Here is a 60,966-nt window from a genome sequence, read left to right as displayed (position 1 = left end):
TTATTGTAAAAGAAAAATGCTAACTTAATCATCCACACATCACACGGAACACATCCACAGCCAAACTCATTCCATAAACCAGTCTAAATAACAGCCTGTGCTGACAAAAAACTAAACATAAGTTAGCGACCTAACAGCTAGACTTGTTTACAAAGTACCACATCTCTGGTGAGCACAAGGGAGAAATGTAATATTGTTTAGAAAATAGATGCGTGTCAGCTAAGCTAACAGCAGCTAAATTCTTTATGATGGCAGCCATGTTTGTTTATGTTTGACAACCGAAAACTCCCTAATCCCAGAATGCCATACACTATAAGACGCAAATAAACAAAGTCAAATTCAAATATGGCTGCGCCCAATTCAGCATATTACAAATCTTCAATGTACTTGTTACAGTGTATACAAGAACCGGAGCACATGTAATACCAACATGTTTCAAGCAGACCACCATAGTCCCTGTGCCCAAGAACACTAAATTAACCTGCCTAAATGACTAGCGACCCGTAGCACTCATGTCTGTAGCCATGAAGTGCTTTGAAAGGCTGGTCATGGCTCACATCAACACCATTATCCCAGAAACCCTAGACCCACTCCAATTTGCATACCGCCCCAACAGATCCACAGATGATGCAATCTCTATTGCACTCCACACTGCCCTTTCCCACCTGGACAAAAGGAACACCTATGTGAGTGCCCTCAAAGCTCATCACTAAGCTAAGGACCCTGGGACTAAACACCTCCCTCTGCAACTGGATCCTGGACTTCCTGACGGGCCACCCCCAGGTAGTAAAGGTAGGTAACAACACATCCGCCACGCTGATCCTCAACACGGGGGCCCCTCTGGGGTGCGTGCTCATTCCCCTCCTGTACTCCCTGTTCACTCATGACTGCATGGCCAGGCACGACTCCAACAGTCATTAAGTTTACTGATGACACAACAGTGGTAGGCCTGATCACCGACAACGACGAGACAGCCTATAGGGAGGAAGTCAGAGACCTGGCCGTGTGGTGCCAGGACAACAACCGCTCCCTCAAAGTGATCAAGACAAAGGAGATGATTGTGGACTACAGGAAAAAGAAGAGAACTGAGAACGCCCCCATTCTCATCGACGGGGCTGTAGTGGAGCAGGTTGGGAGCTCCAAGTTCCTTGGCGTCCACATCACCAACAAACTATCATGGTCCAAGCACACCAAGACCGTTGTGAAGAGGGCACGACAAAACCTATTCCCCCTAAGGAGACTGAAATGATTTGGCATGGGTCCTCAGATCCTCAAAAGGTTCTACAGCTGCACCATCGAGGGCATCCTGACTGGTTGCATCACCACCTGGTATGGCAACTGCTCGGCCTCCGACCGCAAGGCACTACAGAGGGTAGTGCGTACGGCCCAGTACATCACTGGGGCCAAGCTTCCTGCCAACCAGGACCTCTATACCAGGCGGTGTCAGAGGAAGGCCCTAAAAATTGTCAAAGACTCCAGCCACCCTAGTCACAGACTGTACTCTCAGTCTACCACACGGCAAGCGGTACCAGAGCGCCAAGTCTAGGTCCAAGAGGCTTCTAAACAGCTTCTACCCCTAAATGGCTACCCAGACTATTTGCATTGCAACTGCATTGTTGCCAAGAGTGTGCAAAGCTGTCATCAAGGCAAAGGGTGGCTATTTGAAGAATCTCAAATATTACATATATTTTGATTTGTTTAACACTTTTTTGGTTACTACATGATTCAATATGTGTTATTTCATAGTTTCTCTTCACTATTATTCTACAATGTACTTTTTTTTTTAATAAAGAAAAACCCTTGAATGAGTAGTTGTGTCCAAACTTTTGACTGGTAGTGTACGTTAAATAAAAATTAAACCCCTGGAAAGGGTGGACGGAGCTGGCAACCCATAGTTACAATCTGATGCCGTATTCCACTTCAGTACGTTCAAGACAACTGGGAACTCTGAAAAAAATTAACTCAAACTGGTGAAGATCGCTTTAAACGGTCACCCAACTCAGAATTCCAACTCGGGAACTCGGGCCTCTTTCTAGAGCTCCGACCTTCCAACCTGAAGATCACTGATGTCATGATTTGACCTCGTATTTTCCAAGTTGTCTTGAAAGCACCATAAGTCAGTCGAGTGAACTATCCCTTCTTATAACATCTTTGGTCTGACAGACGCTTACGTGACAACCAGAATGCATTGTATGATGTCAACAAATGTGGTGCCACACATAGCTGGAAAATAGCTTAGCATTAGCTCATCATAATCAGAACAACCTTCAAAAAAGTATTTTACACACATCATATGTGTCCATTACAATCTATGCAAGAATTGGAATGCATGATTTGTCACCAGTACTTAAAAACGTGAATAAAGCAGTAAATACATTATGCTCCATACATACGGTATGCTACTGTAGAAACGACAACACGATATACAGAAAATAAGGCACTTACTTTGATAGGAACGCACACATGTCCAAAGTAAGGAAAACAACAATGAAGGCAATGCTAGAGCCAGCCAGAAAATGTGCCAGGGGGAACTAGAGATTAGAGATGTCTTCATACTTGATCTGGGGAAACACTGGGGAAGTGCTTGGGCTCTCGTTGAAGAGAGAAGTTTGTCCGGCTCAGTAAAGCCTCAAACATAAATTGTCCGCAACAGTGAAATTTGCTACTTCTTATGTGAATTAATGAGGAGGCGGAACACACCTCAATTCAAACTGTTGTTAGAAAATAAAACTTGTTAGAAAATAATTTGAAATTGACAAGTTGAAACATAGCCTATAGATAATTAGCAGGCAGCGTGCCTTGGTTTGAGGGCAGCGCAGGTTAACTGTCCTGTTGCGTAACAATCACATTTTGGAACAGTGAGTGCATTCTGACATCACGCGCATAAAAAACGCACACTGAGGCAACTGTTAACAAACTAACTTTTCAGTTAACCACTAGCTTTCAAATGGTATTCACCAGCATAAAAATGTCACCCTGTGCACTCCCATAGTCTAATTCAGACTTCACAGCTCTACTACAGGAGCCAATTCCTTCAAATTAGTACTTGTCTTTGCCAAAGAATGCTAACAGCATGCTAACACACAATTAGCACAAATGTTTATTTAGCAGGCCTTGGAATTGCATCAGAACATTGACATTTCACCCTGTGTGCAGCTAAAGAGCTTGGGTGTGAAACTAACACCATTCTCCAGGAGCAAAATCTTTCATATTAGCACTTTGACTCAGAACGCTAACAGCATGCTAACACTGGACAGATCCAATTAGCGCTAATTAGCCATGTTTCTGAGGTGGTTTCACTCAATTAAGGTCTTGATCCAGAGCGACTCTTCCTGCCAAACCTTTCTTGACTTGCTATTATCGGCAATCCCCTCGCAGCTCAACGGGGATGAAAAACCAAAGTAACAACAGCTGTCAAACGTGCGTTACCCTGGAAACCGAAGAGATGGCAACAACATATGTAGCCTCCCAAGCACAGTGAGGGGTACTGTACTGTAAAAAAGCAACAAACGTGGAAAAGTATAAAAAGAGAGAACTCTGAGAAGAAGTAGTTCAGAGAGAGCTTCCGGCTTCAAACATGAATAGGATATGAAAGTACATTTCCTTTATTCACCACTGTGTGTTTTGCTTTCGAGGAAGCTGTCAAAGGAGGGAGAGTATAACCCAGTGAATCGGAGGCACAGACGACATGCCGAGGATTGTGGGTAGAGTATACAGACGCTTGGCTCAGAGGCTGCTGCTGCAATCATTCAGCTGCTCTTCGTTTCTGGATTACAGAGGATTTAGAGAGTAGACAAAGACAAACATATTGTTTTAACAGCCAAGCTCATTTTGGGGGGTGACAGCAGATGAGTTGAGACACTAAGCAGCGTGTTGGAACACACAGAGAGGCAAGCTTATAGACACACGCACACACAAGCGGGAATGCACACACACATCACACACACACAGGCCTTCTCAAATACATCCCTCTATCCCACTTCCACTGTTGCCACCTAAAGATAATCTGGTGCCTCCTGTCTACATATTAATCAATATCAGAACTTCCATGAGAGCGGGGCTGGCTGTTGACAACATTGTACCTGTACACCAATATGCCAACAATAGACCTGGAATTGGTGTCCCATTTCAGGTTGAATTCAACTGTTATTTTACTGGCCTTACTGAAAGACAACCATTCTCAACCCAGGCCACTGGTTTAACATGAAGCTTTGTGAGGCTGTGTGTGTGTGTGTGTGTGTGTGTGTGTGTGTGTGTGTGTGTGTGTGTGTGTGTGTGTGTGTGTGTGTGTGTGTGTGTGTGTGTGTGTGTACACATAAGCATTTTCAGACTCACAACTGACTACAGCATCATATTAAAAACTCATTTGGGGACTGCAAGAAATACAGAAGCTGTGGCAACCCCAGAAGACTACCCCAAGGAGAATCTGACCTCTCCGACAAGCATCAAATCAGATCCCTCACTTCCCCAGCACCTGAAAAGGATGATGAAATGATGATGATGATGAAATGGCATATTATGATGAATGTTTGGGAAAAGGGGGGAATATGGGAATAGGGGGAAGAGAGCTAAGCAAAATACATATTGTCCTACTGAGCTGTCACTGAGATGACAACCTGCTTCTTCTAGTGATGAAAGACACCTGCTGAGAACTGAGGGAAAGGACTTAGCGTACAGTAAGGGTGTTAACGGTACATGTCTTCTTACCGAACCGTTCGGTATGGGGACCTCAATTTGGTCCGCACTGTGAACCCGAATGAATAAATTACAAATACATGAAATACATGAAAAAACACTAGGCATATAGGCTATGCCTACGCTGCATTGTAGGCCTATGTCTCTTGAATAAAACGGAGCTAATAATATTCAAGCTATTCGGTTAAAACAACTAGAGCCTATGCGCACGTTGTAATCAAAATTAAAATCTTAATTGGCGCATTTCAAACTGTCCTTTTGTGATGCGCAGCCGGGAACTAGCCGGGTACGATGGCGAGTGGTGGGGTCGATAAACCAGAATTGGAGGATCCTCCATCATCGTTTAAATCTCCAGTTTGGGAACATTTTGGCTTCCCAGTAGATTACAACGGCAATGGGCAGAGAGTTGTGTATAAAACGTTAATAATATGTCACCACACTCATCGAGAATAGCCTATGCAGCTGCCAACACCTCAAATATGTCGACACATTTACGCCGAGACCACCCCAGTATACCGGAGCAAGACGGAAACGCAAAGAAACAACAACCCAACATCGTCTCCCCTATGCATTCAAGCAGCGATAGGTAGGTTATGTTTATATTAGATATGCGCCCATTCCCGGTGGTTGAGAATAGGGGGTTTCAGCACCTTGTGAAAGTGCTCGAGCAACATTAGAACTTCCCTCTTGCACCCATTTCAGCAAACAGGTAGTACCAGCTCTATATAAGCAAGTCAAAGCCGAAGTTTTCAATGAATTGGCCAATGCACCCTGCGACGCTCTTGCTTACAGTTACAGCCCATCACATTACCCCAGAGTGGGAGATGTACCGTGCTACAGACACGCCCCCTTTATGAGTCAAGTGTGCATCTGGCACTGAAGGAGGCAGTGTTATGGTGCATTTGTAACCACAATGGAAGTGGGAATTTACCACATACAACTGGGAAAAATTAACTAGAAAGGCCCTCCAACTGGTAATTACTAGTGGGAAACTCGTCTATCATCCTTAGCACCCACTTCTCCCACATGGCGACCTCTGACCTCACCTACTAAGGAAATGGCCTCTATAACAGCATTTTCGGCATTTAAATGCAACAACAAAACATGATTTATGAAAAGCAATCTATTAATTAATGATAGCTGTACTTTTAGTTTATGGTTGACGCAGCTGGTTGGCCATTAGCCAATCAGCGTTTCTCAACTAGTTCAAATCACATGAATGCATCCAACTGGTATTTACGACTGGTATTCGACTGGTATTTACGACTTCACAACTGGTAAATTCCCATGGTTACAAACGCAGCATCAGAGTGGAAACTTGAGAGGCCCAACATGACAATCCTGGCACAACAGACAATGCCAGGAACCTTGTGAATGCTGAACATTGTAAATGGCATTTAATTTTTCCGCTGTACCGAAACCGAACCGTGACTCCAAAACCGCAATATGTATCGAACCGTGGGTTTGGTGAACCGTTACACCCCTAGTGTACAGATACCGTATCTTAATTTGATCATCCTATTGTTGCAGGAAATATAAACGTGTAGTGTGTTCAAGGTTTAAAAGGGCTTCTAAAGTTTGTAATTATCACTTTAAAATGTCAGACTTGATTTGCCCCAACAAAAAATGTATCAACCTATACAATAAATGACGATTAATTATAATCCACAAAACAATTCATATTTCCTGTTGCTGCAGGATTATTTTCCTGCTGTGTGAAACCGGCTCAAATTAACATATGACTGCGACTTCAATTCGTCATTCCTGGTTGCTTCCTCTTTCCTCATTTGTCCTTCTCTTCCCTTTTCTCCTCTCCTAATCCCTCGCTAATGAGCCCCATTCACAGAGAGGTATGGTTAGAAGTGAAAAAGACAGAAAAGAAAGCTTGTTTCAAAACGTTTCTCTCTCTGTCTCTCCCTTCCTCTCTACTTCTCTCTCCCCATCTTCCTCCTCTCTCTCTTTCTCTGTCGCTCTTCTTCTATCTCCTTCCTCCTCTCTCTTTATCTCACTCTTCCCTCTCCTCTCTCGCTCTAAGGTTAGTCATGTATAAATCTGACAGAAATAAGTCCTGATTCAAAGCTACAGTGCAAGCCCCACAGTGTGTGCTGTAAAGTTCAGTGCTGTACACACTCAGGCAATCAGACAGTGATGACACATGTAAGGTCTATGCTAGTGCTTCTCTGCCACTTATGACACATTTTACATAATGGCCCGTATCAGTCTGATTATGATGATGAGATTGATGAATATGGATTACTGCGGTGCTATTTCTGAGCTGCTGGGTGATAGATCTCATTAACATGTAGGGAGAGCAGCCATCTCTCAGATTTCCTACCAAAGATTGTCAAGGAACGAAAGAGAGAGCAAATGGATGGGATAGCAAGAGCTCTTGCTTTGCATGCATTGCTTGAACTAAAGTGTAAATATGATGGATGATAGTCCGACTGTGTTTTGGGGTAATAAACAAACCTTCTGTTGCAATCACTCAGGTGTAGGCCCATATGAAACTCAGACAGGGGAAAGCAAATAAAAAATGATACCGCCATTGATATGACAACAATATTCAGCACAAACCTGTTTTAGCACAAACCTGAATTAGCCTGCATTAGCCAATGTAAGCTACTTCATTAGCCACTCCACTAGCCACCTGGCTAGCCATTAGCAACTTGTCATTCCCAGTGCTGACAGCTCTCACTGGGCCAGCTGCTCTGCTGTCAACCTGATATCACCAGGATATCACCAGAACATCACCAGCTCTGCAGGCTGTTAATCACCTGCCATAACCTCATTACAGCTCTATAGACACATGACACTGCCAAAGCTAAATTACAGAGCCATAGCCAAAACTGACACCAGCCAAATCGCCCAACTACAGCCAAATTACTCTACCACAGGTCCTTGCCAAAGTCAGCCAAGATACCCCCCTTTGTTTTACAGAGCAAATTAACCTCAGTATCATCACTATAAACACCCCACAGTCAAATCATGCAGCTCAAAATGTATACAGAATACCGGTGAAGTCAAAATATTATATTCGCTCACTACAAGCAGATAACACAATCACTACAACTATCATATTCACTCAATGCAAGGTGACCAATTCTTACAATTTCAAACCACTCACCACATCTCTATATCCGTGTCCTGCTCACACTATCCAGCGCCTCGCTGTGCATGTGAAACAGCCTGTACAGTTTGTCCAGTGTAAATGTAATCTCTCTTCAGTGGCTCCTCTACAGGGAAAGACAGGCCCTGTTATGTCTGCTCAGTGCTCCACTCCGGTCTCTCTCTGCACAGTCACACAGTCGTTTTGCTCCGCTCCGTTTCTTTAGTAAGGAGGATTATGATAAGAAGCAGTGTCCTCCCGACAGACACACACACAAACACGTTCATCCAATAATAGAGGGAGAGGGGGGGAGTGTGTGTGTGTTCGTACAGTATGTGCGTGAATGTCTATGTCTGTGTGTCTCACCCACCCATCCAATGCCCTCCCTACTGCTGCCTAAGGCTTGGAAGGGGGCTGGTGGAAATGACAGAGCAGAAGACAGACAAGAGAGGAGATAGCCCCCCTCCCTCTCTCTCCTCCTCTCCTATCCTGCAGGCTGGGCTGTGTGACAGTGACTTGGCATCTCGGGAGGGCACTTGAACAAACATGTTACATAAGACTGAACTAAGGACCTCCAGTCATAGCTCTAGGGAAGGGGAGAGGGAAACACAAGATGTAACACACACACATAAGATTAGGCATACACAGTGCAAATACACACATACATCAACTAAAGGGAGAGGGGGGAGAATGCCGCAGCCCGTCTGGTGTTCAACCTTCCCAAGTTCTCTCACGTCACCCCGCTCCTCCGCACACTCCACTGGCTTCCAGTTGAAGCTCGCATCTGTTACAAGACCATGGTGCTTGCCTATGGAGCTGTGAGGGGAACGGCACCTCTGTACCTTCAGGCTCTGATCAGTCCCTACACCCAAACGAGGGCATTGCGTTCATCCACCTCTGGCCTGCTGGCTCCCCTTCCTCTGCGGAAGCATAGTTCCCGCTCAGCCCAGTCAAAACTGTTCGCTGCTCTGGCACCCCAATGGTGGAACAAGCTCCCTCACGACGCCAGGACAGCGGAGTCACTCACCACCTTCCGGAGACATTTGAAACCCCACCTCTTTAAGGAATACCTGGGATAGGATAAAGTAATCCTTCTACCCCCCCCCCATAAAAATTAAAAAAAAAAAAAAAAAAAAAAAAAACATTTAAAAAAAATTAAACAAAAAAAAATTGTAAAGTGGTTATCCCACTAGTTATAGGGTGAATGACCCAACTTGTAAGTCGCTCTGGATAAGAGCGTCTGCTAAATGACGTAAATGTAAATGTAAATGTAAATGTAAACTAAACAATCAGTGCCCACGTAGTCATAATCATACTGTCAACATGAATGACTTGACATATAAACACACACACACACATAACCCGTGCATACGAACGCACACACACAAACACACGCACACAACCACACACACACCAGCAAATTATAGCACCATTCCTTCCTAACAGAGCCTCCCCTGTAGCCCTGAATCCTGCATGATAGGCATTCATGGGCAAAACTGCAGTAACACACTCAATTACCACTGTCATTACAGACCAAGAGGCCCGGGGTCTTCCAAGGCCCTGCTCCTTTGTGTGCTAATCCAGGGCCTTAATAAGCCAGGTGGCCCAGGATGGGTGCAGGGCGGTGAGGGAGGCCTCTTGGTGAGCCTCTGGTCTCAGTTTCAGGCCCGGGCCAGAGAGGGCAGCTTTACAGCAGTAATCCACTGTTTGTCTGACACTAGCCAAGATCCCTTAATCCACACGGCTGCCTAGCCAACCATCTCCAACCTAGCCAGACAGATACAGTGGGGGAAAAAAGTATTTAGTCAGCCACCAATTGTGCAAGTTCTCCCACTTAAAAAGATGAGAGAGGCCTGTAATTTTCATCATAGGTACACGTCAACTATGACAGACAAAATTAGGAAAAAAAATCCAGAAAATCACATTGTAGGATTTTTAATGAATTTATTTGCATATTATGGTGGAAAATAAGTATTTGGTCACCTACAAACAAGCAAGATTTATGGCCTGTAACTTCTTCTTTAAGAGGCTCCTCTCTCATCAAAATTACAGGCCTCTCTCATCTTTTTAAGTGGGAGAACTTGCACAATTGGTGGCTGACTAAATACTTTTTTCCCCCACTGTATTTCTGTTAAATATTTTTTCTGTAACTGTAGTTGTAAGCAACTCATGTTCATCTCCGGTGAGGTCACATTTCGTCCCTTGACCATTGACAGCGACAGACGTTAAACGTTAGAGAAGCAAGCCTTATTGAGTAACTATTAATAATATATCAGTTAAAAAATATATACACTACCAGTCAAAACTTTTGACACACCTACTCATTCAAGGATTTTCTTTATTTTTACTATTTTTTACATTGTTGAAGAATGTGGTAAACAAAAAAGTGTTAAACAAATCAAAATATATGTTATATTTGAGATTCTTCAAATAGCCACCCTTTGCCCTGATGACAGCTTTGAACACTCTTGTCATTCTCTCAACCAGCTTCATGAGGTAGTCACCTGGAATGCATTTCAATTAACAGGTGTGCCTTCTTAAAAGTTAATTTGTGGAATTTATTTCCTTCTTAATGCGTTTGAGCCAATCAGTTGTGTTGTGGCAAGGTATACAGAAGATAGCCCTATTTGGTAAAAGACCAAGTCCATATTATGGCAAGAACAGCTCAAATAAGCAAAGAGAAACAACAGTCCATCATTACTTTAAGATCAGTCAATACAGCAAATTTCAAGAACTTTGAAAGTTTCTTCAAGTGCAGTCGCAAAAACCATCAAGTGCTATGATGAAACTGGCTCTCATGAGGACCGCCACAGGAATGAGAGACCAAGAGTTACCTTTGCTGCAGAGGATAAGTTCATTAGAGTTACCAGCCTCAGAAATTGCGGCCCAAATAAATGCTTCACAGAGTTCAAGTAACAGACACATCTCAACATCAACTGTTCAGGGGAGACTGTGTGAATCAGGCCTTCATGGTCGAATTGCTGCAAAGAAACCACTACTAAAGGACACCAACAATAAGAAGAGACCTGCTTGGGCCAAGAAACACAAGCAATTTGTCCTTTGGTCTGGAGTCCAAATTTGAGATTTTTGTCTTTATGAGACGCTGTGTGGGTGAACGGATGATCTCCGCATGTGTAAAGCTCGGAGGAGGAGGTGTAATGGTGTGGGGGTGCTTTGCTTTGCTGTCTGTGATTTATTTAGAATTCAAAGGCACACCTAACCAGCATGGCTACTACAGCATTCTGCAGCGATACGCCATCCCATCTGGTTTGGGCTTAGTGAGACTATCATTTGTTTTTCAACAGGACAATGACCCAACACACCTCCAGGCTGTGTAAGGGCTATTTTACCAAGAAGGAGAGTGATTGAGTGCTGCATCAGATGACCTGGCCTCCACAATCCCCCGACCTCAACCCAATTGAGATGGTTTGGGATGAGTCGGACCGCAGAGTGAAGGAAAAGCAGCCAACAAGTGCTCAGCATATGTGGGAACTCCTTCAAGACTGTTGGAAAAGCATTCCATGTGAAGCTGGTTGAGAGAATGCCAAGAGTGTGCAAAGCTGTCATCAAGGCTATTTGAAGAATCTCAAATAAAATTGAAGTCGGAAGTTTACATACACCTTAGCCAAATACATTTAAACTCAGTTTTTCACAATTCCTGACATTTAATCCTAGTAAAAATTCCCTGTCTTAGGTCAGTTAGGATCACCACTTTATTTTAAGAATGTCAGAATAATAGTAGAGAGAATGATTTATTTCAGCTTTTATTTCTTTCATCACATTCCCAATGGGTCAGAAGTTTACATACACTCAATTAGTATTTGGTAGCATTGCCTTTAAATTGTTTAACTTGGGTCAAACGTTTCGGGTAGCCTTCCAAAAGCTTCCCACAATAAGTTGGGTGAATTTTGGCCCATTCCTCCTGACAGAGCTGGTGTAACTGAGTCAGGTTTGTAGGCCTCCTTGCTCGCACACACTTTTTCAGTTCTACCCACACATTTTCTATAGGATTGAGGTCAGGGATTTGTGATGGCCACTCCAATACCTTGACTTTGTTGTCCTTAAGCCATTTTGCCACAACTTTAGAAGTTTGCTTGGGATCATTGTCCATTTGGAAGACCAATTTGCGACCAAGCTTTAACTTCCTGACTGATGTCTTGAGATGTTGCTTCAATATATCCACATAATTTCCCTTCCTCATGATGCCATCTATTTTGTGAAGCGCACCAGTCCCTCCTGCAGCAAAGCACCCCCACAGCATGATGCTGCCACCCCCATGCTTCACGGTTGGGATGGTGTTCTTCGGCTTGCAAGCTTAACCCTTTTACCTCCAAACATAACGATGGTCATTATGGCCATACAGTTATATTTTTGTTTCATCAGACCAGAGGACTTCTCCAAAAAGTACAATCTTTGTCCCCATGTGCAGTTTGCTTTTTATGGCGGTTATGGAGCAGTGGCTTCTTCCTTGCTGAGCGGCCTTTCAGGTTATGTCGATATAGGACTCGTTTTACTGTGGATATAGATACTTTTTTTCCTGTTTCCTAAAGCATCTTCACAAGGTCCTTTGCTGTTGTTCTGGGATTGATTTGCACTTTTCGCACCAAAGTACGTTCATCTCTAGGAGACAGAACGCGTCTCCTTCCTGAGCGGTATGACGGCTGCGTGGTCCCATGGTGTTTATACTTGCATACTATTGTTTGTACAGATGAACGTGGTACCTTCAGGCGTTTGGAAATTGCTCCCAAGGATGAACCAGATTTGCGGAGGTCCAAAAAAAAAATGGAGGTCTTGGCTGATTTATTTTGATTTTCCCATGATGTCAAGCAAAGAGGCACTGAGTTTGAGGGTAGGCCTTGAAAAACATCCACAGGTACACCTTCAATTGACTCAAATGATGTCAATTAGTCTATCAGAAGCTTCTAAAGCCATGACATCATTTTCTGGAATTTTCCAAGCTGTTTAAAGGCACAGTCAACTTCTGACCCACTGGAATTGTGATACAGTGAATTATAAGTGAAATAATCTGTTTGTAAACAATTGTTGGAAAAATTACTTGTGTCATGTACAAAATAGATGTCCTAACCAACTTGCCAAAACTACAGTTTGTTAACAAGAAATGTGTGGAGTGGTTGAAAAACTAGTTTTAATGACTCCAACCTAAGTGTATGTAAACTTCCGACTTCAACTGTGTAAAATATATTTTGATTTGTTTAACACTTTTTTGGTTACTACATGATTCCATATGTGTTATTTCATAGTTTTGATGTCCTCACTATTATTATACAATGTAGAAAATAGTACAAATAAAGAAAAACACTTGAATGAGTAGGTGTGTCCAAACTTTTGACTGGTACTGTAAGTATAAGATTGTTGGACTAATGATGACTGCTACTGATCTTACACTTTCAGAAAAATGTGACTGATGAATTAATGTTGTCCTTTGTGTGCTTTGTTCTTCCAGAACATAGATTAATTGAATCATACTCAGAACCTGGCCCCTTCTCACCTCTCCCTTCCCCGAGCACTCAGAGCACCTCAAGGATGTTGCCTTAATCCCCACTCCTCAGTAGACCATGGCCTACAAACTTCTACTTCATCTTTTGTGACAACTGATGCGTCCTCTCCTCCAGTGTCGAACTAAGCTTGGAACTGTGACAGTCATCGATCTATAAGTAATTTTGCATGCCAAAAAACAAAACAGGCAATATCAGTAGCCTAGTCAAACTGCGCACTGTGCGCAGCTTCACACGCTGACCAACGAGAGGTACAGTGGCTTGCGAAAGTGTTCACCCCCCTTGGCATTTTTCCTATTTTGTTGCCTTACAACCTGGAATTAAAAATGATTTGGGGGGGGTTGTATCATTTGATTTACACAACATGCCTACCACTTTGAAGATGCAAAATATTTTTTTCTTTGTGAAACAAACAAGAAAACTTGAGCGTGCATAACTATTCACCCTCCCAAAGTAAATCCTTTGTAGAGCCACCTTTTGCAGCAATTACAGCTGCAAGTCTCTTGGGGTATGTCTCTATAAGCTTGGCACGTCTAGCCACTGGGATTTTTGCCCATTCTTCAAGGCAAAACTTCTCCAGCTCCTTCAAGTCGGATGGGTTCCGCTGGTGTACGGCAATCTTTAAGTGATACCACAGATTCTCAATTGGATTGAGGTCTGGGCTTTGACTAGGCCATTCCAAGACATTTAAATGTTTCCCATTAAACCACTCAAGTGTTGCTTTAGCAGTATGCTTAGGGTCATTGTCCTGCTGGAAGGTGAACCTGCATCCCAGTCTCAACTCTCTGGAAGACTGAAACAGGTTTCCCTCAAGAGTTTTCCTGTATTTAGCGCCATCCATCATTCCTTCAATTCTGACCAGTTTCTCAGTCCCTGCCAATGAAAAACATTTTACATTTACATTTTAGTCATTTAGCAGACGTTCTTATCCAGAGCAACTTACAGTTAGTGAGTGCGTAGATTTTTCATACTGGCCCCCCGTGGGAATCGAACCCACAACCCTGGCGTTGCAAGCGCCATGCTCCACCAACTGAGCAACAGGAGGCCTGTAGCATGATGCTGCCACCACCATGCTTCACTGTGGGGATAGTGTTCTAGGGGTGAAGAGAGGTGTTGGGTTTGCGCCAGACATAGCATTTTCCTTGATGGCCAAAAAGCTCAATTTTAGTCTCATTTGACCAGAGTACCTTCTTCCATATGTTTGGGGAGTCTCCCACATACCTTTTGGTGAACACCAAACATGTTTGCTTATTTTTTTCTTTAAGCAATGGCTTTTTTCTGGCCACTCTTCCGTAAAGCCCATACTCCAATCTCCGCTGTGGAGCTCTGCAGCTCCTTCAGAGTTATCTTTGGTCTCTTTGTTGCCTCTCTGATTAATGCCCTTCTTGCCTGGTCCGTGAGTTTTGGTGGGCGGCCTCTCTTGGCAGGTTTGTTGTGGCGCCATATTCTTTCAATTTTTTAATAATTGATTTAATGGTGCTCCGTGGGATGTTCAACGTTTTGGATATTTATTTATAACGCAACACTGATCTGTACTTCTCCACAACTTTGTCCCTGACCTGTTTGGAGAGCTCCTTGGTCTTCATGGTGCCGCTTGCTTGGTGGTGCCCCTTGCTTAGTGGTGTTGCAGACTCTGGGGCCTTTCAGAACAGGTGTATATATACTGAGATCATGTGACAGATCATGTCAGTATGAAAAAACAAAATGTATGCACTCACTAACTGTAAATCGCTCTGGATAAGAGCGTCTGCTAAATGACTAAAATGTAAATGTGACACTTGGATTGCACACAGGTGGACTTTATTTAACTAATTATGTCACTTCTGAAGGTAATTGGTTGCATCGGATCTTATTTAGGGGCTTCATAGCAAAGGGGGTGAATACATATGCACGCACCACTTTTCGGTTATTTATTTTTTAGAATAGAGTTCTTTTTTTCATTTCACTTCACCAATTTGGACTATTTTGTGTATGTCAATTACATGAAATCCAAATAAAAATCAATTTAAATTACAGGTTGTAATGAAACAAAATAGGAAAAATGCCATGGGGGATGAATACTTTCGCAAGCCACAGTATAAGAAATCCAGCTATGCCCTCCGACGAACCATCAAACAGGCAAAGAGTCAATACAGGACGAAGATTGAATCATACTACACCGGCTCCGGCGCTCGTCGGATGTGGCAGGGCTTGAAAACTATTACAGACTACAAAGGGAAGCATGCATGAGAGCATCAGCTGTTCCAGATGACTATGTGATCACGCTCTCCATAGCCGATGTAAGACTTTTAAGCAGGACAACATTCACAAGGCCGCAGGGCCAGACGGATTACCAGGACGTGTACTCCGAGCATGCGCTGACCAACTGGCAAGTGTCTTCACTGACATTTTCAACATGTCCCTGACTGAGTCTGTAATACCAACATGTTTCAAGCAGACCACCATAGTCCCTGTACCCAAGAACACTAAGATACCTGCCAAAATGACTACCGACCGTAGCACTCACGTCTGTAGTCATGAAGTGCTTTGAAAGACTTGTCATGGCTCACATCAACACCATTATCCCAGAAACCCTAGACCCACTCCAATTTGCATACAGCCCCAACAGATCATGCAATCTCTATTGCACTCCACACTGCCCTTTCCCACCTGGACAAGAGGAACACCTACGTGAGAATGCTATTCATTGACTACAGCTCAGCATTCAACACCATAGTGCCCACAAAGCTCATCAATAAGCTAAGGACCCTGGGACTAAACACCTCCCTCTGCAACTGGATCCTGGACTTCCTGACGGGCCGCCCCCAGGTGGTAAGGGTAGGTAACAACACATCCGCCATGCTGATCCTCAACACGGGGCCCCCTCAGGGGTGCGTGCTCAGTCCCCTGCTGTACTCCCTGTTCACCCAAGACTGCATGGCCAGCCACGACTCCAACACCATCATTAAGTTTGCCAACGACACAACAGTGGTAGGCCTGGTCACCGACAACGAGACAGCCTATAGGGAGGAGGTCAGAGACCTGGCCGTGTGGTGCCAGGATAACAACCTCTCCCTCAACGTGATCAAGACAAAGGAGATGATTATCAACTACAGGAAAAAAAGAGGACTGAGCACGCCCCCATTCTCATCGACGGGGCTGTAGTGGAAGAGATTGAGAGCTTCAAGTTCCTTGGTGTCCATATCACCAACAAACTATCAAGGTCCAAACACACCAAGACAGTCGTGAAGAGGGCACAGCAAAGCCTATTCCCCCTCAGGAGTCTGAAAAGATTTGGCATGGGTCCTCAGATCCTCAAAGTGTTCTACAGCTGCACCATCGAGAGCATCCTGACTGGTTGCATCACCACCTGGTATGGCAACTGCTCGGCCTCCGACCGCAAGGCACTACAGAGGGTAGTGCGTACGGCCCAGTATGCACTACCCTCTGTATCAATGGGGCCAAGCTTTCTGCTATCCAGGACCTCTATACCAGGCGGTGTCAGAGGAAGGCCCTAAAAATGATCAAAGACTCCAGCCACCCTAGTCATAGACTGTTCTCTCTGCTACCGCACGGCAAGCGGTCACGGAGCGCCAAGTCTAGGTCCAAGAGGCTTCTTAACAGCTTCTACCCCCAAGCCATAAGACTCCTGAACAGCTAATCATGGCTACCCAGACTATTTGCATTGCCTCAATTACCTCGACTAACCTGTGCCCCCGCACATTGACTGACTTTGTACCGGTACCCCCGGTATATAGCCTCCCTACGGTTATCTTATTTTACTGCTGCTCTTTAATTATTTTCTTTTTTTTAATCTTTTTTTTTACCTCATCTACTTATCTATTTTTTACTTAACTTTGTTTTCTTCTTTTTTTCTTAAAAACTGTATTGTTGGTTAAGGGCTTGTAAGTAAGCATTTCACTGTAATGTCTACACCTGTTGAATTCGGCGCATGTGGCAAATACAATTTGATTTGATTTGATTTTGCCTACAATCTGTCTCTACTTCAACTTGATAGCTTTAAGCATGTGTTAAACACATATGGCTGTGTGTGTGTGTGTGTGTGTGTCAACTTCCTCATAGCAAACACATATCCCACGCACACGTGCACAAACACACATGCACACACCTTTCTCCCCACCTGCTCCTGTAGACAGCCTACACAGTGTAAACTGCCCACTCTGACACTTTCCATACAACCTCATCAGTTTGGTAATTAAAAACAGGCACCACGTGGAAGTATCTAAGGGGAAACTCAATGTAGGTGGGCTCTAGTCTAAACTCTCTCACCCGGAATGTTCCCTTCAGCCAAATTAATAGAGACAACGTGTGTATGGTCTAATAAGCCTAAACACCTGCCCAGCAAACCGGGAACATTCCCAGAACATTAGGTAAGATTCCATTGAAGTATTAGTTAGGGCTTTATCTAACAGGATGATAACATCCCAAAAACATTTTTAAAATGTTTAAATGAAATATCCTTGAAATGTTCTCCTAACATTCATTAAATTGTTTTGCTCAACATCTGTAACAACCACCACAGAACATTCCCCAAAACTTCTCATTAGGTTTTCAGGTAATAACACAATGTACCAGTAATGTTTTCCCAGCAAACCAAAATTGTTTATGTGAAAGTTCCCAGAACATTCGTTAGGTTGCGGCAAATGTTCACATAACACAAAAACTGTCCTGTCATGCTGATGATTATAAAATGTTTGTAAAAAACATTTGCCTGATGTTGCAAGAACATTCCCAGCACGACTGGGCAGTTTTTGTGTTATGAGAACATTTGCTGCAACCTAACGAATGTTCTGGGAATTTTAACAGAAACAATTTTGGTTTGTTGGGTGGGCTTGTTTTGTCTTCAGTGGAGTTGACCTCTCGCTCTCTCTACTTCTCTCCCTCTTTCTCTCCCTTCCTCGCTCCGAGAACTAGACACTGTCCAATGTTAGTCTTTGTGGTGCTGAGAAAACATTTGCACAACGTCTGTGTAGCAAGAATAACAACACTTCATAGTTATTTTTACAGCTTTCCATAGTTAGCAGCTCATGTGGAAAGAATACTCTTTATGACATGGTACATTACTCATGATGGGAAAATATAGACTGTTTTGATGAAGTAGTTAGGGTTGAATGTTGAAGGATATTGGATACAGTATTGCACATCACACTCCAAATAAATAAAACTCACTCTCACAATGGGCAAGAGGATGCAGATTAGGTTCCAAGTGCCACAAGATCACTGTGAAATCCTTGATAACGAGCACTATACTTCAATGCGCGCACGACCAACGTGGAGTTCCAGGTCTCCGGCAGCATCTGGAACTGCCGTTCTGCGGCCAATAAGGCAGAGTTCATCTCAGCCTATGCTACCCTCCAGTCCCTCGACTTCTTGGCACTGACAGAAACATGGATTACCACAGAAAACACTGCTACTCCTACTGCTCTTTCCTCGTCTGATCATGTGTTCTCGCATAACACGAGAGCATCTGGTCAGCGCGGCGGTGGCACAGGAATCCTCATCTCTCCCAAGTGGACATTCTCTCTTTTCCCACTGACCCATCTGTCTATCTCCTCATTTGAATTCCATGCTGTCACAGTCACTAGCCCATTCAAGCTTAACATCCTTGTCATTTATCGCCCTCCAGGTTCTCTTGGAGAGTTCATCAATGAGCTTGACGCCTTGATAAGTTCCTTTCCTGAGGATGGCTCACCCCTCACAGTTCTGGAGGACTTTAACCTCCCTAAGTCTGCCTTTGACTCATTTCTCTCTGCCTCCTTCTTTCCACTCCTTTCCTCTTTTGACCTCACCCTCTCACCGTCCCCCCCCCTACTCACAAGGCAGGCAATACGCTTGACCTCATCTTTACCAGATGCTGTTCTTCTACTAATCTCACTGCAACTCCCCTCCAAGTCTCCGACCACTACTTTGTATCCTTTTCGCTCTCGCTCTCCTCCAACACTCCTCACTCTGCCCCTACTCAAATGGTAATGTGCCGTCGCAACCTTCGCTCTCTCTCTCCCGCTACTCTCTCCTCTTCCATCATATCATCTCTTCCCTCTGCTATATCCTTCTCCCTCCGATCTCCTGATTCTGCCTCCTCAACCCTCTTCTCCTCCCTTTCTGCATCTTTTGACTCTCTATGTCCCCTATCCTCCCGGCCGGCTCGGTCCTCCCCTCCTGCTCCGTGGCTTGACGACTCATTGCGAGCTCACAGAACAGGGCTCCGGGCAGCCGAGCGGAAATGGAGGAAAACTATACTCCCTGCGGACCTGTCATCTTTTCACTCCCTCCTCTCTACATTTTCTTCCTCTGTTTCTGCTGCTAAAGCCACTTTCTACCACTCTAAATTTCAAGTCTCGGCCTCTAACCCTAGGAAGCTCTTTGCCACCTTCTCCTCCCTGCTGAATCCTCCTCCTCCTCCCCCTCCCTCCTCCCTCTCTGTGGATGACTTCGTCAACCATTTTGAAAAGAAGGTTGACGACATCCGATCCTTATTTATTAAGTCAAATGACACCGCTGGTCCTGCTCACATTGACCTACCCTATGCTTTGACTTCTTTCTCCCCTCTCTCTCCAGATGAAATCTTGCGACTTGTGACGGCCGGCTGCCCAACAACCTGCCCGCTTGACCCTATCCCCTCCTCTCTTCTCCAGACCATTTCCGGAGACCTTCTCCCTTACCTCACCTCGCTCATCAACTCATCCTTGACCGCTGGCTATGTCCCTTCCGTCTTCAAGAGAGCGAGAGTTGCACCCCTCCTCAAAAAACCTACACTCGATCCGATGTCAACATCTACAGACCAGTATCCCTTCTTTCTTTTCTCTCCAAAACTCTTGAGCGTGCCGTCTCTAGCCAACTCTTCTGCTATCTCTGTGGTCCTCTGTAGCTCAGCTGGTAGAGCACGGCGCTTGTAACGCCAAGGTAGTGGGTTCGATCCCCGGGACCACCCATACACAAAAAAAAATGTATGCACGCATGACTGTAAGTCGCTTTGGATAAAAGCGTCTGCTAAATGGCATATTATATTATATATATTATATTATTATATTATATTATATTATTATTATATTATATCTCTCTCAGAATGACCTTCTTGATCCAAACCAGTCAGGTTTCAAGAGACTGAGACTGCTCTTCTCTGTGTCACGGAGGCTCTCCACACTGCTAAAGCTAACTCTCTCTCCTCTGCTCTTATCCTTCTAGACCTATCTGCTGCCTTTGATACTGTGAATCATCAGATCCTCCTCTCCACCCTCTCCGAGTTGGGCATCTCCGGCGCTGCTCACTCTTGGATTGCGTCCTACATGACAGGTCGCTCCTACCAGGTGGCGTGGCGAGAATCTGTCTCCGCACCACGTGCTCTCACCACTGCTGTCCCTCAGGGCTCAGTTCTAGGCCCTCTCCTATTCTCTCTATACACCAAGTCACTTGTCTCTGTCATATCCTCACATGGTCTCTCCTATCATTGCTATGCAGACGACACACAATTAATTTTCTCCTTTCCCCCTTCTGATAACCAGGTGGCGAATCGCATCTCTGCATGTCTGGCAGACATATCAGTGTGGATGTCGGATCACCACCTCAAGCTGAACCTCGGCAAGACGGAGCTGCTCTTCCTCCCGGGGAAGGACTGCCCGCTCCATGATCTCGCCATCACGGTTGACAACTCCATTGTGTCCTCCTCCCAGAGAGCAAAGAACCTTGGCGTGACCCTGGACAACACCCTGTCGTTCTCTGCTAACATCAAAGCGGTGACCCGATCCTGCAGGTTCATGCTCTACAACATTCGCAGAGTACGACCCTACCTTACACAGAAAGCGGCACAGGTCCTAATCCAGGCACTTGTAATCTCCCGTCTGGATTACTGCAACTCGCTGTTGGCTGGGCTCCCTGCCTGTGACATTAAACCCCTACAACTTATCCAGAACGCTGCAGCCCGTCTGGTGTTCAACCTTCCCAAGTTCTCTCATGTCACCCCGCTCCTCCGCACACTCCACTGGCTTCCAGTTGAAGCTCGCATCTACTACAAAACCATGGTGCTTGCCTACGGAGCTGTGAGGGGAACGGTACCTCCTTATCTTCAGGCTCTGATCAGACCCTACACCCAAACGAGGGCACTACGTTCATCCACCTCTGGCCTGCTAGCCCCACTACCTCTACGGAAGCACAGTTCCCGCTCTGGCACCCCAATGGTGGAACAAGCTCCCCCACGACGGCATGACAGCGGAGTCACTGACCACCTTCCGGAGACACTTGAAACCCTACTTCTTTAAGGAATACCTGGAATAGTATAACTGCTATCTGCCCGCTGCCAGGGATTCCTCCTGCAACTGGATCTATACTTCTCGACCATCAGCCCGGCTCCATCGGAGCGGGAGAAGGTGTCCGCCCTCGTCTCCTGCCTCTCGGGGAAAGCCCTGGAGTGGGCCAATGCGGTCCCCAGTGTAAGGCGCTGGTCAATTCAGGCGCAGCTGGGAACTTTATGGACAGGTCGTTAGCACATAGTCTAGGTATTACATTGGTTCCCCTATACATTCCACACCCCATCAGAGCACTTGACAGTCGACCATTAGGGTCCGGGTTCGTTAGGGAAGTTACAGCACCAGTCACTATGGTTACACACAAGACCAATAGAGAGCAAGTCACCTTTTTTATTATTGAATCTTCTGATTTCCCTGCTGTGTTAGGTCTTCCCTGGTTAGCACTACACAACCCCACCTTTTCATGGCCGCAGAGGGTTCTCACGGGGTGGTCGTGAGAGTGTCAGGGTAGGTGTTGAGCTGTTTCCGTTGGTGCAACCACGGTGGAAAGTCCAGACACTACCTCTACCGTGCGCATTCTCCCGAATACCTCAATTTGGTGCACACGTTTTTCAAAATGCAGGCGACCAAATTACCACCTCATCGGGTGGGGGATTGCGCGATAAACCTCCGGGTAGACACTGTGCCTCCCAGGAGTCATGTAGGCTGAAACGGAGGCGATGGAGACATATGTCTCCCGAGTCCCTGCGCCAGGGGTTCATACGTCCCTCCACTTCGCCCGCCTCCTCTAGTTTTTTTTTTGTGAAAAAGAAAGACGGAGGTCTGCGCCCTTGCATTGATTACCGAGCACTGAACAAGGGGACAATATGTTATGGTTATCCTCTACCCCTCATTCCATCTGTAATCGAGTCGATGCATGGGGCGCACTTCTTCACAAAATTAGATCTCCGGAGTGCGTACAACCTGGTGCGTGTCCGAGAGGGGGACGAGTGGAAGAAAGCATTCAGCACAACCACGGGGCATTACGAATACCTGGTGATGCCGTACGGGTTGATGAATGCTCCATCAGTCTTCCAGTCCTTTGTGAACGAGGTGTTTTGGGAAATGCTTGGTCGCGGTGTAGTGGTCTACATCAATGACTTTCTGGTGTATTCCGCTACTCGCGAGCATGTGTCCCTGGTTCGCAAAGTGCTGGGCCGACTGTTGGAACATGATCTTTATGCCAGGGCAGAAAAGTGTCTGTTTTTCCAACAGTCCGTCTCCTTCCTTGGATATCGCATTATCACCTCAGGTGTGGAGATGGAGGGAGATCGCATTTCAGCTGTGCGTAATTGGCAGACTCCAACCCTGGTAAAGGAGGTGCAGCGCTTTATTGGCTTTGCCAATTACTATCGGAGGTTTATCCTGGGCTTTGGCAAGGTCGCAGCTCCCATCACCTCTCTGTTGAAGGGTGGGCCGTCCCGGCTCCGCTGGTCTGCTGAGGCTGACAGGGCCTTCAGTAACCTGAGGGTTCTGTTCACCTCAGCCCCGGTACTGGCCCATCCCGATCCATCACTACCGTTCGCAGTGGAGGTGGATGCGTCCGAGGTAGGGATAGGCGCTGTCCTATCTCAACGCTCGGGCACGCCACCCTAGCTCCGCCCTTGTGCCTTCTTCTCCAAGAAGCTCAGCCCGGCGGAGCAGAACTACAACGTTGGTGATCGGGAGCTGTTGGCTGTTCTCCGAGCCCTGACCGTGTGGAGGCACTGGCTCGAGGGGGCGAAACACCCTTTCCTCGTCTGGATGGACCACCGTAACATGGAGTACATCCGGGCAGCGAGGAGGCTGAACCCTTTGAACCGGTTTGATTTTACACTGTCTTACATTCCGGGTACGAAGAACGTGAAGGCAGACGCACTGTCACAGCAGTACGACACAGAGGAGAGGCCAATAGACAACACCCCCATACTCCCTGCCTCCTGCATTGTGGCGCCGGTAGTGTGGGCGATGGACGCAGACATAGAGTGGGCGTTACGCACAGAGCCATCTCCACCTCAGTGCCCAGCTGGGCTGCAGTACGTGCCGTCTCGTCCGTGACCTTCTGATCTATTGGGCACACACGTCCCCCTGCTCTGGTCACCCAGGTATCGGCCGTACAGGACACTGCCTGACCAGACAGTACTGTTGGCCTACCTTGGCTAAGTACGTGAGGGTGTATGTCTCCTCCTGCTCGGTGTGTGCCCAGAGTAAGGCACCTAGGCACCTCCTAGCGGGTAAGTTACAGCCCTTACCAGTTCCACAACGGCTATGGTCCCACCTGTGTATTGACTTTCTCAATGATCTTCCCCTCTCTCAGGGGAACATCACCATCCTGGTCGTTGTGGACCGCTTTTCAAAAGCCTGCTGCCTCCTTCCTCTGCCCAGTCTCCCCACAGCGCTGCAGACTGCGGAGGCCCTGTTTACTCACATCTTCCGGCACTTTGGGGTGCCAGAGGACATGGTGTCTGATCGGGGTCCCCAGTTTACATCCAGGGTCTGGAAGGCGTTCATGGCACATCTGGGGGTCTCGGTCACCCTGACCTCTGGGTTTCACCCCGAGAGTAATGGGCAGGTGGAACGGGTGAATCAGGACGTGGGTAGGTTCCTGCGGTCCTACTGCCAGGACCAGCTGGGGGAGTGGTCAGTGTTCTTGCCATGGGCAGAATATGCCCAGAACTCTCTCCGCCACTCCTACACTAACCTATCACCCTTTCAATGTGTTTTAGGTTATCAACCGGTTCTGGCACCGTGGCATCAGACCCAGACCGAAGCTCCTGCGGTGGATGACTGGTTTCGGCGCGCGGAGGAGACGTGGAACGCTGCTCACGTCCACCTCCAGAGCGCCGTGCGTCGCCAGAAGGCCAACGCTGACCGCCACCACAGTGAGACCCCGGTCTTGGTACCGGGTGATTGGGTCTGGCTCTCGACCCGGAATCTGCCCCTCCGCCTGCCCTGCGGGAAGTTGAGCCCGCGGTTTGTGGGGCCGTTTAAAGTCCTGAGGAGGATAAACGAGGTTACGTATAGGTTATTACTACCTCCAGATTACCGTATTAACCCCTCGTTCCATGTGTCTCTCCTCAGGCCGGTGGTGGCTGGTCCGCTCCAGGAGTCTGAGGTGCGGGAGGTTCCTCGGCCCCCTCTGGACATCGAGGGGGCCCCGGCGTACTCCGTCCGTTCAATCCTGGATTCGAGTCGTCGGGTGGGGGGCCTTCAGTACCTCGTGGAGTGGGAGGGGTACGGTCCAGAGGAGCGGTGCTGGGTTCCGGTGAGGGATATCCTCGATCCCTCCCTATTGGGGGATTTCCACCGTCGCCATCCGGCTCGCCCTGCTCCACGTCCTCCTGACCGTCCCCGAGGCCGGTGTCGGTGCGCTGCTGGAGCTGCACGTCAAGGGGGGGTGTACTGTCACGACTTCCTCCGAAGCTGCCTCCTCTCCTTGTTCAGGCAGGCTTTAGCGTTCGTCGTCACCGGACTTCTAGCCACTGCCGCTCCTCATCTCATCATTCCATTTGTTTTGTCTTGTTTATTTCACATCGCCGGGATAATTCCTTGTGTGCCTCGTTGGTCCAGTGCACCTGCTTTCTTCACTGGAGTGTTTTGACGCATTACTGCGTAACTCTGTGTTTCAGAATTAATCCTGTTATTCTGTGATTTACCCTCCTGTGGCTGACTCTTTCGAAATCACTAATCACATTACAATCTAAAAGTAGTGTGAAATGCAGCCTCCAACTTCAGCGCATCGCCCTTGTGCGGCAATGTTCGCAAACACAGAAAGGGGTCTATGTGTGTGGGGCAGAGGGGTCAGTCTCCCTTTGAGAGGGAGAGGAGGAGGGTTGCAGAGACTGTCTTAACTGTGTGACGGAAGACTGACAACATGCATCTGTTTACCTCACCGTTCTCTTTGTGTGTGTGAGTGTGTGTGTGTGTTGCTATTAGGGGATAGGTTATAGGATCCACCCATAACAAAAATTATACCAGAGCGGGAGAGGGGGGAGAGAGAGGGAGTGTTGGTATGTCAACCCATGACAGCCCCTCCCAATACTGATGATTAAATTAATGATGCCATAGCCAGAGAATAGACCATCTATGGTCTACAGAACATCTCTGATAGAGCGTGCCTGACGTACTGATGTACCAATAGACAGGCTTGTATCTATTTACCTTGCTGCATCTTAGAAGCCTTATCTGGTGCGACGTAGAATAGATTACTTTAGTAAGCTAATAAATTAAAATACAGCACAGACGGAAAAACATTGGCTTTTCTGTAGCTTAACTGAGAGAGAGAGAGAGAGAGAGAGAGAGAGAGAGAGAGAGAGAGAGAGAGAGAGAGAGAGAGAGAGAGAGAGAGAGAGAGGAAAATATAGAAGGAGAGAGGGAAATAAAAGGCTGGAATAACCTGTACCATTAGCAGAGATGACAGTGTTATTGTAAAGGTGCTTAGTGGAGGTGCAGACTGTTTAGACTGTAGATTAAACACTCATGTGTGGCCTGGGACTATCCTCTCTCTTAAATCACAGAAAGGAAATATCACTTTCTTTCACTGTCTCTTTCTCTCTCTCTTTCTCTGTGTCGAGTGTGTAAACTGCAATATACTGCAATCTCTCCTCTGCCAAACTCAATTACTCTTTCTGTGTAAGGATGGAAGAATGAAAAAGACAGTTAAGAGGCTGTTGTATTTTCTGCCCTTAAAACAAGGCATACTACAGAGAGGATAGAGCGGATATTGTGTATTGTGTGTGTGTGTGTGTGTATATTTAATTCCTAGACCAAACAAAGGTTGTAATGTGTTGTGTTCCGTCATTGTCCCAATGGCAGCACACACAATATGACATGAAGTGTCATTCCCTGAGGTGAGCCACCTGCCTCTGTCTGCAGCTGAGACACACACACATACAGACACACACATACAGACACACACATACAGACACACACACACAGTCACACATCATGCTCCAGGCACACGACACATAGCAAATACAGGAGCCACGCTACCAAGACTGTACAGTAAAGCCCTGAGGACAGCATTAGCAGTACATCAACACACAGACAGATACTCACACATTAGTGCACTCACACACACATAGACATAGACGCAAACACACACACACACACACACACACACACACACACACACACAAGCAAAGCCACTTAAACATTACCGTGTAAGGTGTTAAACACACACACACACACACACACCACACCACAGCTGGTCGGTGAGATTTGACTCTCTCTCTGTCATGAAAGCAGCCTATTAACATGACAAGAGGAGGGGATGTAAAGGAGAGAGAGAAAGGGGCAGAAAGAGGTGTGCCTGTGTTAATGTGTGTGTATGTGCGTGTGTGTGACAAAGCCTTCCTGCAGTATGAGATAAACCCATAGAGGTGTGTGCGTAGGAGGGCACACATATTCACTAAGATCGGTTAGAGGGACACTGCAAAAACATACACACCCCATCTCCCTGACCTGAGGTTAGCACAACCACCAACACTGCTTAATGATCTGCCAGTGCCCAGGCTGAACGACACTCACACAACCCACTAATGGTGTGCTTTAGGGCTGTCCCCGGCAAATAAAAAAATCTTGGTCGACCGAGTCGTCTGTTTGTTCGAATTTTAAAATGTGTATTTTTCCATATATAGACACACCCTATGTTTGAATAAAATCAACTATATGTAGGCTATTGAGCTTGTCTGATGCTTTAAGCACTGCGATTAAAAATGAAGACACAAATTACTAAAGAGGGAGCCAGAGATCAAAATAGCATAACCAGAAGAAAAAAACCTCTTCCCGACCCTCCTCCTCCTGCTGCCCGCTGCTGCTGGCCTTTGCAGATTCTGCCTTTAAGCTCTTGAAGTTGCCGGTAATAGGCTACACCAGCGGTTGGCAACCTTTTCCATTTGGAGTGCCAAGTTGTCGTAACATTTCTACTAATCTGCGTGCCAGTTATGATTTTCATATGCACATTTTTGTGGAACAGTTTCATTTCATTCATAATAAGATCTTCATACCTCAAAATCAATGTCATGTGGTTAATCAAAACTCTATCTAAATTAAAATGATACAAATCTAAAAGTAACTTCTATTGCCATTGCCAATATGTAAAAATAGCCTACATAAAGCCAACAAATAAAAACATTGTAGCCCGCAGGTAGAACATATCCTGATAAAAGTAAATACCCTATAAATCACATTGTAGCAAATATTAACTTGTGCTAGCAAAATTGCAACATTGTATAAAATATTCTGGGCCCTCAGTTTCTTGTGCCAGTGAGCTCCGGACAGACAGACAGAGCAGTAGGCTATTTGCGCAAGGGATAAGAAGTAATCAGGTAGGCCTATTTTATGACGTTTCCACCCAACCAGAGCATGACATTTTTTTTCCCTATTTCATCCTGACTGGTTATCGAAAGGGAGAGAGCTTGAAAGATTGTTCAAATAGACAACGTTCAGGGACTATTGTCATTCTCAAAGGATATAAAAACTGACTTTGTTTACTTACTGTTTGAGGCAAAGAATAATTACTTTGAGAAGCTCCACAGTGACGGTGAGTTAAGACGATTCCCAAATGGGCACTACATTTGCACGCAGGCCAGGTAGCCTATGCCTAGTTCTATGCATAATCAAGTGCGTGTCCTTACTCAAGATTGACAGGAGCGCTCCAAACAAAAGACAATAACTTGACAACTCGTAAATGGAATTAAATAAACCAAAACTTTCTTCTCACAAGTGTAGCCTAGGTTGTGCACTCTGCAAACAATGTGTCCACTCCTACAACGACAACGGTAAGACTGTAATAATAATATATTGAATGAATTAACATAAATTACCCTAACCAAACAAACATAGATGAGAAATGATGGTAATTAACGGTAAATGTACTACTGGTGATACTGGTGTGCCATCCCCGCGGCCTCCACAATGGATTAGTCCACTCAGACAGGCGTGAATCAGACAGGTGTCTCGTGTGCCATCCGTTTTTTATATAAACAGTGAATTCGGAAAGTATTCAGACCCCTTGACTTTTTCCACATTAAAATTGATTAAATTGTTTTTTTCCCTAATCAATCTACATACAATACCCCATGAAGATAAAGCAAAAAAAGGTTTTTAGAAATGTTTGCAAATGTATAAAAATAAAACGATTACAATTACATAAGTATTCAGACCCTTAACTCAGTACTTTGTTGAAGCACCTTTGGCAAGCAATTACAACCTCGAGTCTTCTTGGGTATGACACTACAAGCTTGGCACACCTGTATTTGGAGAGTTTCTCCCATTCTTCTCTGCAGATCCTCTCAAGCTCTGTCAGGTTGGATGGGGAGCGTTGCTTCACAACTATTTTCAGGTCTCTCCAGAGATGTTCCATCGGGTTTAAGTCTGGGCTCTGGCTGGGCCACTCAAGGACATTCAGAGACTTGTCCTGAAGCCACTCCTGCGTTGTCTTGGCTGTGTATTTAGGGTCGTTGTCCTGTTGGAAGATGAACCTTAGTCCCAGTCTGAGGTCCTGAGCGCTCTGGAGCAGGTTTTCATCAAGGATCTCTCTGTACTTTGCTCCGTTCCATCTTTGCCACAATCCTGACTAGTCTCCCAGTCCATGCCGCTGAAAAACATCCCCACAGCATGATGCTGCCACCACCATGCTTCACCGTAGGGTTGGTGCCAGGTTTCCTCCTGACGTGACGCTTGGCATTCAGGCAAAATAGTTCAATCTTGGTTTCATCAGATCAGAGAATCTTGTTTCTCATGGTCTGAGAGTCTTTAGGTGCCTTTTGGCAAACTCCAAGCGGGCTGTCATGTGCCTTTTACTGAGGAGTGGCTTCTGTCTGGCCACTCTACCATAAAGGCCTGATTGGTGGAGTGCTGCAGAGATGGTTATCCTTTTGGAAGGTTCTCCCATCTCCACAGAGGAACTCTAGAGCTCTGTCAGAGTGACCATAGGGTTCTTGGTCACCTCCCTGACCAAGGCCCTTCTCCCCTGATTTCTCAGTTTGGCCGGGCGGCCAGCTCTAGGAAGAGTCTTGGTGGTTCCAAACTTCTTCCATTTAAGAATGATGGAGGCCACTGTGTTCTTGGGGACCTTCAATGTTGCAGAAGTTTTTTGGTACCCTTCCTCAGATCTCTGCCTCGACACAATCCTGTCTTGGAGCTCTACAGACAATTCCTTCGACCTCATGGCTTGGTTTTTGCTCTGACATGCGCTGTCAACTGTGGGACCTTATATAGACAGGTGTGTGCCTTTCCAAATCATGTCCAATCAATTGAATTTACCACAGGTGGACTCCAATCAAGTTGTAGAAACATCTCAAGGATGATCAATGGAAACAGGATGCACCTGAGCTCAAATTTCGAGTCTCATAGCAAAGGGTCTGAATACTCATGTAAATAAGGTTTTCTGTTGGGGTTTTTTATATGCATTTGCAAAAATATCTAAAAACCTATTTTCGCTTCGCAACCGGCAGAAGAGAGATCTGCTCACCTATTCTCTTTTTTCTTTTCAATGTCACCATCTTTTATTATTCTCTAAACCCCCTCCATCCCTCAATCACACCTCTCAAAGGTCAGGCGGTCTGAGTGATCCCTCTCTACAGGCTCTGGGTTTATCTCTCTCTTTCTCTCTGTCTGTCTCTTTATCCTTCTATCGCTCTCTTTTTCTCTGTCTATCTCGCTTTCTCCCCCTCGCTCATCTAAGAATCTCAGTCAGCAGAATTGTAAAGTTTCCCTGTGTCTTTTGTTCTTCTCAGAGATGAGAAAAAGCCCTGTGTGTGTGCGTGACAGAGAGGTCAAAACCACAATGCAAATTATGCTAAATGTGACTATAAAGAGGAGATGATGATGTCCATTGACAGGGTGACATGTTCAATAAAGATGTTAATACAATGTTGTGACAGCCAATGACCACAGCTAATAGACAGCCACATAGACTTATGTGAAATGTGAACTTTTAAAGGGACATTCTCAATCAAAGGAGGTCCATCGCACCAGGGGTTGGAACCAATTTTTTTCTCCAATTGCTTCGTTCTGAACAGAACTAAAATAAAGTTCTGAACCGGTTCTAACAACAACAAAAAAGTACTGGTTTATCTCGTTCCTTTCTGTTCCTTTTTAAATCTCTGAAATCGTATTTTTTTAAACATTTGGCTCAACATTAAATTACTTCACCAATCAGTGCGGATAGAGCAGCTTGCTATGGAGTGGGCAAGCTATTGTTGTTTACATTCGTGATGGAAAGACAAGTGTAGGGCGCAAGATGCAACTGACATTTTGTGGGTGGGGAGAGAGCGAGAGGGGTTGGAGGAGGAGGCTTGGCATCTTGTGTTTACATGCATTATCTGAATAAGACCCACAGAATTATACCTACGGAGGAGCGGCTTCTATGGAGGAACTTTGAATGTCTTTGAACTTCAGAGAGTTGGCTTAACATTGGACCAGAGCTAGCTAGTTAGCTAACAAGCTTGTGTATGCAGAGCGGCACCACCAGAATTAAAAACACGTCTTACCTTTTTGTAGTTAACCAATCCAATGTGAAATGTAATAGTATCCCTAACTGGCATTGAAAAAGTTAATCCATTCTTCTCTAATTAAAAATCTCTCTCCCTATCTTCTGAATCACGCTTGCAACGTCAGTAGGCTACAGTAGCCTATGCTTCAGTGGGAAAGAGGCAGGTAGCCTATACACACACTGGCCAAGATTTTCAGTTGGCAGGCAGACACTGGAAGAAGTTTCTGATTGACAGAGGAAGGGCTTTGCATAGGCACTTTGTTGTGTTTTTTTGTGGGACTGGAAAAAATGCCCCGAGCATAAAATAACGTTATTAACCTGTTCCCATGCTTTTAAACAGTATGGCACAGTATAGATCACTTTCGTTCCCGGTTCTGATTCTGTTCCTTGAAATATGTCGTTCTTTTCCTGTTTTCGGAACTGTTCCCTGTACCGGATCCAAACCCTGCATCACACTCTCCCAAATGTTTGGTTAAAGAGACATTCCCAACCCGACCTGGGTTCAAATACATGTGTATTTTAGTATCTGGTATTTAAAATACTTTTTGAGTATTTTCAAATACTTATTTCAAATAATATTTTAAAATATCTGGGTTAAATCCATGGGAGTGTATTTGAGTTAATGTATTTGAGTATTTTCAAATACTTATTTCAAATAATATTTTAAAATATCTGGGTTAAATCCATGGGAGTGTATTTGAGTTAATGTATTTGAGTATTTTCAAATACTTAAAAATATTTAACTAATTGTCTTTTCAAATAAAATATATCTAAGTACTTATTTCAAATGTATACGAAAGTTATTGAGATATTTGAAATAGTATTTGATCCCAGGTCTGATCCCAACAAACACATTTTTAGCAAGATGTTGCAATGAGCAAGAAGTAATTGAAAAAGAGAAATGCATGTTCCATTGTCTCCTGGCAACTTCCAAGCACCTCAACATTTCACAATGATGAAAAGAAAACAAGTAATTTGTAGCTCAGTTGGTAGAGAATAGCACTTGTAATGCCAGGCTAATGGGTTTGTTTCCCGGGACCACCCATATGTAAAATGTTTGCAAGCATGACTGTAAGTCGCTTTGGATAAAAGCGTCTGCTAAATGGCATATATTATAAGACCTTGATAGCAGGACAATAGCGACAGACTCTTCCGCCAGAGGAGAGAATAGGAGGAAGACATGAAAAGAAATAAATAAATAACTGAAATAGACTGAGTGAGGAAGGCTGGGTTTTACTACGCTTGTTTTATTATTCATAAAGAGGATGAGGTTTCCTGGATTCAGTCACTGTTGGCTGGAATCCTAAAAGCAAGCACATTCATTCTCAGAGACACACACGCACACACAACCAGACACAGCGCTTCACACCCAGACACAGAGTTCACAGCGCGTGTGTGTGTGCGTGCATGTTTGTGTGTGCGTCCGTTCATGTGTGTGCCATTTCTCCACTTCAAGCAGTGTTCACACCTCCAAACCCTTCTCCCAAAAATTCCATCCCTCCTGTGTTCCTCCATAGGGGTGATAAAACCTGTGGTTTGATACCTCATGTCATCATATTTTAGGGCCTAATACGGACGATAGCCTAATATTTTATTAGCCTCATCCGCCTCTCTGACCCACCAATCAATAGTCAGACAGAGCAGGACAAACGAGCGACAAAGTGTCTGCTGGATATTTTTACAGGACAGATCAGAGAAAACTAATCCGCCCGGCGATAAGCCAGTCCACTGCTAGAGGATGTTATAGTGTACCAGGTGTGTGTGTGTGTGTGTGTGTGTGTGTGTGTGTGTGTGTGTGTGGACACGTTTTACTATACTTATGAGTAACAGAAGTCCTCACAAGAATAGTAAACCAACTAAAATTCAGAGAAGTGAGGACATTTTGCCACTCGTAAAAAGGCTATTAGACTTAGGGGTTAGGTTTAGGGTTAGAATTACAGGTTAGGGGTTAGTGGTTAAGTTGAAGGTTAGGAGTTAGGGTTAAGGTTAGGGGTTATGGAAAATAGGATTTTGAATGGGAATCAATTGTTGGTCCTCAAAAAGTCGTCACATGTATAGTAAGACATAGCTGTGTGTGTATGTGTGTGTGCCACTGTTTTGTGTTAGTGGTGTGTGTGTGGGATGTCCAGCTCGAAGCCGTGTGGTTATGATGAACCCACAGGCAGCTTCTCATTTGCTCCTCTGCTCTTATGAATCATAACAATGTCCATATGGGCCGTATGGTTCTTTATCCCTTCTATCACCTCTATTCTCCCTTCCTCCCCCTCTCTTTCTGTCTCCCTATCTCACATTGACACACACTCGGTTCACCTGGTGCACACATTCTGTTTTTATTGCACCCCTCACTCTCTCGAAGTCTCGATATTCATTTTATGAAGCATATGGTATTTTCTAACGCACTTCACTCTCTTTTTCTTTATCTTTCTCTCTCACTCTTCCTAACACTCTACATTCTCACTCCATTCCACCCTGGCTAGATCCAGGCGGCATGGCGTACCCCTTTTCTCCCTGTAATTGAGTGTGTGTGTGTTGGTGTGGTGTGGTGTATGTTGTATTCAGAAGCAGGTGTGTGATTGGTGATGCCACATAGCTGACTGACAAGGAGCTTGCTGTAGTTCCCCCATGCAACGCTAGAGCACTCCTTCACCTTTCTCTCTCACCTCTCTCTTTTTCTCCTTCTCTCTTTCCCTTCGATATCTCACTCTCTTTCTCCCACTTCTATCCCCCCACTTTCTCACCCCCTCCCTTTCTCTTCTTCTCTTCCCTCTGTTCAGTGTGATGGAGAGAATGTAAATTAATGTAAATGTTCTGGGGTGTCTCAGAGCTATTCCCAGACACAGAGCTGGGAGATAGATAGCAGCAGTATGTTAATAAAGCAGAGAGGAGCATGTTAGTGTGTAAGTCTTTTGATTGCTTTCTCCATCCTTGTTTATAAGTGAACAAAAGGCTGTTGATATGGAATATCGAGCTCACTGTCTCCCTTTGATTTCATTACAATGATAGGCGCTCCCTGATGTGTAGTAGAAGTGTGTGCATAGAACTGTGTTTTTGCGTGTGCATGTTTTTGCCTGTGTTTGTGTGTGTTTATCAATAGCATTCCTAAAGTGTGTGTGTGCGTGCGTACGTATGTTTGTGCTTGCATATATGTATTCACATGTGCTTGAAGCTCATCCCACCTCATCCATCATGCTCGCTCTCTATCTCTCTCTCTGTCCCTCCCCATTCCCTCATTCTTACTCACATGGTCTTTCTCCCCTTCACCCTTCTCATTTTCTCTCCCTCTCTCATTTTTCTTATCTTCCCCTTCTCATTCGCAGTCTCCCACCGTCTCTTCTCCCCCTTTGTTATATTCTCCTTTTCCGTCCCTCTCTCTCATTTTCTCTCTCTGCTCTGTCGTGCTTCTCTAGCCGCAGGGCCTTCTCTGAAGAGGTTTCCTTCTCTTCTCATATCGGTTTCCCATGACCCCCTGGCAGTGAGAGACACTCCAGCCCCCCACCCACTGGGTTGCTTTACTTTCCCAGTAATAACATAATGGCTGTGCCCCCCCCCTTGGCCATCTTGGTTCACTGTAGCGGGCCCCTAATAGCGACTTGGCATGGAGCAGACTGAGACACCTGTGATGGGTATTCACCATGGCCAGACCTCCTACCTCTGGCTTAAATAAACCACAGCATGGAGGGTTGTGTAAAGCATGCACGCACACACACATCCACATGCGTGAACAAACACACACATACACACTAAAATACTATTTCTCTATCTCATCAAAGGACTCCCGTTGTAGGGTAAAGTGGTCTGTTTCATGTTAAATCTCTGTCTGTCTCTGTTGGAGGAGAGATGAGGGTTCAGCCATTGTTCCAGCACCGGTGAATGGTCCTTCTGTCAGCTTTGGTAAGCTTCATTGAGCTTTGAATAGGTTAACCCTGGGGTAATGTTAAAACTATTTGTCCATTAAAGTAACACTCAGTTGTTACTTTTATGTTGCGTGTAAGAGAAGTATACAGTGTACTGCAAAGTGCTCTTTTTTTAATGTACATTATATTTACTCTTTCACAAATTAAATGTATGTGTGCAATAACAAATAATAAATACATACTCATACACAGAAAATACACAAACTATAGGAAGGCACACACATACGTCATCCTCTTTTTTTCCCCCCTGGCTGTCACTCTCTCTCTCCAGAGTAATCCTGTACAGCCAGACAGCTAGGCCCAAACAGTGCAACCTCTGCAGAATGTCAACCCCACTGTTAATATTATCTCACTGTGTGTCTCTCTGGAGAGAGGGGGAGGGAGAGGGAGTGAGAGAAAGGAAGAGGGTGGAGAAAGATTTGAGATGAAGATGGAGAGATGCAGAGAAGGTCAGAAGAGACAAAGAGGAAATGAGAAAGAGAGGTGGAGAGAGAGAGAATTGTATAGTAAGAGAGACCTTTGGGTTCCTCGAGCACCACTTTTCCTTCCTCTTTCCCCTCCCTTCTTCCTCCTCATTTGTCTCCTCCTGCCTTACACCTGCATCATCTCCTCTTACTATAACCTTTTCTCCTTTATTAGCCCTTTATTAGTGTTGTATACAGCTTTTTTCAGCTGGTAGCTAGCTGTATGGGGTCAGGTCAGCTAAGTGTTATTGATCCTGTTGTTCAGATCAGTTGTTTATCGTTTCTCACTGGCCCTCCCTCTCGCCTCGCCTGGCCAAACACACCCCAGCCATTAAGACACACACCCAGGGAGACTACAATAGGATTACAGTGTTTTATCTATTTTTCTTTCTTTCTTTCGGTATTCCTTGTGAATAGAGCTAAAGACTAGCCATTATTCAGCTACGTGTCGAGGGCTTTAAACAACAACAAATTGCAGTTGTATTTGCTAATCATACGCTCGCATGCATGCACACACGCACGCTCACACATGTGTACACACACACACACACCAGGGTTTCCGTTAGCCGATAAAACAAATTGTTGCCGGCCAAAATGACCGGGAGAAAAAAATACTATTGCAAAATAATGCTTTTTATTCATTGATGGAAATACCAGTCGATGGAAATACATCTGACCGTCATGCTTAAAAATGGCCTGTGTGTATTTTCGTTAGTCATCATGTGTCTTATTTATCCAACACAAATATCACATGCGGACAGCTTACAGAGCATATTTTGAGCAGGATTTTTCCTGCAGCTCCTCAGCTGGTTGCTGCTGGAGTAAAACATGTGCATGATTAAAAATTAACTACTATTTTTACTTCTCAACTAGTAATTGAAGCACGTCTCCCATTCACCATTCAAGTGCAGGCAACAGGCTATCAGCGCGTCACCCACCACTTTACAATGTGAGCTGGAGGCAGTTTGCATTTTGAAAACATATTTAATTGTTTGAAACCTGAATGTTTTAGTTTCATATTATGAGGCATGTCTTATCTTGCTTTAAAGTAGCCAATAGGCAAAATCCTATATATATATGTTTTATACCTAAAGAGCAGCAGTAAAATAAAATAACAGTAGGGAGGCTATATACAGGGGGGTACCAGTGCAGAGTCAATGTGTGGGGGCACCGGCTAGTCGAGGTAATTGAGGTAATATGTACATGTGGGTAGAGTTCTCAGGCACGTGCGCGCTAACTCAACATTATCAGGACAGAGAAACCAGACATGCTCTTTGCTCACATGGAGCACTTCAAACAAAAGACAATGAAAAAGTTTACAAATCTCATAAATGATGGTTATGAAATAAACCAAAACTTGTTTCTCACAAGTGTAGCAGGTTGTTAACTCCGCAAACAACGTTTCCACTCCGAGAATGAGAACGGTAAATGACTGTAATTAATACATGCATTAACAGAAATGAATGTAACCAAATGGCAGGGATTAATTGGCGGCTAAAGAATATGTAATGGGGAATTGATCCAAACATTTAATAAAAGGCAAACAATTCACACAATGAAACAATGAATGTGCAAGAATTGGCGTGAGACAGCTGAGCCATTCTGGAGAGAGACTCGCCTAATACCTTCACCACACACCCCTCCCCTTCTTCTTGTCTCAATATTTAAAATTATACTCAAGACACATTATCTTCACACATATTTTAGATGCTTTTCACTGACAGCCGCAATTCAATAATCAGCTAGGCCTATTGCCACGAACGCTGCCCAAATTGCAGGCTTCCCAAAATCATAGACCTACGAGCTTGTGATTTGAAACAATCCACAGCTATTTTTTTAAAGAAGCTAATGATCCTCGATTCCTCTGTGGCTAAGTCATGCTTTCTGGTGAAGTATTTTAAATTATTTAAATTATTTCTGTATAGACACAAGTAATTATATAATTTTGGGAAATGCATTTCCATTTACATCTCTATTGGACCCACCGCTATGCCATTTATATCCTGTTCTATTGGTTTTCATATCAACAATCCTAGTCATATTAGCAACCCATCCTAGTTGTTGCCGCTTTAGATTCCCCCTCTTTCTAAGTTTCTAACATAGATTTTCAACTCTGTCACATATGGAACTGCTATCATGTGCGCTGTTTAGAATTGTGTTTTCCCAGGTGCGCTGTTTAGAATGGTGTTTTCCCACTAATTGCATTTTGGCAAATGTTTGAAAATGACGTTTTATTGGCTGCTTCATTACATGAGTTGCATGTTTTGTTAAGGTACATTACCATAACCTAAATATGATTTCTGTCATTCTGAGCACCGTGAGTGGACGCCCTAATGGGTTATGCACCCAATGCATATGGGTCCGGTAAATTTCTCAAATGGCCGGTAAATTAAAATCTTCCTGGTCACATTGTCCGGTGCCACATTTTCCTAACGGAATCCCTGACACGCACACTCTTTCTCTTTTGTTTGATTCTCATTATTCTTCCCCTCCCTAAATGCTCATCTATCAGGGTCTCAGAGTGTCTGTGTGTGTGTGTGTGTGTGTGTGTGTGTGTGTGTGTGTGTGTGTGTGTGAGCGTGGGCGAGTATATAAGGACGTAGTGTTTGCAGAACTAATTAGCTTGAGCCATGGTCGCTAATGAACGCTTTGAGCCCTGAGCCGTGGCCTACCAATGAGGACCACTTTCTCTCTCGAACCCTTCCTCCTCTTCAATCCTTTTCTTCTTCCTCCACTTCTCTGTTGTCATGTCTGATGGGTAGAGGGGGCGGTAGTTGGTGTGTTCATCCAACATGTATTCCCTTGACCCCCCCTCTCCTTCTCTGCCTCCTTGCCCTCTCCTCCTCTCCTCTCTTCTGCCCCTTCACCATTCCTCCTCTTCCTTCTTCCTCCCCCGCTCCCTATTCCCCCAGTGTCCCAACCTCTGTGTGTCACAGCCTTTACCTTTGTTAATGAGGATAGAGAGGACATGAGTAGATGTGGAGAGGAGGCTACAGGGGGGAGAGGAGGATAGAGGGATTGAGGGATGGGATTGGAAGTTAAAGGAGGGGGGAGGGATGGATGAGAAGGGAATGGCATTCTGACAGGGAGGCCCTCTCTGTGTTTCACTCCAGGTGTAGAAAGTCTCTTTGAAGATTCAGTCTCCAGATTCCACTGTATTATCTCTCTCCCTCTCTTCCTCTATAACTGTTTCTCTCCCAAACACTTCCATGCATACTCCTCTGTGTCACACATGCTAGTTCTCTCTCTACTTCTGTCTTCCTCGTTCCTCACCTTATGACACTCACTTCACCAATCCTCTTCCCCTCTCCTCGTTCTCTCCTTCCTCCCCTCTCTCTCTCCCACTGGGCTGAGCAAGTCTATCTAATAAATGAAGAATTTCAACACATTCAAATTCATAAGCCCCAACGGTGCCTCTTTGTGTGTGTCTGCTCTCACCTCTCTGCTGGCAAACTCTCTGCGTGTATATGTGTGTGCGCAATCTCACCCACGTCTTTGCTTGTGTGTGTGTGGTTAAAGGTGAGTGCAGGAGATATTTCTCCTTATTAGATTTCTAAAGCTGCCTCTTGGGAATGTGAAGTCATCATTTCCCAACCAAGGCATGTACACATCTGAATGTATGAGTACAGTAGCTAGAGTGTATATCTAAATACCCGGCGGCCCCTGTGGCCTTATCTAAGGGCTGGAGAGATTGCAGCTGGAGGGATTGCTTTCTGCTGATGGATGCAGGTGCAGTTATAGTTTTCTAGTGAATGTGTTGCCATAGAGGGAGGCCCACCGCTCAGGATTTGGATGAGGCATACACAGGCACATTTACACACAGCTACAGTGAAGGAAAAAAGTATTTGATCCCCTGCTGATTTTGTATGTTTGCCCACTGACAAAGAAATGATCAGTCTATAATTTTAATAGTAGGTTTATTTGAACAGTGAAAGACAGAATAACAACAAAAAATTCCAGAAAAATGCATGTAAAAAATGTTATAAATTGATTTGCATTTTAATGAGGGAAATAAGTATTTGACCCCTTTGCAAAACATGACTTAGTACTTGGTGGCAAAACCCTTGTTGGCAATCACAGAGGTCAGACGTTTCTTGTAGTTGGCCACCATGTTTGCACACATCTCAGGAGGGATTTTGTCCCACTCCTCTTTGCAGATCTTCTCCAAGTCATTAAGGTTTCGAGGCTGACGTTTGGCAACTCGAACCTTCAGCTCCCTCTACAGATTTTCTGTGGGATTAAGGTCTGGAGACTGGCTAGGCCACTCCAGGACCTTAATGTGCTTCTTCTTGAGCCACTCCTTTGTTGCCTTGGCCGTGTGTTTTGGGTCATTGTCATGCTGGAATACCCATCCACGACCCATTTTCAATGCCCTGGCTGAGGGAAGGAGGTTCTCACCCAAGATTTGACGGTACATGGCCCTGTCCATCGTCCCTTTGATGCGGTGAAGTTGTCCTGTCCCCTTAGCAGAAAAACACCCCCAAAGCATAATGTTTCCACCTCCTTGTTTGACGGTGGGGATGGTGTTCTTGGGGTCATAGGCAGCATTCTTCCTCCTCCAAACACGGCGAGTTGAGTTGATGCCAAAGAGCTCAATTTTGGTCTCATCTGACCACAACACTTTCACCCAGTTCTCCTCTGAATCATTCAGATGTTCATTGGCAAACTTCAGATGGGCATGTATATGTGCTTTCTTGAGCAGGGGGACCTTGCGGGCGCTGCAGGATTTCAGTCTTTCACGGCGTAGTGTGTTACCAATTGTTTTCTTGGTGACTATGGTCCCAGCTGCCTTGAGATCATTGACAAGATCCTCCCGTGTAGTTCTGGGCTGATTCCTCATCGTTCTCATGATCATTGCAACTCCACGAGGTGAGATCTTGCATGGAGCCCCAGGCCGAGGGAGATTGACAGTTATTTTGTGTTTCTTCCATTTGCGAATAATCGCACCAACTGTTGTCACCTTCTCACCAAGCTGCTTGGCGATGGTCTTGTAGCCCATTCCAGCCTTGTGTAGGTCTACAGTCTTGTCCCTGACATCCTTGGAGAGCTCTTTGGTCTTGGCCATGGTGGAGAGTTTGGAATCTGATTGATTTATTGCTTTTGTGGACAGGTGTCTTTTATACAGGTAACAAGCTGAGATTAGGAGCACTCCCCTTAAGAGTGTGCTCCTAATCTCAGCTCGTTACCTGTATAAAAGACACCTGGGAGCCAGAAATCTTTCTGATTGAGAGGGGGTCAAATACTTATTTCCCTCATTAAAATGCAAATCAATTTATAACATTTTTGACATGTTTTTTTCTGGATTTCTTTGTTGTTATTCTGTCTCTCACTGTTCAAAGGAACCTACCATTACAATTATAGACGGATCATTTCTTTGTCAGTGGGCAAACGTACAAAATCAGCAGGGGATCAAATACTTTTTTCCCTCACTATAGGCAGAAGTACATGCACATTAGCATGCACCTATGCATTACACACACAATACATACCGGTACACACACACTCACACACAGTAACATCCCATACACATGTAACATGTGTTGAATTCCATGTTGTATAATTACACAAAATCTGAATAGCTCCCATCCCTGATATTGGTGTACATTGCTTTTGTAAGTGCCCTTCTTAATATAGCACATTTCCTTCTCCTTCTGCATGCCCCCTCATAAACATCCCCTGCCCCCCTTACCTCTTCCCTTTCTACTGTACCCATGTGGAAGAGGTAGGTTACAGTAAAATAGTCCCATGAAAATCATAATCTATCCTATGTGTAAAAACACTGATATTTTGTTTATATGGTCACTTACATTATATTATAATGGTCTCCCACCAATATATTGTGATATATAAGCATTTCACTAATTTATTAACTTCTTATCTGATGTTTTGTGACTGTTGTACATGCTAGCTAGTTACTGTACTTTTGTCTGTACATGTCGTCATTGGACTAGCATGGCTATTCATGCCCCCTTTTGTTGTTGATTTGTACTTTGCAGAGGAGTTGGCATATAAGGGCAGCACAGCATTTGTTTATGGAAGATTTTTCCTGTCATTATCAGAGAATAAAAGATCAACACCAACCCTGGTCCTTTGGTCATATGTAAGCCGATCAAAACACAACGCACCGGTCACACACTCCAGTAACACTAACAACCCACACACGTCCACCGAGACCAAGCCCTCAAAAGTGTTTTTAATATCCTCAAGCAGAGCTAATGTTCCTGATAAGAATGTCCCAGCATAAATACATACATTGTAAAACCAATATAGCTCTCCATTGATCCACTGTATCTATTACGTTTGTGGAAGAATCAAAATGATCCACTGATATGGGAGGGATTTTACCATGGTAACACACTCCAGGTGTTATTGTAGGCTACATAGAGAGTGTTGATAGTGAACGTGGTCCTGAGGCTAAGCAGTGGTAAGGTATGGAGGTAAAGTATCTCACAAAGACCGAGTTCTGCACTGAGAGACTAGGATAAATAAGGGAGACGGTTGTAACCGCAAGGAGCTTAGGAGACAATCAAGTACAGTGTGTATCACCACCCTCTCTCATGGAGTGTGTGCATCGTCTACAAAATGGAATGAACAGTGGTTATCCTTTCTTAGACAAGAGTGTGTGTTGTGTCTGATGATGTGTGTATGGTTGACGACGGTGTGTGTTAGGGTTGGGCGGTATCCAGATTTTCATACCGTCATACCGTTTCTGTACCATACCAGGGTATGCGGTGTTACCGGAAGTGCACACAAGGGGCGCCATTTCTGTTTTGACGCTCAAAACAATTTAGGCAATTTAGGGATGTTGATCCAGGAGGGGATTGAATGTCTCTGCTGTAACCAAGAAGCTTGATCTTGACATCAGCAAACCAGATGCATAGCTGGAGCCCTGAGCTGGATTTAATATATTTGACACATCTTCGATTTCCTATAGTTATACTTAACTTACATTACCAGTCAAAAGTTTGGACACACCGACTCATTCAAGGGTTGTTCTTTAGTTGTACTACTTTCTACATTGTAGAATAATAGTGAAGACATCAAAACTATGAAATAACACATATGGAATCATGTTTCCCAAACTCGGCCCCAGGACCGAGTTTGGGAAACCCTAATCTAGGCTAGACGTAAGATCATGGTACTTGCCTACAGAGCAGCAAAAGGCACTGCCCCTTAATACCTTCAGGCTATGCTCAAACCCTACACCCCAACCCGAGTACTCCGTTCTGCCACCTCTGGTCTTTTGGTCCTCCCACCCCTACGGGAGGGCAGCTCCTGCTCAGCCCAGTCAAAGCTCTTCTCTGTCCTGGCACCCTAATGGTGGAACCAGCTTCCCACTGAAGCCATGACAGCAGAGTCCCTGCCCATCTTCTGAAAACATCTGAAACCCTACTTCTTCAAAGAGTATCTTAAATAATCACACAGCACCCCCTTTGCACCCCCTCCTCACCCCTCCCTTGAAAGTATAATAATTGTATTTGAAAAGCAGCTTGCCCCTTTGTAACTATTCCATAGGTTCTATTGTTCCAGGCAAATTAAACCAAGCCCAGCACTTATCACAAGTGATTTTAGGCTATATATACAAATGTTTCTCTGGTGGATATTTAGACATTTTTTACATTTACATTACATGTACATTTACGTCATTTAGCAGACGCTCTTATCCAGAGCGACTTACAGTTAGTGAATACATATTTTTTTTATACTGGCCCCCCGTGGGAATCGAACCCACAACCCTGGCGTTGCAAACGCCATGCTCTATCAACTGAGCTACATCCCTGCCGGCCATTCCCTCCCCTACCCTGGACGACGCTGGGCCAATTGTGCGCCGCCCATGAGTCTCCCGGTCGCGGCCGGCTGCGACAGAGCCTGGATTTGAACCACCAATGACATACTGTTGATGTACCAGATTTGATTAGTAAACCCATAGTCATAAAATTAATTTCGGATTATTTATCCTTTTAGGAACTACATGATGTCCACAAGGCATACCACTGTTCTCTGTGCTCTTCCTGTGTTGCTGCGTGAGGAAGTCTTATGATTTTTTTAAACCATTTAAGGTAGGTTTCTTGTCATTCTGGTTACTGTTGATAATTGTGTCCATTCCCAATTAACCCACCCCTAGCCGCTATACACCTGTGGTTATCTGAGAACATTAGAAGGGTGAGTATGGTGTTAACTTTATCTAGCCAACCATCGGTCAGGGTGGATATATTGCTATTTAACATGTCCGTCTAGTATTCTCATCTAAAGTTCATTTGTGTATTTCAGGTGGAGGATTGTGATGAGCAGAGCTTGGTGATGCACCGGTAGCCTTACTTACAACCGTTAGTGACAACACCGAAAATCAAGTCCACTACAATCCGGTCAAGATCTCAGTAGTCCTGGAGAGTGAAGTTGTGGTGACCGACCTTCACAGACTGGCTGACGTTTAACTGGTAATGTTCGGTCTGATCTATGCTCTACATCTATTATTCCAAAAAACTGTCCAACACTTTCGAGTTCATTCAGAAAATCCATCTTGGTTTAGAAGATGGGAAACCGAAGCCAAGGATAAAGGGTCTGAAGAATGATTTGATTATACATGTGAAGACAAACACTGGCTGAAAACACACTTTGTCCTTGTTTCTACATTACGAATGTGGCTTAAGGCTGGAGTTCTTTTTTTTCCTTCTCCACGAGACATTGGGTTTGATTCAGTAAGAACTGTTATGTTGAGCTGTATCTAGAATACAGTACAAATGATACAATTGTCAAGAGTATTTGGTTTGAAGTAGGAACAGAAAATGTCTGTCATAAATACACATTTACATTTTAGTAATTTAGCAGACACTCTTATCCAGAGCGACTTTCAAAGGCACATCAATAGATTTTTTCCACCTAATCGGCTTTTCGGTTACTGGCCCAACGCTCTTAACCGCTAGGCTACGTGCCACCCCGTGAATGAATGTCTACACCTATATTTTTATGAGTGCCTATAGGGAGGAGAGCCTAGGGGAGAAACTCAATTTCAGTTTCTTGTCTCCATGTCTTTTTCTCAAAACCCATTGGATGATAAGGTCAGAGGGGAGGGACCTCTCACCATCTCATCCAATGGGTTTTGAGAAGGAGGCGAGGCGAGAGGACACAATGAATCAAGGAAATGCAATTGAGATTCTTCCAAGAAGTTGATTTGGGATTCAGAGGATCGACCATATTTCTTTGCTTTGTAATAACCTGTTTTTTTTGCCAATGGCAGAATCTCAATTGCATTTCCTTGATTCCTTGTGTCCTCTCTCCTCGCTTCCTTCTCAAAATCCATTGGAGGACACGAGGAATCAAGGAGAGAGGCTGCGAGGAATCTAGGAAATGAAATTGAGATTCTCCCAATGAATACTGTCTGTGCTCGTATTACACCGATTCTATGCAAGCTTCTGTAGAACAATAGGAGCATGTCACCATTATATTTTATTCTGCACAGAATCTATTATCTTGATGACCACTGACCTTTTACTGTGGGGGTCAACTTTACTTTTTAGATAATTTTCATGATTACTGATTCATTGACATGTTGTCCATGTTTGTAAAACATGGCACTTGGATAGGCCTACCACTGCCAAGTTGATTTTGGGGCTTACATGTGGGGCAATGTATCAGTGGAGGTCAGGGTTGGGGTCAATTCCATTTCAATTCAGTCAATTCAGGAAGTAAACTCAAAGTCCAATTTTTGTAAATTCTCATAGGAGGCAATGAGGAAATGTTTTATTCATATTGGAATTTCAGTTTACTTTCTTTATTGACTGAATTGAAAAGGAATTGACCCCAACCCAGGTGATGTTCTCATTAAATGTGAACCTTAACACTCTACGCTTGTTCAGGAAACACTGTTTCTTATTTGATATTTTCTTATTGTTACTGAAACAAAACATTGATATTATTCAAGTTCAGAAACATGTTTAAGAAGACATTTCTTAAAAATATAAAAATATAATATTGTTTCCTAATAAACTGTTTTAATTCATTAACACCATGTTTTTGTGCCATCTCCCCATTATGCGTGTGTTTATGTAATTTTGTATGAAATTACTGTATATTGAGTTGCAACAACTTATTAGGATTAGTATATTCGGTTTCCTTAAACCACTTGAGTAGCACATTTTCATGTTTAAGTAAGCTTAACTCATTTGTGTGTAAGTCAACTTCACTCAAAAGGGTTGTTACAATAACATAGTATATTTAAGTAAAGTCAACAACATAATTTAAGTTAGTTTCACTCAATAGTGTTATGTTATATTTACATTGTTTATTTAAGTACAGTTAACAATAAAAAAAATGGTGCTTACTTAAACATTGACAGTACAGCATACTCAAATTATTCATTTTTCAAACTCAAAATGGTTCAATGCATTCGGTTTCCTTAAACCATTTGAGTAAACCAAACTCAGGTTTTACAGTGTGTAGTCAATTAAACACAAACACAGATGCACACATGCATACACACCTACCCTTATACCCGCCAGAGAAGAAAACCAATTATGAGCTAAGAGGAGACACCATCAAAGTGAAGTTATGACTGAGAATAAGGCTGATTTCCCTGTCTAGCAGATTAACAGACAACTGGAAAACATACACATATATTTACACATTGTCTACACACACCAAAAACAAACTACTACGCTGGACAGTAGGGTTGGCCCGATAATTACTATACTCAGGGTTTCTTAGTAATGAGATACGAAGCAAACACACGCGCACGCACAAACACTTCTTAGGCTTCATATAAGATATTCCCACAGAAATTAGTTAAAGAGCAGAGGCAGAAACCAATTGGGAGCATACACTATTCATGCCTCTGCAGTCTTCACATCTCCCCTCCTATTTATCCCTACATTTACTTGTTTATTTTTGGTAGGAGAGAGGCAGAGCACAAAGCAGAGGCTGATAAATGCTGGATGTGAATTTCGTCATTAATATTCCAAACTGCCTGTTTTACACAGTCTGAATTAAACTACATCATAAAATGGGGGATGAGGATATGTGGGAGGGCAAAACAAAATACAATATTACATTTTCATTTTAGTCATTTAGCAGACGCTCTTATCCAGAGCGACTTACAGTTAGTGAGTGCATACCTTTTTTCATACTGGCCCCCCGTGGGAAACGAACCCACAACCCTGGCGTTACAAGCGCCATGCTCTACCAACTGAGCTACACAGGGCCTATTAATCAGGAATGCTTTTATATTGCAAAAATAAACTGTCACATACACCACACAAGCATACATATAGACTACAGTATGTATACTACAGGAAAGCAAAGGGACATACAAGCCCAGGTCTCGCATGGATCACATACATGTGTGGTGACCTCAGCTGCATGGGAATAAACAAGACAGCACTGCTGATATGGTCAACATCTAAATGAAGTGTGTGTTTCTGTATGGCTTGACATGTTAGCGTATCAGCTCTTTCCCCTCCTCTAGGTCTCATGGCATGTCAGTCTAATTTAGCCCTGTGTCCTGTACACACTCCAACACTAGCCTGACCCCTTCTCTACACTCGTAACACCACATACACGCTGCACACGCACACACTCCATTCTGCAGCGCAGAACCCTAGTTTCCTTGGATACCAGCATTTTACACACACAAGCATGATGGGTCGTTCCACTACAAAAAGCATAAGAAAGATGATTTCGACACCCACCATCTCAGATTGTTCTGAAATCGGTTCTGTAATTAGTCAAAGATACGATTAGCATTCCTGAAACATTATTTTGTTCTCTGAATTAAGCTAATTGATTGCACCCAAATTGGCCATCCTAATTTATAGGATTCAGATAATATTCAATAAATATAGTACCCAATATCCGATTTGGGCCAAACGTCTTCCTACCTATGAGTAAGACATGAGGAATCCCCCCAAAATTGTCAAAAGCCACCTACGGACCCCCCACACCCCAGACTAATCCCACCCCAACAACCAGTATACAGTATCAGTTCTCTATGTCTGACAAGTAGTATGAAGATGTGGTTTGGAGTATTCCCTGTGAATCTGGTGATGTTCTCCCCTCCTTCAGAGAAATTAGTAATTGAAGTCACTTGCATTGTTTACCATAAAGGAGTGTGAAAGTATCATGTTTTGACCACTCGATTCTGCTGTTCCTGCTATAGCACCTTACTATTTTAAACATTTTGCTGGTCTCTTGTGTTTATTAAATAGATCGCAACGTTTCCTTTGCCACTTTAGGTAGAGAACCAATAGATTTGGCTCATGATGAAAATAAATTGTGCGCTCACCCTCACAATTCAAGTCCTCCATGAAAGCAATTCAGTTTATCCTTCTCTTACGCTTAATCTGTGTCCAAGTAACGGCCCCTTTGTGTATGGTTTATTCCCTTCAAAAAAGGTCTGGATTAGTTACTGTTAGATCATTCCTGGTGAACAAGCAAACCATTAGGCTACAGCAGTTCTAACAGTTTCAATGTTTTGGTCTTCAATGAGAAAAGTCCCAAACACACACTGTATAGTGTTTTGCAATGTTAACGGTATTGGTTTGGGTTGGGTTTAATGGTAAATATCACTCGTCACAATAAATATAGAGCTGTTTCCTGATACAGTCTTTTTTTACACAAGAGTCCCATGCAATGTACCATTTTGTTAGGGTTGTCACAACATTTTAATCCCTAGCCCATTTCTCCATCAAGTTTTAGGCCTGTAGGAAAAGTCTTCATATGTGACCGACCGTCTCGATTCAGACTTATTGGATAAAAGTAGAGACTCAGAGATAGAAAATGGTTTATCATACACAGCAGTAGAGGAACAATGGGAAAGTAATTCTGCTTTGAAAGTTGATAAACTTTCTCGACTTTTGAGAAAATATCCCTTGAATGTTTTGGTACACCTACTGGAGAGCTCTTCTTTGTCTACACCCATTCAGCATCGTTCACACCCTCTTAAGCCTTAGATCTACCCATCTCTTTAAGGATTCACATGAGGCCATGTGGTAAACACACGCTATATCAAATAAAATCTAAGTTTATTTGTCACATGCACAGGATACAGAAGGTGTAAACAGTACAGTGAAGTGGTTAGTCCCGTGTAGCTCAGTTGGTAGAGCATGGCGCTTGCAACGCCAGGGTTGTGGGTTCGATTCCCACGGGGGACCAGTATGAAAATGTATGCACTCACTAACTGTAAGTCGCTCTGGATAAGAGCGTCTGCTAAATGACTTAAATGTAAATGTTACTTGCAATATCAAAAACAGAAAGTGTCCAGATAAAATATATTGTATAAATATTTTATCATTATTAGATGACGTTTACCTGACACACTTCTCTAAATTGATGGGTCAAGTGAAGGAAATGCTATAACCACCCCCCAGCCACATCTAGCTAAGTGGATGGGTCACTATTGTCTAGACATATACACATGTTCATTAAATACAATAGATGGTCTTAATCACCCCCAGACACACCTGGATAATATGATGGGTTATGTAATAATCTGGCCGAAGTCTTTTGTTTAGACATGTAGCTAGCTAGGTAGCTAAACAATGAACCGGCATAATCCCAACTCACACTACTACCAATACAATCATTGTCATAGCTGTAGTATGAATCTGCATGTAGCTAAAGCTAACAAACTAGGTTCAATGTTAGCTAGCTAACATTAGGCAATTACTAGCAATGCAAATGGATTTCTGATTCGAATAATATAACTACACAGATCATACACCTAACGTTAGCTAGCGAGCCAGCATGCTAACATTTGCTAACTAACTAATAGTACGCTTTAACTTGCAATTAAAACTACTTTCTGACAAAATTAGAAACTTATCTGAAAATGTAGCTAGACTCTTACCCGTATACATGGATGAACGCTTCACAGCAGACTGTAACCATTTAACTCAGATTTGTTTGTAGCTACATCTTGTTTGGCCAGCGTTGTGCCAAATCACTCCGGTTCACACTGACCGTGGCGTGTGCAGAAAGTAGCCCATCACTTTTTCCAACTGATCTGTCGATAGCGCCTGCTAAATTCAGGGCATCAATGTTGTTGAGAAAAGTAGCAAAACATTTGTAGTTCTCGATGGCTAATGTTACATCTTTCAAAAACGGTGCGGTAGAAAGGACTGTCAACACATACTGAACAGCTCACGTTAGACAGAAGCTTGCTACATGGCAGACCAATCCAAACTCATCTCCCGGCATGTCCAGCCCATCCATTATCTCAGCTAATTATGACAAGCAGGAAGGTTCCTGTCTTTTTCTGTGGCTAAACCAACTAGGCTCGTAATTTAACAATTGTATTAGTATTTATGGATGGAATACAAGTTTGTTATTAAGGCACATGAAAGTTAACATGTTCCAGAAGGCATTTCTGCAAAAAAATACGCATTTTGATTTAAAATAAATGTATCTCCTGTGAAGTAGTAACATGCGACATACGCCTAGTTTCCTGAAAACGAGTCACATATGACAATTGCACCATAGGATCGAATCCCCGAGCTGACAGGGTAAAAATCTGTCATTCTGACCCTGAGCAAGGCAGTTAACCCACTGCTCCCCGGGCGCCGATGACGTGGATGTTGATTAAGGCAGCCCCCCGCACCGCTCTGATTCAGAGGGGTTGGGTTAAATGCGGAAGATACATTTCAGTTGAATGCATTCAGTTGTACAACTGACTAGGTATCCCCTTTTCCCTTTCCCTCTCAGATAGCTACCACTTGTTGGACTATTAAAGGAGTTGGGTTGAAGCATTACGTTGCTAAGAGAAGAGAATTGCTTTCATGGTGGTCTGGCTTGAATTGTGAGGATGACCACACAATTTATTTTCATCATGGGAAAAATCTATTGGTTTCTACCCAAAGTTGCAAGGGAAGCGTTGTGATCTATTTAATAAACACTTAAGAGCCCAGCAAAGACTGTAGCAGTATAGCAGGGACAGCGGCATCTAGGTTAAAATCTGGTACTTCCACACTTCTTTATGGTAAATAATGCAAGCGACTTCAATTACTAATTTCTCTGAACAAGGGGGAAAAAAACATCATCAGATTCACATGGAATAAATACATAACATAGTATGAAGAAGCAATGCTCCAAACCGCATCTTTATACTACTTGTCAAACATAGATAACATCATCAGATTCACATGGCATAAATACATAACATAGTATGAAGAAGCAATGCTCCAAACCGCATCTTTATACTACTTGTCAAACATAGATAACTGATACTGTATACTGGTAGTTGGGGTGGGATTGGCGTGGGATGTGGGTGGCTTTTTACCATTTATTTTGATTCCTCATGTCTAGCTCATTGGTAGGACGAAGTTTGGTCGGATGTTGGGTACTATATTTATTGAATATTATCTAAATCCTATCAATTAAAATTGCCAATTTGGGTGCAATCAATTGGCTAATTTCTCCTAAATCAAATTACATTTCAACAAAATAATTTCCGGAATGCCGATCTTACCTGTTTCTAACTACAGAAACGATTTCAGAACAATCTGAGATGGTGTGTGTCATGGCTTACTGAAATAACATGGAATGACTGGAATGAGAGATTATGTGTTTAGGATGTGGGGATGGAGAGCGGGATAGAGAGAGGGAGAGAGAGAGGGTGATGTGTGTCCTCAGATGGAGGGATGATGAAGAGAGAGAAGTGTCCCAGGACGGAGGAGTAATCTGGCCCTGCGATGATGAACACCCCTCTCATACATCATCAGGATGCGACAGGGCCTCTGGACTCTAGTCGATATCATTAGAGTGTGACAGGGACTCCCCTCGCATACATTACACACAGACAAGCTCCATAGAGTGCCAGGCAGTGAAACGCTTAGTGGTTTCAATGGCCCAGTTGGTTGGAGGTTGGAGCATGGGCCATTGGGTTGGGGATTGGAGTCAATGATACAATGAGGATAAAATTACTATTATAACTATAATAAAGCTTCAATGAAGCTTCTGGATAAGAGTGTCTGCCCAGACTAAAATAGGCATGTTTTTTTTTTTTTACTATTAAAATAGCAGATATTGTGGGGATGTTGAGGTGAATAAAAACCAGCACATACAGTCAGACCATGATTGAACCCTGCTTCAGACCACAGAACAAGACCCCTTAGCTAACTGACCTCCAGGTCTTTAAATGTGGGGAATGAGGGAGTTAAATTTAGCTTGGTTAGCAAATCAGGCCAGTGTCCTCACTGATCTGCTGACAAAGTCCTATTACGGTCAAATAAGGAAATAAAAGAGAAAAAAATACGTAATAAGTTTTTGGCATGAGCTAACACTATGGCTGAACAGACCAGCGTCCTTGACAATTATTCTCTATGACGGTCACCTTGGCATTCTTAAGAGGAGGAAAAACCAGTCTATATCTAAAACATATAGAGAAGAAAATAAACCCAATGTTGCAATTTCCAAGTTTCTCAAATGTTCCTCAAACGCTCCAGTGTAGCAATATCTCAGGTTATTTATAGAGATATTCTTTATTACATTTTATAACTTTACTATATTTGCATAAATATAGGCCTACACTATACATACAGGGTCCTACACTATACATACAGGCTCTCCACTATAGAGTTATCATATGCTAAGATTTTTCTTTAGTGCATTTCCATTCAGCTTGGTGGTACATCCAGGCTCCATAGTGTATTCAGTCACAAGCTGACTATGGTGAGTTTCTATTCAAGGCAAGCTACTACATTTCCATTGAGCTCAATACAGACTGGCAGGCTCCACTATAAAGATATTACTGGTGAGAATCTGATGAGATAGATGCCGTTCAGGCTTTATTACATTTCCATAGAGCGTAATATTGCCGGGCTCCAATATAGTTTTATCTCCTTCTGCATTAGGTGATCCTTCAGGAGGAATTAGCACTTTCATCAATTCTACCCATCGCTGCGCCCAGGAAGAGTTGTGTGATTGGCTACCAGTTGGGGCTGCCTCACTGGAGGCAGGCTGTGATTGGCTAGAGAGGGATGTTCATTGGAAAACACTTGGACACGTGCTGACCCCTAGAAGGTTCCAGAGCATGTGGTGATAAATTAGCAATTTTTCTCTGTCATACACATACTACACACACACACACACACACACACACACACTTAGACGCGCTCACACACATGCATGAAGGCTACTGTATATTCGCACGGAAACAAGCATCTTCCACACTAACAGAGGTGTGCGCACCCACCCACACACAAATACGACCTTCTCCCCCACTTTTCAGAATCCTGCCTCGCTTCCAACTAAAATTAAAGAGAGAAAAAAATAAAATAATGCATTGCCTGCAGGCTTCAACTACATGTCTGTATTAACCCCTTATTGAAGCTTTAAAAATGCTTATTGAAGCTCAAATTAAGATCCCAAAACAGCCAAACTGCTTCATTTGCATTCTGGATGAAGCCTCTGTTGTAGGCAGAGCTGAGAGCTGACCTTGATGGAGAAATCCAACCCCATAAGAAGTGAGCTGTATGACTATTTTTTTATTTTAGGAGTGGGGCAGTCCCATTCCATTATTATTTTTTTTAGTTTTCGTATTTGTATTAGATAGGACAGTGAAAGAGAGGGGAGAGTGTGGGTCGGATTCGAACCCACACTTGCACCGGTGGAGGCAGCGGCTTAGACCACTAGACCACCCCAGGCCACTGTATGACTATTTCTTACAAATATTTAGAAAGCTTCTCTATTTAGTGAGCTTTTTTTTACATTAGACTGGAAAATAGCAGAGATAATACAAAGAAAGGAGATTACCCACCACAGAGTGCTGTTTAGATGCTGTCAAAACAGTGTATAGGTATTCTCCATTTATCACAGGATATTTCATATATCCTGAACCTGTCAAATTAACTGGATATGTGTACATTACCTTCAAGCGCAGAGTGAATACATATTAACAGCTGAACATCAAATATGTATTGATGATGCCCTACAGTATCTAGGCCCAGAAAATGTTACGTCTCCAGAAATTGCAAAGCCGAGAGTTCCATTCCCCTAGGTGCCTAAGTGTCCCTAAAAGCCATTCTTAACCATTGGATTACGATGTTCAGTACATACACACGCACGCACATGGACACGCACAGACACACACACACACAGGACCTACTATATTCACAGTGTAGTGCTGCATGAAAATGTGTGTGAGCCTTGGTTAAAATTACCTCTGAGAAGTGAACACAGGTCTATTTCACATAACACAGACTGTAAATGGAACTTAACTGAAGTTAAACATGTTTTAGAAATATTGGTCCTAGAGGGTAAAGATGGAACTCTTCCACCTCTAAGCATCTTGGGAACAAAAAAAGGAAAGCACAGAGAGAGTGTAAGAGACTGTGTGGGATTCCAGCAAACGTGTGAGAGACTGGCAGAAATAGAATAATGCACTGCAGAGAAGACTGGGAGAAAGAAGGGAGAAATAGAGATGACGGGTGCTCTGATTTGACAGGATCAGCATCCCACCTTCCATCCTCTTTCCTCTGCCTCCTGACTGCTCCTAACTGTCCAGCCATTCAATAAGAAGGTGGGAGTTGGAGCTACACTACCCTACCCTCTACCCCTCCCCAGCTAGATAGTATTTAGAGGAATCCCCAGGTAACCCCATGGTGCCTATTTTTTATTTTTTAAAATATTTTACCTTTATTTAACTAGGCAAGTCAGTTAAGAACAAATTATTATTTACAATGACGGTCTACACCGGCCAAACCCGGACGACGCTGGGCCAATTGTGCGCCGCCCTATGGAACTCCCAATCACGGTCGGTTGTGATACAGCCTGGAATCGAACCAGGGGGTCTGTAGTGACGCCTCAAGCACTGAGATGCAGTGCCTTAGACCGCTGCGCCACATGTCTGTGGCTGTGAGAGAAAGAAGGATGGAAGAATGGAAAGGAGAGAAGCATGAGGGGAAGAATAGAAGGAGGCGGGGGGAGGTCTGTACTGGACGCTGTCCCAGTGAGAGGTGCTGCAGACCGGGGCTTGAAGGTGACCTCCCTAGGCTCTACTGTGTGTGTGTGTCTGTGTCTGTGTGCATGCATCCCTGTGTGTGAGTGTGTGTATGTCCCTAGCTCTTATCTCCCTCTCTCCACAGTACATCCAGCTGCCTGGGTCACACACACACTGTCATTATCTTATCATCAAGGCCACAGGGGGTCTTTTACCGGAACTCCCTCTCCTCCTAACCCTCACCACCCATCACCTCCCCTCGCTCTCTTTGCCAACTCCTTGGTTCAGTGAGCAAAACAGCAGGTGTGAGGTAAGAGGTTGCATGCTGCCAAGCCCATTGCCCACGAGACTGTTAGGATAAGCTCAATAGGAGAGCAGTAAATTAACCCCTGGTCCTAACACCACTATCACCACTAACAGTTACTGCACTCTTAGAAAAAAATGGTTACAAAAGTATTCTTCGGCTGTCCCTATAGGAAAACCATTTTTGGTTCCATGTAGAACCCTTTTTGGTTCCATGTAGAACCTTTTTGGGTTCCATGTAGAAGCCTCTGTAGTAAAGGTTCTCCATGGAACCCAAAAGGGTTCTTCAAAGGGTTCTCCTATGGGTACAGCCAAAGAGCCCTTTAAGGTTCTAGATAGCACCATTTTTTCCTAACAGTGTGGAGCCGAGAGAACGGACCTGACAAAAAAAAAAAAAAACACACACACACACACACACACACACACACACACACACACACACACACACACACACACACATTAATGAAAGGTTAAATCGTTTAGAGCAGCAGCTACACTAAAGTGATTTCTAGAGATGATAGTGATATGAAGGGAATTAAATGTAGATTTCACTGTACCGCCAAACCACTGCAGAGGCTCCCACTGGGCACAGACGTCAGTTTAACGTAACATTTTTTATTTACATTTGGTTGAGTTGTCAACTAACGTGAATTCAACGTGAAATTTAAAAAATGTTTAGTGCTGAACGATGAAACGAAATGTTGGTTATTTTTCGGTTTTAAACAACTAATTGATTGGACATCAGTTCAATTATTTGAATTCCATTTTGTTCGTTTTTTTCTGTGAGCTCAATGTGCACCTTGCGCTGCATTTAAAAAAAATAGATACATCAGATCATGCCCAAACTCTGTGATGTAGTAGGGAGTTGCTGTTTCCAACAGGCCAATGTTCTACATAGTTTAGCGCAGAAAATAAGATAATTAACTACAATGGCCATAATCAATTGCGCGCCTACTTGTCCGGTCTGTGTTTCTTTTACGCCTGCTACGTAAGAGACAGAAGTGTACGCGATCAAGAGGGATACATAGAAAACAGTTGCTTCACGAGGTATCTTTACCTGAAATACATAATCTAAGTGATTGATAGTTGGTATTCAGCAGTCATAAAAGTATAGTGATTTTGTCAGACAGCATAGGCAGCTGATCTATAGCGATAAGACAATGACTTGGAATAAAATAATAAAGTCATCAAATAAAAGGTTTAGGTTACAAATTGGGTGAAAAAAATACTAAATTCCCCTTACTTTGATGACTTTTTGCAAATCCAATCAGTTTTCCACGTTGATCAACGTTATCACATTGAATATTTTGTTGAAATTACATGGAAACGACATTGATTCAACCAGTTTTTGCCCAGTGGGCTGAGGTCTGTGTGTGTGTGTGTGTGTGTGTGTAACGTTGGATCGTGTTACAGTGCTCTCCCTGTCTTATGCTATCGGACCCTGCTTCAGAGGCCTATTAACGGCTGAGATTACATTACTGCAATGTCCTTGAGCCACCACGACCCCTTGCTTCCTGCTTACACAAGCACTTCTCCCGCCGAGAAATGACCAAGATTACCTATGCAAGGTGTGTGTGTGTTTTTTTGGGAGTGTGTGTGTGTGCGTGTGTCATGTGTGCGTGTGTGTGTATAGGGGATGAGAGGTGGCTTGTTCTCCAGATTGGGGTTGTCCAGGCCTTATTGTAATAGCTTGACGTACGGCTAGAGACACAATGGGAGAACATGGGGAAATCCACTTAGCCTGTGACCCAGAAGGAGGGAGATTCTATATATATATACAGTGGGGAAAAAAAGTATTTAGTCAGCCACCAACTGTGCAAGTTCTCCCACTTAAAAAGATGAGAGAGGCCTGTAATTTCCATCATAGGTACACGTCAACTATGACAGAGAAAATGAGGGAAAAAAATCCAGAAAATCACATTGTAGGATTTTTAATGAATTTATTTGCAAATTATGGTGGAAAATAAGTATTTGGTCAATAACAAAAGTTTCTCAATACTTTGTTATATACCCTTTGTTGGCAATGACACAGGTCAAACGTTTTCTGTAAGTCTTCACAAGGTTTTCACACACTGTTGCTGGTATTTTGGCCCATTCCTCCATGCAGATCTCCTCTAGAGCAGTGATGTTTTGGGGCTGTCGCTGGGCAATACGGATTTTCAACTCCCGCCAAAGATTTTCTATGGGGTTGAGATCTGGAGACTGGCTAGGCCACTCCAGGACCTTGAAATGCTTCTTACGAAGCCACTCCTTCGTTGCCCGGGCGGTGTGTTTGGGATCATTGTCATGCTGAAAGACCCAGCCACGTTTCATATTCAATGCCCTTGCTGATGGAAGGAGGTTTTCACTCAAAATATCATGATACATGGCCCCATTCATTCTTTCCTTTACACGGATCAGTCGTCCTGGTCCCTTTGCAGAAAAAACAGCCCCAAAGCATGATGTTTCCACCCCCATGCTTCACAGTAGGTATGGTGTTCTTTGGATGCAACTCAGCATTCTTTGTCCTCCAAACACGACGAGTTGAGTTTTTACCAAAAAGTTATATTTTGGTTTCATCTGACATTCTCCCAATCCTCTTCTGGATCATCCAAATGCACTCTAGCAAACTTCAGACGGGCCTGGACATGTACTGGCTTAAGCAGGGGGACACGTCTGGTACTGCAGTATTTTAGTCCCTGGCAGCGTAGTGTGTTACTGATGGTAGGCTTTGTTACTTTGGTCCCAGCTCTCTGCAGGTCATTCACTAGGTCCCCCCGTGTGGTTCTGGGATTTTTGCTCACCGTTCTTGTGATCATTTTGACCCCACAGGGTGAGATCTTGCGTGGAGCCCCAGATCGAGGGAGATTATCAGTGGTCTTGTATGTCTTCCATTTCCTAATAATTGCTCCCACAGTTGATTTCTTCAAACCAAGCTGCTTACCTATTGCAGATTCAGTCTTCCCAGCCTGGTGCAGGTCTACAATTTTGTTTCTGGTGTCCTTTGACAGCTCTTTGGTCTTGGCCATAGTGGAGTTTGGAGTGTGACTGTTTGAGGTTGTGGACAGGTGTCTTTTATACTGATAACAAGTTCAAACAGGTGCCATTAATACAGGTAACGAGTGGAGGACAGAGGAGCCTCTTAAAGAAGAAGTTACAGGTCTGTGAGAGCCAGAAATCTTGCTTGTTTGTAGGTGACCAAATACTTATTTTCCACCATAATTTGCAAATAAATTCATTAAAAATCCTACAATGTGATTTTCTGGATTTATTTTTCTCATTTTGTCTGTCATCGTTGACGTGTACCTATGATGAAAATTACAGGCCTCTCTCATCTTTTTAAGTGGGAGAACTTGCACAATTGGTGGCTGACTAAATACTTTTTTCCCCCACTGTATATATATATATATATATATATATATATATATATATATATATATATATATAGAGAGAGAGAGAGAGAGAGAGAGAGAGAGAGAGAGAGAGAGAGAGAGAGAGAGAGAGAGAGAGAGAGAGAGAGAGAGAGAGAGCTGCACTGAGTATCATCATAGAGGCTAGTCAAGCATGAGCCTAGGCACAGCTCTCCTCTACTGTACATCATATGCATGATGACTAAGCCCATGCAAAAACACTGACGGTAGGCTATTTCCTACAGTCTATCTATGGGGTATATTTATACAGTATAACACCGTGTGACAAAGCTAGGCTAGCATTGGCTTTCATTGGACTGGGAATGCAGACAGGCAGTGTGATGCAGTACAGTGATACAGGCTGAGGCTGCAGGATGTTGGGGCTATCAGATATAACATGGCTACAGTGCACTGAGCTGTGGGAGCAGCACAGTCGTATTTCTTCTCTGATTGGTGTTTGGTGGGTAAGTGGAGTCTTGCTGTGAGAGCTGAGGATGGGTCTGTGAGCACGCTAGGGGGAGGGGAGGGGAGGAGACACAATGCCCCTGGCAACTCCACCAACCAACCACCACTACCAGTGATATCCATCACCCCCTGGGCATGATTACCAGTGCAGGCATCATACACCACTGGCACAGTGCATGATACTCATACAAACACACACACACACCTGCACGTTCAAGTACAAAAACACATACATCCCAGAAGTGATGAGGAAGTGCTGCTTGATTCAGCCTACACACACACAGGATAGGCCCTACACACTCACTGCCCCTGTAGCCGCTCAATTAAAGACACATTTCAAAGGGAACTCCCCAAACTAACCTGACCTGTCCATTTCTTTGAGGCACATGGTAACAAGTATTTCATTGATTTCTTTACTTCTGGCTTGGATGCCTGATTCTACTACAGTGACATAAGAGGAGATTGACTCCTCTCTTAACCTCTTAAGGATCAGACCCTTTTTTTCAATTTTCGCCTAAAATGACATACCCAAATCTAACTGCCTGTAGCTCAGGACCTGAAGCAAGGATATGCATATTCTTGATACCATTTGAAAGGAAACACTTTGAAGTTAGTGGAAATGTGAAATTAATGTAGGAGAATATATCACATTAGATCTGGTAAAAGATAATACAAACAAAACAACATGCGTTTTCTATTAATTCTTTTGTTCCATCATCTTTGAAATGCAAGAGAAAGGCCACAACATAATATTGCAGTTTAGGCGCAATTTAGATTTTGGCAACTAGATGGGAGCAGTGTGTGTGCAAAGTTTCAGATTTATCCAGTGAAGCATTGCAATACTGGACTATTTTGTATCAAGTCTGCCCAAATGTGCCGAATTGGTCAATTGATACATTTTCAAGTACATAACTATAGAGAACATACAAAAATGATATGGTAATACAAAATGTAAGTTTACACACTCCCAGGAATGTCATACATGATGGATCATTAGCTTATACACTAACTTTCACATATCTAGATGGCCGGGCGGGGTGGGTGTGGAGCCAGAGACAGCAGGGGTTCAAACTGTAGAACCCAGTTCCTACATTTGAATATAAAAATGGATTCTATCAAACAAAACTATGCTACATTTTATATCTGGGACCCTTAGGATGACAAATCAGAGCAAGATTACTGAATGTAAGTACATTATTTACCTTTAGAGGTGTCACGCCCTGGCTCTGGGGACGCTTGTATGTTGAGCCAGGGTGTGAGTGTTCTTTGTTTATTCTAGTTCATGTATATCTATGTTGGCCAGAGTGGTTCTCAATCAGAGGCAACGAGTGTCAGCTGTTGCTGGTTGTCTCTGATTGGGAACCATATTTAGACAGGCTGTTTTCCCACAGTGTTTGTGGGATCTTGTTCCTGTGTAGGTTTGTGTTTTGCACCTTTGGACGTCACGTATTGATTTGTTGTTTTGTTCGTGTAATCATTTAATAAATAAGTATGTTCACCTTCCACGCTGCGCCTTGGTCCTCCTCCTTCAGCGAACGTGACAGAAGATCCCACCTAGACTGGACCAAGCAGCGTGTCCAGGAGCCAACGCCAGAGGTATCGCTAAAGGACATCAACCTCGACTGGGTCAAGCCGCGGGAGGAGGAGAGAGGCTGGACTTGGAAGCAGAGGAGCGAAAGTCTGGTGAGAGCTATGGAGGCCTGGCCCACGGGGAGGAGAGACCCCCAGAATTTTTTTGGGGGGGGGCTCACGCCGTGGACGACGGGGCAGCAGGAGGCCGCGATAGAGCGGTCCAGCGGGTTTGCAGAGGAGGCCACCAGGTTAAGGGGGCCACTGGTCACAGAGGGGAGGGAAAGTGTAGAGGCACGGCGAGAGGTACTGGGGTGTGTTACCAGTCCGGTCCGGCCCGTTCCTGATCCCCGCGTAGGGCCAGTGGTGTGTGTCCCCAGTACGGTCCGGCCTGTTCCTGTTCCTCGCATCGAGCCTGTGGTGCGCGTCGTCAGCCCGGCCCGGCCTGTTCCTGCTCCACGCACCAAGCCTATGGTGCGCATCGTCAGCCCGGTTCGGCCCATTCCTGCTCCCCGCACCAAGCCAGTGGTGCGCGTCGTCAGCCCGGTCCGGCCCGTTCCTGCTCCCCGCACCAAGTCGGTGGTGCGCGTCGCCAGCCCGGTCCGGCCTGTTCCTGCTCCCCACACCAAGCCAGTGGTGTGCGTCGTCAGTCCGGCACAGGCCGTGCCTGTTCCACCGGTGCCTGGTCCGGCACCGGTCAGCTGCTCCACGCCGGAGCTAGAGCAATCCGCTCCACCGGTGTTCAGTCCAGCTCTGGCCAGCAGGGCCAGACCGGACCAGGGGTACTTTGGGGGGTTAGAGAGGGAGTGGGAATCATGCCCAGAGCCGGATCCGCCGCCAAGGCGGAGTGCCCACCC

At 44.2% G+C, this 60,966-nt stretch overlaps 1 non-coding gene across 1 annotated transcript; it reads right to left on the bottom strand.

Moving 5' to 3' along the window:
* Window positions 1-46,578: 46,578 nt before the first annotated feature.
* Window positions 46,579-46,654, bottom strand: trnat-ugu. Its single transcript has one exon. It is a non-coding gene; the product is annotated as a tRNA-Thr (tRNA).
* Window positions 46,655-60,966: the final 14,312 nt, after the last annotated feature.

Source organism: Coregonus clupeaformis, unplaced genomic scaffold (genome assembly GCF_020615455.1).
Source record: "Coregonus clupeaformis isolate EN_2021a unplaced genomic scaffold, ASM2061545v1 scaf0091, whole genome shotgun sequence".
Lineage (NCBI taxonomy): Eukaryota > Metazoa > Chordata > Actinopteri > Salmoniformes > Salmonidae > Coregonus > Coregonus clupeaformis.
This window is presented reverse-complemented; position numbering and strand designations above follow the sequence as displayed.